This window comes from Lepus europaeus, unplaced genomic scaffold (genome assembly GCF_033115175.1).
Source record: "Lepus europaeus isolate LE1 unplaced genomic scaffold, mLepTim1.pri SCAFFOLD_3_1, whole genome shotgun sequence".
In the NCBI taxonomy this organism is placed as follows: domain Eukaryota; kingdom Metazoa; phylum Chordata; class Mammalia; order Lagomorpha; family Leporidae; genus Lepus; species Lepus europaeus.
Genome location: NW_026909276.1, coordinates 10,182,439 through 10,254,201, shown reverse-complemented (window position 1 = coordinate 10,254,201; position 71,763 = coordinate 10,182,439). Strand labels below are relative to the sequence as shown.

Genomic DNA, 71,763 nt, shown 5'->3' with positions numbered 1-71,763 from the left:
CTGTTGCATTGATCGAATGTCTATCACTTCACGAGAACTGCAGGTTTTTTTTTCCTTTATTTGAAAGACAGAGAGAGATAGAGACAGACAGAGAGAGAGGTCTTCCATCTGCTGGCTCACTCCCCACATATCCACAATGGCCAGAGCTGAGACAACCTGAAGCCAGGAGCCAGGAGCTTATTCCTGGTCTCTCACATGGGTGTAGGGGCCCAAGGACTTGGGCCATCATCTGATGCTTTTCCCAGGCATGTTAACAGGGAGCTAGATCAGAGAGGAGCAGCCAGATTCGAACAGCACCCATATGGGATGCTGGTGCTGCAGGCTGGGGCTTTAACCCCCTGCAGCACAGTGCCAGCCTCCCACAGCCTTAATTACTGTAGCTTTGTATTAAGTCTTAAATTCAATTTCCTTAGTAGTTATGGGGCTGTCCAAATTATCTGTGTCATATTGGGTAAATTATGACAGTTGTGGTTTTTGAGGAAGTGATCTGTTTCAATTTGTTGACACACTTATGTGTGTAGAGTTGGTTGTAGTGTGCTCTCACCACTCTTTTGATGTCTACACAGTCTGTAGTGATACCCTGATTCCTTTATGATACTGGTCATTTCTGTTTTCTCTTTTTTGTTGTCAGTCTTACTTGTTGAATTCATAGATCTTTTCAGAGAACCAGCTCTTGGTTTCATAGATTTTTTTCTATTGTTTTTAATTTTATTGATTTTCTGATCTTGTTGAGAGAAGAATATTGAAATGTGGATTTTTCTGTTTCTCATTTCAGTTCTACTTTTGCTTCACATATTTTTTTCAGCTAAGTTGTTTCGTTCATACACATTTAGGATTGCTGAGCCATCTTGGTGGATTTAATTTGTCATTGTCTTAATTTCCTTCTCTGTCTCTGGTTATTTTCTTTGCTTTGAAATGTTTTTCTATTTATTTGATCTTAATATATCTTACTTTATTTTAATTAATGCATGTGTGATGTATCTTATTCCATCCTCTTACTTTTGACTTGCTGTATCATTTAAAGTGAGTTATGACATGTACAGTGTGTGTGTGTGTTAGCAGAGTTGGTTCATGGTTTTAACCTACTCTGCCCATATCTGTTTTTTGATTGCTGTGTTCAGATAAATGACATTTATAATAATTATGTATGTTAGGGTTTACCTTTTGTTTTTCTATTTTTTCCCTGTCTTTTTTTTCCCTGTCTGGATTACTTAAACATTTTGTTTAGTATTTCAACATACCTGTCATGTCTTTGAGGGCATCTCTATAGATTTTTAGGTGGTTGTTTATCACAGTCCCTTTTGTCATCATTTATCAGTTTTAATGAAAGGAAGGTAGACGTTTTATCTCCATAGATGTCATTTTGCCTTCACCTATTCATAATTGCCTTAAATATTTCATCTACACATATTTTGAAGCCACATCAGACAATCTTACAGCAACTTTTGCTTCAATCATTAGACAGAATTGAGAAAATTCAAAAGGAAAAGGAAAGGCTATCATACCTAAACATATTATTGCTTGCCATGTTCTTTCTTTGTCAGTGTTCCAAGAGTCCTTCTTTATATTGCTTCCTTAGTGTCTAGAAAGCTTCCTTCATCTATTCTGTAGTAGTCAGCTTTCTATGGTTGCAACAAAATACTGAAGACAAGCTACTTAGGAGGGAAGGAGGTTTATTTTGGCTCATGGTCTTGGAGATTTCACAGGCCAAAATCAGGTGTCCCTGTTGTTTTGGCGTCTGGTGATGGCATTCTTGCTGGTACTGTTCCCAGGTATCACATGGCTAGAAAGAACACGTATCTGGCTGGGTCTGTCTTTATGTTCACCATGATTCAGTCATGGAGACCCTGCCCCAACAACCTGGTCCAATAAGATCATTTCTGAAGGTCCCATTTCTAAACACCTTAATTGGATCAAGTTTCCACCCTCTTTGGACCATTAACCTAAGACTCTGAAGGCCATGTCTTACATATGGACCTTTCCAGAACACCTAAGCTAAGGTCCAAACCATAGCACATCCCTTGGCAGCAAATTCTCTCTGCCTTCTCTTGTCTGAGAATGTTTTTTATTGTCCCTTTGTTCCTAAAGGATGTTATTGTTGGATATAAGATTCTAGGTTGATAGCTCTTTTCTTTTAGCTCTCGAGAGCTCTTCCACTTGTTTCCAGCCTCTACAGGTTCTGATGGGAAATCCACTGTCTTGTTGCTGATGAGAAATCTGTTGCTTCGTTACTGATGGACTGAGGTAAATGTCCGTGCCGGACATGATTTTCACTGATGTCACTGAGGGAGGAGGGGACGGGGTGGGTACCCATCCAGTGAGAAGGAAAATCCTGCCTTCCTGCTTGACTGTTCTGAAGCCACGTGAGGTGGGGTGTGGGATGCCTCTTTTCAGTGTTCTGTGTGGTTGTGAATAGGGTGATGTTTGGCTGGGGTATGGTTGTTGATTAAAAGTTTTCTGCCTTGCTGAGGTTCACCTTTCTTGATCTTTTGAGTTTTTTCCTTTTTAAGAGAGCAGGGGGAGTTCTGCATCCCTTGGCATTTCTAGTTGCCAGTTTCTTCAGCTCCACATCAGGATGTATGAAGCACAGAGGAAGCCTGCAGAAGTCAGCACTGTGTTGTTCCTTGGGTCTCAGGGTTCTCAGCTTGTCTGCCTCCCCTCTTCACCAAGCCGTCTTCCTGTGCTTGTCTCACATCACATCCAGGGTGCTCGACTGGACATAGCAGGAAGAATAGGCAAATGTCTGCTCTGTATCTACAGAAACAAAGTGTGGACATCATGAAATTTTACCTCCAAATACTAAGAACACAAACACTGTCTGTATAACCTGGAAGTATCACATTCAAGACATTTAACATTGATAGTTATTATTTAATATAGACGTCATATTCACATTACTTCAGTTGTCTGCAAAATGTTCTTTACTGCTAGTGTCTCCTGATCTTGGAGTATGCAGTTTGGTTGAGGCATATCTTTTCTCTATACTACAGTCTCCCAGCTGTTTTCTTGTCATTTTGTTTTGATCTTTCACTACCTGCAAATCTTTCAAGAGTTCTACATGTCCCTTACCGCATGTCCCACAGTCTGGTTTTGCCTTGATCATGATTAGATCAAGGTTAAAGATTTTGATGGCAGTACTGTGTAGTGGAGTATGTGTGAGCCCCCCTACATCACTCAGAAAACATGCAGTAACCTGATTTGATCATGCTTAAAGTGATGGCTCTCAGATCTCGCCAATGCAAAGTTATATAATTCTTTATAATTAGTAAGCAATCTTTGGGGTACGACTTTTAAAAACCTTTCAGCAGCCCACGCACACGGCCTCTTCTGGCTGGCGTGGGTCAGCTCCATGCAAACGCCGCTAGCCTTGCTCGATGTGGTCCCTGGTCGTGGCCCCCGGACCCAGACCCCGGCCTCACCCCACAGACGCAGGCTGCCGGGCCTGGAGCGCGCACAGTCGCCTTCTCTCGGCGCCTGGTCATCAGCCCTGAAGAAACAGCTCCACATGCGCGGCCACCGCCTCCGCCCTGAGCCTGGACCGGACCTGGACCTCACCAAGAGAGACGCCGCCTGACCCGGAGGGTTCCTGAGAGCTCGGCGTAGGCTACTTGGGCATCCCGTGAAGGGCTGGGCCCGGACCTGCCACGCCCAGGGCGAGTGCGGGGGTTCTCCTAACGCTGTGGCTTTGCGGGATGAGCATGTGAACTCCACACTTCGGGATTAGAACGCGTGGTCATTGTCTTCCCCAGCACTGGTCCTGTGCCCCACAAATGGTAAAACAGCTGGCTATGGCCGAGCATGCGAGCAGGGCTGCACGCGTGAGCGGGGCCCGGCCTTGCCCACAGAAACCTAGGAACTGGGGACCACCTGAGGAGAAGCCTGGGTGATGAGGGGGGCTGAAGGCTGTGTACCCTGTTACAAAGAAATTTCCCGAACTGCTATGGGAGGACGCTAGGTGTAAGGCATCCCAGAACTGTGGCACTTGGGAACGGTCGCGATGTGTTTGGCCGTCTGTCCAATAGAGGGAAATAACGGGATTCCGCCAGGCCTCTCAGGAATACTGCGGGTCCATCCCCAAACCGCGTGGGTCGCCTAGAAGCCCACACCAAGTCCTGGTGTTCGGCGATACCAGGGCTATCTTGGATTGAAGCTGCTTCTCCCAGACACCCCAAAGTTGAACAGTTCTTAGAACACAGTGCTGACATGTCTCCCTCCAAACAGAGTGGATTTCTGATCAGTGGGATGAGCTGTCTCCTGGCCCATTTTGCTCTTCTCAAAAATTATGTACCAGACACATAGCTCAAAGCAGAACTTTTTCACCATGGCTTTACATAGTTGCAAATTTAATTTCAGACATTCACATAATGACGTTTTAAAATAAAAATTACATCTTTTTTTTTAAAACACCCAATGGAATCTAAACAAAATACATGTAATACCTAGCCTCTAACTAAAAATTTTATAAACAAACTCTTCTTCAAAAGTCAGAGTTTTTTTAAACTCATTTTCATTGCATTTCCCCCATAGAACCGCATCCTAATGTAATCTGTTCTTATGCGTGATGTCATTTTGCAAGGGACCCACACAAGTGCAGTCATCATTCACAGCTTCCGTATTTGTGACCTCATCTGGCTGCTAAAACTTGAACTGCTTTACAAGCTTCAGATGACTTCCAAAGGCCACGCCCATCAGAGGAGTGGTTCCTGAGTAGGAGGGAAGGCATGGGCAACAGGATGCTCCTGACTGCCTTCTACAACTAGTAGATTCTATCACTCAACTCCTAGTCCTGGCCCAACACAGGAGGTGAGACAGCTGGAGGAAAACGCACACCCATGCAGGTGGGCAAGATGGGCATGAGGCAGAGGCAAAGAAGAAGGGCACCTTTGCACAAACCCAAGAACAAAGGAGTCACAAACATGGGCTGCAGGTGGGTCCGGGTAGCCCCAGCCAGCTGTGCCTGGGCTCTCCAGCAGCCAACACAAGTCCACAAGCATTGTGACCACAGCAGGAAACAGCTCCTTGAGGGAGAGCCCAGATCACACCACTCAGGCCAGAATGAAAGATTGGAGGATGGCTTTGATCACAATACTGTCTCTCAGGCATCCAATCTTTCCATTAATGTGCTCCTTCTAAGAACTGCAATGCCAATGTTCTTGTTGACAAATTACTGCTACTTTTTAAAATTAGAAATCTGAATCATTTACAGCTTGTGACGCACACAGGTTGTGGACGATGCATTGAAGTCCAGCTCTCTCAGAAAGCATCCTTTACCTCCACTACCTCCAGATCCATGCACAGCTAAGTTTCTACCAAAAAAGTCACTCCCACTGCACAGGACTGTGCTCCTTGGTAAGACCCACATCAAGCATGGATGCAGGGCAGCATCACTGTGAGCTGTGCATGATACCCTATTTGGAGCTGTGATTTTGAAATCAGGGTGTGCACACTGCAAGGCAGGGCAGTGAGTGGGCATGTGCAGAGATGCATACAGATTTTGATTATATCTTTTTTTTGACAGGCAGAGTTAGACAGTGAGAGAGAGAGACAGAGAGAAAGGTCTTCCTTCTGTTGGTTCACCCCCCAAATGGCCACTGTGGGCAGTGTGCTGTGCCGATCCAAAGCCAGGAGCCAGGTTCTTCCTCCTGGTCTCCTATGTGGGTGCAGGGCCCAAGGACTTGGGCCATCCTCCACTGCCTTCCCAGGCCACAGCCGAGAGCTGGCCTGGAAGAGGAGCAACCGGGACAGAATCCGGCATCCCAACTGGGACTAGAACTTGGGGTGCTGGCACTGCAGGTGGAGGATTAGCCTAGTGAGCTGTGGTGCCGGTCTCATTGTATCATTCTCTCAGCTCTCTATAGGATCAGAACTTATCCAGAGAAAAGGCTGGGGTGGTTAAGATGACAAAATACAAGAAAGGGAAAATATGATGTTGGGGCAAAGATTTCCTGAACGAGTCAGATGTAATCCTATTTATTCTGAAACTGACCCAGGGCCTCTGCCTTGGGGATGCCACCCCATTCATCAAGGGTGAGATATGTGACAAAGGAGCCCAGGGAAAATCCTGGGACTTCTCACACGCTCATCTTCACTCTCTCCACTATGTGTAGATCAGGAAAGCCTCCATGGCAGCTGCAGGTTCTGCTCCCTGCCCTGGCTCAGTGATGACCCCACTCCCCCACTTTCATTTTTAAGATTATTCTGGGGTTGGCGCTGTGGCGTGGTAGATTGAGCTCTGCCTGCAATGCCGGAATTCCATATGGGCACTGGTTTTGGTCCAGCTGCTCCACTTACAATCCATTCTCTGCTATGGCCTAGGAAAGCCATGGAAGATGGCCCAGTGCTTGGACCCCTGCACCCACAGGGTGAGGGAGAGACCTTGAAGGAGGTCCTGGCTCTTGGCTTCAAATTGGGTCAGCTCTAGCTGTTGTAGCCATCTGGCTAGTGAACCAGCAGATGGAAGACCTCTCTGACTCTCCATCTTTCTGTCTGTAATTCTGCCTGTTAAATAAATCAATAAATCTTTCTTAAAAATATTATCCTAAATGTTAAGGCATAATCATTTCATTGTCCACAGGACATGATTCTTTTCATATTTCTTTTCTAAAAATGTCACTTTATTCATTTTACTTTTCTAGCTGTTCTGCAGACTCTATAGTCAGTACTTTTGTACATTCCAAATGTAATGACTTGTGTTCCTTTACTTTCTATTGGAAATGTGTCACATATTTGCTTCTTTTATTTCTCATTTTTACTGAATCAATCTGGAACACTTTAGCTCATAACACAGCGATTAGGTCAGCACTGCTGGGAACAAATAGTATCATTTGCCTGTGGGGCAGCCCATGTGGAGCACAGCACAGAGCCTCCAGGCAGGTTCAAACAGGGGTGTGGCAAGGAGTAGGGGCATGTCCTTCCCATGGGTCACTGGTGTCTGCCACTGACCCCTAGCAGCACATACAGGATGGGTCAGGGGAGTGCCCAGGGCCCCGATCATAGATCTTCATCTGTAAGTTGTTGAAGGAGTGCTTGTTGATGTATTTCATTTGGTCCATCAGCTTCATGGCAAAGTCAGCCAGAGCTTTGATGTGTGTCTTGCCCAGTTTGTCATAGGTGGAGTCATCAAGGCCCGAGGCATCCATGTCAGTGCTGCTGATGGCCTTGATCTTCTCCAGCTGCCTCACTGATGATCTGGACAGAAGGCGGCCACACGCGGGTCATCTGAGGCATGGACACTGAGGTCCCCAGAGAAGAGCAGTACTGTCTTCCTTCACAGCCTCCATCACCAGCAGAGTGAAGCTGCTGACACTTCCCAAGGTAGCCAGGCCTCCTGCACCCTGCCTACATGCTATAGAGCAACTGTGGCCTATGCACCCCACCCCTAGAGAGCCCTATGGACACTCATCACCTCTGGGTCTTGTGTCCCTGACAGGGTCTGCATGGCCATCTCCTCCCTCACTGGCTTACAACCCCACCCCATCCTAGGAAACTTGTTTCCTTGCCTGGTGGGCCTCATTCTGGCCCTGCAAAAGCCTTCCCAGTACCATCTCCTCCAACTCCATGCAACTCACTGCCCTAGGGGTCTCCTGGGTTGTTTGCAGCACTGCCCAGGCCCAGCCACACCAGCCTCCTCCTCTTTGTGCTCCATGTCCATGCCCTGTGCTCCTGCAGGGGTTACCCCCTCACTGCCCTATTGAGACTGCTTTATTAGGCTCAGCATCCCTGGGGCAGCCACACCCTGGGCACTCCAGGAGGTGGAACAAGATTTAATGGCCATCCCTGCAACCCAGGGCCTTGTGTCTTTGGCCTGCCTCTCCCCTTAGCCTGGGACTCCTCCTTCTCTTGATCTTCTCTATGCCCCAATCACAGACACTAGACACTGGAGTGACTGGTGAGCCAGCTGGGCAGGGCTTGCAAGTTTAAGTTCCAACAGCCTGGGCAGAACCCTTAGCTTTGCCACTTAACGGCAGTGACCTTGAGCAAGACCCTGCAGGTTCATGGGCCTCAGTGCCTCATCTGTAACATGTATGCAAGGCACCCATGAAGTGCCCAGGACAGTGATGCCGGGTTCCCACATCACTGTCCATACCTAAACGCTGAACCACAGGACACCCTCCCCGGGTCAGCCCCTTGTCAAAGCCAGCAATGATCTCGTTGAACAGCTGCGGGCACTCAACACCCTTGTTGTTGGCCTCCAGCTCCACCTAGAACTCAGAGAAGCTGGTGATGGAGGTGAACATGACAGCCACGAACTCACAGGACTGGTAGTACAGCTTGTCATTGTGCCACTCCCGGGCCATGAAGTAGGCGGTCATGTCCTTGGACAGGACATTGTACAGCAGCCACCAGTTGTAGGCCTCCAGCTCCTCCCTGTCCTCTTTCTCCTCCGTGCTTTGGGACACAGGAAGTGGTGAAAGGGAGGTGGCCACACCAGGCCCAGGGTTTCATCATGTGCCCCAGCCAGCTCTCCTTCCCTCTCTGCTACCTCTATGGCAAGCCTTCCCTAAAGAGCACGCCCTTGGCAAAGGGAGAAGAAAGGCATTGGTGAGTATGCATTCTCCCTGCCTGCCTCTGGGGAAGTGAAGCCCACGAGGGTGTTGGCCTTGGAGGAGGGAGGCCCTGTGAAGACACAGGTCCTGGAGGAGGGGCTGGGAGGAGCCCAGCACTAGAGGAAGGTATGGTCCAATGCCCACATCCCAGTTGGCCCTCCGGCTCCCCCAGTCTCTGAACCTTGTGTTTTCCTTTCAGTATCAGAAAGTACACCAGAAAAGCATGTGGCCAGGGCCTAGGACTGATCCCTTGGGTGGGGCAGGGACCCCCAAAGCCTTGTCTAAGCTCAGATTCCTGTGAGAGAGGACTCATCACAGAGACAGATGAGGCCAGGAGGTACCAGCCATGGCTAGAGAAGGACACCACCACTGGCTTTGGCTTCCCCTGGTTTGGGCCCAGGGTCTGTACAGATGGCATTAATGGTCACTCAGCCCTCACCCAAGTTAAAGGGCCAGTGCTGAGCTCTCTGATCAGGAGGTCCATAGTGACCCACAGGGGGCCAATGCAAAGAGGCATTGGTACAGCCACTCATCCAAGCAGAGTGCCCTGGGGACACAGGACCACAGGGCAGAGGAAGCCAGCTTCCTCACCCTGGGGGCAAACAGGATGCTCACCCTTTACCTGGCAGTGAGCACTGGAATGCGGGCAGGGAAGGCCCATTAGCAGGACTGTTTAAAGGCTGCAGCCAGCCTGCTCACTTCAATGTAGATGCCTTTCTATCAGCTGCAACCAGAATCCCAAGCAGGGCCAGGACTGCAGCTTAGGGCCCTGATTCTCACCTGGTGGGGGGGTGGGGGTGGAGATGGGGCTTTCCCTAGGGAAAGAACTGGCACAGCTTCCCAAGGCTGTAGGACCTGGGTCCAGGCACCAGCACTGTAGCACAGCAGGTTAAGCTGTGAGTTAACCTAGGAGTGCTGGTTTGCATACCAACTGCTGTGCTTCTGATCTGCCTTCCTGCTAAAGCACCTGGGAAGGCAATGGAGGATGGCCTAAGTGCTTGGGCCCCTGCACCCACATGGGAGACCTAGATGGAGTTCCTGGCTTCTGGCATCAGCCTGGACCAGTCCAGGCAATTGTGGCCATTTGGTGAGTGAACCAGCAGATGAAAGTTTCTCTCTCTCTCTCTCTCTCTCTCTCTCTCTCTCTCCCCCTCCCTCCCTTCATCTGTTACTCTGTGTGCAAAATAAATACACAAATCTTTCTTAAAGAAAACCTGGGAACAAGAGGAGGGAAACTCAGGGCAGAGGCTCTGGGGCCCCAAAGCCCAACCACCAAAACTTGCCCCACAGGTGGCCAGATCTCCTGTGCTGTCCATAGCATGAGGTCTCCAGGATCCACTGGACACGGGGCTGTGAAGATTGGGGACATGCCTCAGGAGACTCCTGGACCCTTAGGATCCCCACTTTCCACACGATACCCTCAGATGCCAGGCAGGTCCCAGGCTTCCAGCTCAGGGGTCTCTGCTTCTGTGGGGTGGGGGGCACTTTGGCCATGCCCTACCCCAAGAATAAGCTTCCTGCTCCCAGGTGTGCTAAGGGATGATGGAGCATGGGTTCCTTATTTCTCCTGGGGGGTGTCCCATGGAGGAGCTGCAGCCACTGATCCACCTGCCTTGACCAATGCCCCAGAAGGCTGACAGCCTGGCTCTAGCACCTGCTGAGACCACATGCCTGGGCCCCACCCCAGGCCCAGGCACACTGTAGCTCCTTTCATCCTGCCCTGCCCCCCAGCAGGTGACAGAAATGGGACACTGTCCTTTCCAGAGAGCATCTGAACAGAGCATCAGGCAGAATGGTGTGGAGGATGCAGACAGCTCAATCTCCAGGGCCCAGCAAGGCACTCCTGCCACCCCTGGGGGACCTCCCAGCACACACCATTGCCAATTGCTTGTGTGGCTGCATCTTTGCCTGGCGGGAAGGCTCAGGGGTCCACAGCCTCTTGATCCCCTCATAGGGTCAATCTGAAGGAGGGGAAAAGAGTAGGTTCTACTGAGAACTGAGACCTGTTGGTTGGGCCAGGAGGAGGCCTGCGGCTAAGGGGGCTCCTTCTGCAAGTGCCTCTGGAAAGCAAAGGCCCCAGGCCTCCCCAACTCTCTGTCAGCCCCCACCTAGGCTCTAGGTCCCCCTGTAAGGGGCAGCTGGGAAGCTTGGGCAGGGTCAGAGGCTGTGTCCCCACACCAAGTGTCTGCTGGGGACATATTTGACATTGTGCCTAGGAACAAACTTGCTAACCTGCTGGGGACTTGAGTGGAGTTGGGTGGCCTGGGCTAGCAGGGACCAGCTCCTGTCCCACAAACCCACATATGTACACACACGTGACAGATACCAAGCTGGAGTCTGCCCGGGTGAGCCACTGAGGAGGGCATGGGCTCACTGCCTGAGTTTGTCCAGGAAGCCATGGCCTGAGTCTTCACATGAGCCTGCAGGTCACAGAATAGCAAGCTCCTTAAGACTGACAAGGACTGGGGCCACATTGTGGCATAGCAGGTAAAGCTGCCACCTGCAGCACTAGTATCCCATCCCGTGGGTGCTAGTTCGAGTCTCAGCTGTTCCACTTCCAGGCCAGCTCTCTGCTATGGCCTGGGAAAGCAATAGAAGATTGCCCAAGTCAGGAAGCTCTTGGCTTCAGATTGGCACAGCTCCAGACATTGCAGCCACCTGGGGAGTGAACCAGTGGATAGAGGATCTCTCTCCTTCCTTCCTTCCTCTTTCTTTTCTTTCTCTCTCTCTCCTTCCTTCCTCCCTCTCGCCCTCCCTCTCTCTCTCTCTCATTGCCTCTTCCACTCTGTAACTCTGCTTTTCAAATAAATAAATAAACTATTTTTAAAAAGACTGACAAGGACCAAGGGTCTAGGAGAGATGGATGAGCACATGCAAAGGGACCTACTGCAGAGGACCCTGGACCACAGCCAGGGGGCAGCAGGCAGGACCGGACCTTGCTGCCAACTTCCCACAGGGGTGCTGCAAGGGAGATATTGGTGCATTCTAGGATGATGGGGCACTGCATCAGACAACACCCAGCTGTGGCTGCTTCCTGTTTATGGGGCAGACAGGCACCTCCTGGTTCCCTTCAGCAGCCTGACTGAGAACTGGGGCTCTGCAGCCTGTGGGAGGGCACCCTGAGGTGCTGCAGAGACAGTGTGTGGGTGACAGGCTGGGCCGCAGGCACGCTCTCCTCCAGGGCCATGCAACACAAGTGAGCTGCATAACAGTGGCTGTCTCTGGGAGGTGAGGAGGATTAAGGAGGCAGAGGCTGGGCTGTGGCTGCACAGGTAACAAGGAGCCATAGCCCAGGCTGACACCTGAGCACCCTCTGCCTGGCCCGTGGGCACCCCTTCCTCCACGTGCACAAGATGCACAGGGCACACAGCCTGGGGACAGCACTGGCTGGATTCCACCTCTACCTGTGTACCCAGCCCAGGCCAGAGCTGTGGCCTCCTGAAATCCCACAGCCTCTGTCACTGCCCTGGGCTGGGCTTCCTGTCAATGGCCTTGGACGCTACTTCAGTCCTTCCTCCTCCGGTGTGTCTCTAGCTGGACTGGGCCACAGCAAGCCCTCCCAGAAGCCTTTGGGGCCACCTCCCCATGCAGGCCAGGTTCCTGCCCTCCCTGGCTCCTGCCTCCTTGCTGGGTGTCCTTGCCTGAGGACACGCAGCTCAGGAAGTACTCAGGCAGCTATTTCTCGACTCTGGGTTCCTCAGTTCCAGCACTGTCCAGCATGGGTTTGGAATAAACTCCAGTGTTTGCCTCTTGGCACCAGGGAGCAGAGAGTAGCCCCACTGGGACTGGACATGGGGCACCAGGCAGCTGGGGTGGGGCTCATGGTGAGCCCAGCCCAGCGCAGCCAATGAGCACCCTTAGTGCACTGCTCACTCCTTGGGCACCTCCTACTGCAACCAGCTCTGGCTCCAGTGCTACCCACCTTCAGTTTCCAGAGGAAGTCCAGGCATGTGGTGGACTCTACCTGCTGGGCGTGCAGGTACAGGGCCAGCACAAAGACAGACATTATGATGGGCATTACCACCGTCAGCGCCACCTTGGTCACATGCTCTGGGCTGCAGGGGTGAGGGAGACAGTCTGGCAGCTGGGAAGGCACTGAGGACCCCTCCCCAACTCAGGGTTTTGCTTGTTTCCACTATAATCCCCCTCCTCCTCTCCCTCCTGCTCACACCATGCCTGCACCTGCAGCTCAGGCAGCAACTTGCCCTCTCCCAGGGTCTCCCCCCATCCCTCTCTGGCCACATCAGCAGGTGCAGTCACTGGGAAAGGCAGTGTGTGTCTCCCAGGTCTTTCTCCGTGGACAGGACCCGAGTAGTGGCACCTGGGGAACAGGGGAGCCAGGTGGGTTACACTGACCCTGTCTTTGGGCAGACTTGGACAAGACCCAACCTCCCTGCCCTTTTGCATTCTCCTCTGCAGCGGCGGCAGCAGGACCCATGCTTCATGACTGCACAAAACCATGGGGGGGGGGGGACCAGACCTCTCAACTGGGAGCATGCGTTATCAAATTGCATTTTTGTTGAATTGTAGATAAATTCTCCCAGTAAAAGCAGCCATTCCAAGGCCTGCTCTAGTGAAGAACCCCAGCCCTGAGCAGCCCCAAATGCAGGCCCAGCAATGCTCTGCTTTTGTTCCTGATCTCTGGAGGGGAAATGGCACCACTTCCTGTTCCTGGGGAAGCCTGGGGCCAGGTGCTTTAAAATGATGCCCTGGCAGAGGCAGCCACACATCACCTGGAGGGCATGGGGACAAGAAGCAGGGGCATCCTGCTACCCTGAGGTGGTGTGGGGCAGGCCTCCTGGCTCCCTCTAGCATCTCCTGCACACCCACCTGGGCACCTGCTGCCTTCTCTGTCAGGCAGGAGCATCCACTCACCACTGAGAAGTCCGGTTGTTGCTGTCTCTGTGAAGGGAAGTTGGGAGAATGGCTTGGGGCAGCTGTCTGCATACTGCCCTTACTACTACTGCCCCTTCAGCTCCCCCATCCTAGCACCCTACACACCCCAAGGACCCTTGCAGACAGCAAGGCTCAGCATCTCATCCCCCAACCACAGATCACGCAGCCTACACACCTGGGCCCCTGCCCCTCCCTCCCCATCCCCCAAGCACATCAACCTGGGTGGGAGCCTGATCCTCCCCCCCAGCCCTTTGCTGCCAGCCTGAGGCACAGAGAAGCACTGCACTGGGCTGTCCAGAGTGGCCTTAAAAGGTGGCCAATGGGGAGGGGAGGCTAAAACTATGCCAGAGTGCAAACTGTGCATCAGGTTTTGAATGATAAGTATGAAAAAGGGGACGTCATTTGTTAGTAATTTTTTTACAATGATTGCATATTAAAGAGATTGTGCTTTGGATGTGCTGGTGAAGTAAAAATATTACTCAGTTAATTGAACTTTTTGCAATTTTAATACAGCTACTAGAATGTTTTAGATCACATGCTTGCATTATGTATCTACCGGACAGGTCTGCCCTACAGCCAGGCCAGGGTCTCCCCCAGCCCAGCAAGGACCTCCATCCACTGCTGCCAACTCCTGCAGTGGGCAGGGAGAGGCTGGGGCTGGGGGAAGAGCAGGCACAAAAGAGGGTGGAGTTCCCTGCTCCAGCCTTGATCCCCAGCGTGTGCAGTGAGGCTTTCTCCCTGGGACACCCATGCGCCATGTCAGAGTGCCTGCTTCCAGCTCTTGCTCCACCACCTCTGATCCAGTTTCTTATGAATGTGCATCCTGGGAGGCAGCTCAAGTACTTGGATCCCTGCCACCCATGGGACAGACCCAGGTTGAGTTCTGGGCTTCTGGCTTCAGCTTGACACAACCCCAGCTGTTGAGGGCATTTAGGCATTGACTCAGCAGATGGAGGATTTGTCTTTTTCTCTCTCTCCCAAGCTCACTCTCTCTGTCTTTCTGCCTTTCAAATACAATGGAAATACATAAATAAAAACAATGGTCTCAGACCTTCTCCTTGCCTGCACCATTCGCAGTGGTACAGTATCTTCCTGTCCTTTATCCCTAGCCCCATTCACCTGCCAAGTTCTTCCTTGGACCTTAGAATGCCTCCTTGCACCTCCATCTTCTCCTTCACAGAAAAGCCACACTTTTCATGGGGCATCCTCTGCTCTACTCATAGGTATGCCTTGGCTGCCTGGCACACAGTAGACCCTCAATAAATATTGTTGAATGAATGCATAAGTGAACAGATGGATAGATGCAAGGATGGCTGGATGTTGCTTTCTGTCACTCACAGCATTTTGCACTTCCTGGTCCATTTCCAGGTTGGTACTAAACCACTTCCACTATATCATCCTTAAGACCAATACTTAGAATTTCAGGCTTCCTATCCCACAAAAAATTTAGAAAACTCTTAAGTTCCAATTTGAATCATGTAACAAGTGCATCATGGTTATAGCCTCAAAAAACCTGGAGACAAATTTGCTATCAGGTTTGATAGCTCTGATGTCTTTAATCATGACAATTTTACATTATCACATATTCATTTTCCCCATTTTAATTAATAATCTTCCAAAGCTGCTACATCACAATGTAAAATGAGCTGAGAAATAATTGGCTTACTGGAGGTGTGCTCGTTTGCTTTGCCTTTGGAAACACGTAGTGGGTGCTTGGAAGAGAATATGAGTGGAGGTGTGAGAGAACTCATCTGGTTTGCTCCTAGACTCTAGGAGCTAGGTCATTGTAGAAAGGAATACAGAATATCAGATATATTTGTTGAAGAAACAAAACCAATCAGCTTCCCTGGGCAGGAATAGTGCCTTACACATGACAAGGGCCAAGGAAGGTCTCCTTGAAAAGCACTAACAATTACACTGATTGGCAATGGTTAAGCACATAGTGATTCTTATGTTAATGGAAACATTCATTTCCTACTTATTTTGTGAAAAATGTTGCTGCCAAGAAGTGATTTATTATTTTAAGAATGATTGCTCAAATAAGTTGCCATATAGCACAGAAAAAACCATAATGTTGTCACTAAAATCTATGCTACAGAAAAGTACTTGGGTGATGTTCTCTATGTTTCTATTACTACAGATGTACTGCACAAGACTTCTGATTCAACTTGCTACAAATGGACACCCTGGGAGGCAACAGCTGGTGGCTCAAGTGCTTGGACCCATCCCACTCATGGGGAGACCTGGATGGATTTCCTGGCTCCTGCCTTAAGCCTAGCCAAAGCACAGCTGTTGTAAAGTTTTGAGGAGTGAAACAGTAGCTGGATGATCTCTTTCCCTTTGCATTTTAGCATTTCAAATGAACAATTAATAAGACATAAGAACTAATCCTGATAAAAAATCATAGCAAATATGACACATACTATACAAATTATATCAATAATCATTTTAAATGTGCATTATCTAAATTGGCAATTAAAAGATAGAGACTTATATAGGAAAATTTAAACCAAGATGCAACTTTGTGCTGTCTATAGGCAAACCATTGAAATGTAAAGACACATGGAGGGGATTTGAAGTTATTTTGGTCAAAGGAGGACACATTTCATTTGCATAGTAGGAATAAGTTCAAGAGATCTGTCATATACCATGATGGCAATAGTTAATTATAACATGGCTTATTATAAGAATAATTAAGACAAGAGTACGTATTTTCACTATGTAAAACAAGTATATGATCGCTGGGTTTTCAAATGAAAAGACAAGACATGGGAGCCTCCATCAGAAGAGCAATGAGCATGGTTCTTAGCCAGCACTTTTTATTGAGGGGAACACAAATAATGCATGGGACCCCAATCACATAGGCCGAGTAAAAGTTTAACAAGCATACATCATTAGAAAGGAGACAGTGAGGTGTGAACAACCCTGAGCAGTCCAGCTGTGCCATGAGGTGTGAACCCTGACCAGTCCAGCTATGCTGTGAGGTGTGAACAACCCTGACCAGATGCAGCCATGAGGTGTGAACAACCCTCACCAGACCAGCTGTACCATGAGGTGTGAACAACCCCATCCCCGACCAGCCCAGCTGTGCCATGAGATGTGAACAACCCCAACCCCGACCAGCCCAGCTGTGCCATGAGGTATGAACAACCCCACAGCCCAGCTGTACCATGAGGTGTGAACAACCCCGACCAGCCCAGCTGTGCCATGAGGTGTGAACATCACCAGCCCAGGCTGTGCCATGAGGTGTGAACAACCCTGACCAGCCCAGCTGTGCCATGAAGTGTGAACATCACCAGCCCAGGCTGTGCCATGAGGTGTGAACAACCCCACCAGCCCAGCTGTGCCATGAGGTGTGAACAACCTCACCAGCCCAGGCTGTGCCATGAGGTGTGAACAACCCCAACCAGCCCAGCTGTGCTGTGAGTTGTGAACTCCACCAGCCCAGCCAGTGAGATGAGAAGTGAACAACCCCCACCAGCCCAGCTGGTACCGTGAGGTGTGAACAACCATGAGTGGTACTAAGAGAGTGGAAACTAAAGCATGTGGAAGCGGGGCCTCTGGGAGGTGACTGGGATGAGATGTGGTCTCATGGCTTCCCATGAAGAGGGAACCAGAGGCCACGTGACCAGTCTTGCCACATGAGGCCCCATACGGCCTCAGGACTTTGCCAGCCAGGTCATCATCAGGTACGGCCAAGGGGCTGCAGACCAGAACCGGAAGCCAAGCAAACCTATTTCCATTAAAACCCACCTGAGTGCAGAACACTGCTCCTGGTGACAGATGGTCACTGTCAAGAGCAAGGCACAGGCTGAGGCAGAGCTGGGTCTGGGGTGGGTGGAGACCGGGAGCAGAGGCCAGTCTGAAGGAGCCAAGTCCCTGCCCTGGATGAGGGCTCTGCACTCAGGTACTCGGCACAGCTGCAACCCTGGCCAGAGAGGCATCTGACAGACCCAGGAGGGCTGTGTGGGTGGCTCTAGCTGCTTTCAGAGCAATCTGAAGTCAAAGGGAAGCAGAGCATGAAGACCTGGACACCTTGCAGCCTGCCAAGCAGCAGAGTGAAGGAAAGGTGGTTTAGGCCAAGCTGCCTCCTGCAGAGGGGTCAGTGGGTGCCAGGATGGGGAAGCTCCAGCCAGGGACCTGTGGGGCAGAACTGTTCCAAGAAGGGTTCTGGGAGGCCTGCAACCCCCTCTCTGGCTCACCACCCAGAGCCACCATGCAATGGAAACTCTGGAATTTTGTGGCCACAGCCATTCAAGCAGGCCCAGGTGGCAGCTGCACACCTGCGGTCCACATGGTGTCCGGAAGGCCAGTGCTACAGGGCCGTGGTGGCTTCCACCACGACAGCAGGCAGTCATCCTGCAGGTGACACCTAGTGGAGCTGTAGGCAGGGCTGTGCCCAGCAGAGCTGCAGGGGCCTCTCCTCACCTCTTGGTGTACAAGATGCCCAGGGTGGTGCTGGGTACAGGGTGAAGACACTGCTGGGGACACCCAGATGCCATAGTGGAATGCCCTTGACTCTGGCCCCAGCTTCCTGCTAACGTGCACCCCAGGAGGCCGCCACGGCAGTTCCATCACTTTGGTCCACCCAGCTGGGACAGCGGTTCCAATGCTTCCGTCCACCCTGCTGGGATAGCAGTTCCAATGCTTCGATCCACCCAGTTGGAAGGCCCAGAGTGTGCCCTGGCTCCTAGATTCAGGCTGATGCAGCCCTGGCTGTTGCAGGTCACTGAGGATCCAGCAGATGCAAGAACTGTCTGCACAGATTGCCTCTCACAAATAAAGCAAACATTCAAAAATGAGGTGAGTCCTGCCCTGCAAAGGTGCCGGACCAGGACTGCTCCCTGCATCTGCGACCTGTGTGGCCCTTGCAGGCTCACAGCTGGGAGGGAGCTGTCAGGGCATCAGAGCTGCTGTGCAGCAGTGGGAGGGTGGAACCTCAGCCTGCCCAGGGCATGCAGGTGCAGCCCTGCAAGGCAATCAGGCCTAGATAAAGCCATCAGGGTGCGGCTTTATAAGGTGAGAGACCAGCTGAAACAGGCAGACATGGGACCCACACAACACCCTGCACCACCTTGGGATTCTGGCAGCAAGGCCGTCACCGGACGCAGCCCTCAGAACCACATCCAGGATACACCCTCTGTAAAAATAAGCTGCTGCCAGGCTGGGTGTGCCCTCAGTGGGACAAAGTGCACGGGGCTCCCAGCCCCTGCCTCACTTGCCTGCACCAGGTACATGCAGAACTCCTTGAAGAGCTGCAGCAGGCAGGTGTAGCATATCTTCTTGATGACAAGGATGCTCTTCGGGGGCTTGTTCCACGTCAACCGCTGGCTTGCAGGGTCCTGAATATGCCTTTAGGGAGAGGAGAGGGTTCATGCCAGCTGCACACTGCCCCTCGGACAGGACAGGACACACAGTCCACCCCTGGACAAATGCACTCACCGGCAGTCCCTGGCAGCACAGCCCTGGCCCATGGGAACAGGCACAGGGTTCGGCCCAGCAGGAAGACCCTGCCCTGCTCACTCAGTTCCCATGTTCAGCTGCACCAGCCTGCAGTTACCGACGGTGCCCATCACTCACCTCAGCAGCCCCAACCCCACCAGTGCTTGCTAGTCCCTCAGCAATGCCCCCAATGCCTCCTTGGGACAACTGTTCACAGAGCCCACTGAGGGGAAGCCTGTGGCTGGCAACCCTACATCCGTCAGGGACAATGGCTCCCCTAAAAACATCCAAACCAGCAGGTAGGGGACACTGTGCTCAGGCCCCTTAGGACAGGCACTTGCTGGCCCGGCCAGGGCCTGCCCACCACATCAGAGTGTTATCCTAGCTCCCTGCACTTCTCACAGTGAGGACCTCTGGTTTAAAGCCAGTGGAAGTGCTGGTGTGAGTGCCACTGCCCTGACCCAGCCACCCATGCCGTGTGGATGGCCAACCACCATGCAGTGAGCCCTGCCTCCCATCCTGCTGGGATCTCACTACCATGCAGGTCCAGGGCACCAGGAACATGAGTGGGAGCAGCACCTGTGTCCCGTGCTGTCTGGGAGTTGAGGGAGGATGGGACTGGGGCTCCCTGTCTGGGTTTCAGAACAGCAGTGTAGACCAGCAGGAAGTTCCCTTCCCAGTGCTGTCCTGGTGGGGAAAAGTGCTGATGGCACCCCGCAGGGGAGCAACAAAGACACGCCTATAGCAGCAGCAGTGTCTGGCCACATCCAGTGAACCAATGACCATGGGAACCTGGTCCTAGCACTCACCATGTCCAGGCATTTCTGGGGAGTGTGAAGACACCCATGATACCTCCATGGGCTTCACTGTCCACCCCATCAGTCCCATGGCTTGCGAGGCACTGCCCCCTTCCAGGAGATGGCCAATCTGTCCATGGCATCATGGTCACATTTTGCTAATGACAGGTGCACGCACAGCCCTGGTGCACCAGCACTCTCCCGACTGCACATCTTACACTACCCTCCCATTGTCTGCACCATCAACACCGAGAGCAGCATGCTACAGAGCAGCTTGTTAAAGGTGAGTTCTTCTAAACACAGTCAGGCCAAGAGGTCCCCGAAGTTATAAAAATCAAACAAGACAAAGTATTCTTGCTGCTTACGCAGTCCTCTTGCCTCATCCCCTACCTACCGAGAAAAGCAGTGTCTGGTCGGTGCTCAGCCCAGCAGCTAAGATGCCCATGTCCCACATCAGAGAGCTGCGCTCAGAGCCCAGCTCCAGCTCTGGACTCCAGCTCCCTGCTGACCTGGACCCTGGGAGGCACAGCGATGGCTCCAGTGACTGGGTTCCTCCATACTCATGAGAGACCTGGACGGAGTTCCCAGCTCCCAGTTTTGGCCAGTCTGAGCCGCTGCAGGTGGAAGATTTCTCCACTTCTCTGGCCCTCAAGTAAATGAAAACAGATAAACCAAGAGGCCACAAGCTACCCTACTCTCTGTTGAGCTCCGGGCCCAGCCGTGGCACCGAGTGTGCAGCCTCCCAGCTCTGCCAGCCTCCCTCTGCCCTGTGGAACTGGCCCAGCCCGTGGGAGTTCTCAGGCCATTGGCAGGTGAAAGGGCATTCACTCCCCAGCCCTCAATCAATCTGCACTCAGCAGTGGCCTCAGGGCCTATGGGCAGCTTACAGCCCTCCGCCCAGGTCACAAGTGATGCTCTGACCCCAGTGGACTTCCTGGGGAGGACCAACAGCCAGATCCTCTGCTTCCTGCTGGGTCATCTGAAAAGTGGGGTGCTGACCCTGCAGGGCCATAGCTGTGGGTACGGGACAGGCAGAGCGGGGCCACAACAGCGTGGACAGCTCTGTTCTGACCACAGAGATGAACTGGCAATTTCTCACAGCACAGTCAACAAAAAACGCAGGTTCATGATGAAATCTAGGCTGGTTCTCAGACAGGAATCCAAGTTCCTCATAGCTGTCCTGCCCACGACATCTGCTTCTGCCATCAGGGAAACCACTAGGCTAGGTCCCCAGGGAGTCATTGCCACAGCCACAGGAGCCCTGGCAGGTAGTGAGGGCACAGCCAGAGGTGGGCAGAGCAAGCCACTGGCCTGGCTGCCACAGACCCTCAGGGCAGCTCCCAGCACTCTGTACTTCAGCCTGAGGGATCTCAGGGGCAGGCTCCCAAGGCAGAGCCTGGCCCCAGGAGCTAAGCTGGTAAAGGCCACTTAACTCATGAAATGGTGACCAGGGGGTGCCTCTGCCCAGACCAAGAAGTGCAGGGAAGGGCCGCTCTTGGCCAGGAGCAAACATGGGAGGGTGGTACAGCCATGCAGAGACTGAACAAGGTCAGCAGCAACAGAGCAGCTGCAGCTCTGGCCTCGGGGAGCACTGGCCCCTGGAGACCCGCATGTCTGCCACATGGAGCCACAGCAGATAGCTGGGAGCTGAGGTGGTGAGGGCTGGCCTGCCCATGGCACAGCCCTCCCTGGTTGGGGTCAAAATAACAGGAGCTGTGCATGGACGGGTGCCGGAAAGCTCCTGCCCTGTCACTGGGTAGCAGGAGGCCTGGACAGCCCTGCGATGGGGCAAGGTAGGGTACAGCCTGCAGGGGGCAGCCTAAAGAGCCCCTGCAAACAGCTCCCATCCAGCCCACTGGTGAGGTCCTAACCCCGAGGAGCCAATGGGTGATGCACGGTGCTGCCCAGGAGGTCCCTGGTGCAAAGCCCCAGCCCCCACTACATGTCAAAGAACCTCTCACATCTCATGTACACCTCTCTTCACAGAGCCAGATCCGAGCACACACAACCTCCCTGATCTGTCCCCAACTCCCTGAAGGAGACCCTGCAGGGACAGCAGGGCTTCTGCACACAGGCCTGAAGACCACGGCCCCTCAATGCCAGAGGCTCACAGACCAAGGATTTCTCTGGAGAAATTGTGAAATAAAATGCTCTGAGCCAAGATGGAACTCTGATGTTTAAATCATTTTGATAGTTTTCCCTTAAAAACACAAACTGCAGCAGGACTGGTACGTGGGACATGGGAGCAGAACCTTCAAGCACACGACAGCAGACTAAGGGAGAGCGATGGCTGGCCAGTGCCATGAGGCAACACTACTGCTAAGTCCTTAAGGATGTGGTCAAGGCCAGTGACACAAGAGGCCTTGGTCCACCGAAACACCAGGTGGCCAGACCAGGCCAGCATCTCCTGTGGCCCCACAAAGCATGTTAAAGCATCACCCATGAGACAGAGAGTATCTTCTAAACAAGTACAATCAGATAGAAACAGTTAATTAGTGTTTATCTTCAGAATAATTACATCCTGCACCTGAGAACAGAGCAGTCAGAAACCAGGACACACTGGCGCTCAGCAGACGCTGGCTCACACCACTCTGAAGGCACCAGAGAAGCCAGCAGGACTAGGGGATGTCATGAGGCTTTGTTAAGTGACTTGAAACACACACTGCTCTGTCCACACCACAGCCACCCCACAATACACACCCTCCTGAGGACCCCAACTCACATGATGGTCTGGGGGTTCTGCAGCACACAGGTCTTTGGTCCAAACGTGGTCACGGGACATGGGCCATGCAGAGAGTGCGTCCTTCTGCAGAGAGCACACACAGCACAGCACCATCAGAACACGCAAGTGCAGCCACAGACACAGACAGGGGCCAACCCAGACTCCAAGGAGCACCAGAGCCAGCCCTGGAGGCCCCGGGCTCCTCAGCGCAGCAGGAGACACTCCCAGCCCAGACGAGGGAGACGCCTACTCTGAGACGTGCCTAGGGGTCTGCATTCCTGGGGGTCTCCCAGAACCTGTCTCTGGGTCAATATTCAGGAATCAAGAGGTCAGAACCCACTCACAGGTGGCCTGGGGAGGGGGAGGCATTGGCATGGGGGTTACAGTGCCTGGGTTTCAGTCCTGGCTCCACTTCTGCTCACTCCCTGGGAGGCAGCAGTGGACGACTCAAGACCCTGAGGCCCTGACACCCACATGGGAGACCTGGATGGCAGCTGCTGCAGGCATCTGAGGAGTGAATCAGAGGATAGCACATCACTCTGCCCACCTCTGTGTGTTTCTGTTTGCCTTTCAAATACATAAATAAAAAAAATTAATGTTAACAAAAATATTTACCCTGAACTATACGAAGACAGCAGTTGAAAGGCCCAACTTTTACAACAAATGAAAAGTGACCTGACTCATGGCATCCTGGGAAAAGGCCCCCGGGCTGGTGCTCCTGCCTTTGCAGGGGTCAATGGGCTAAGGTGACACCTGTGACCTCCTGACCACTGGAGCAGCATGTTCCGGGTGTACTGGACATTATGGCCAGAAGGGAGCTGCCTGCTGCTCTCTATCTTCAACCACTGCCAGCATCCCAGTGTCTACACTGGAGAGAGGGCATCTGGTAGCTGTGGCCACACCTGGGGCCTTTCTGGACCGAGTGTGCTCTGGGCTTACTTACGTACGTCTTCTAAAGATGATTAAGTGTACTACTGCAAAACACAGACTGGACTCAGGAACTTAAAAGACAATCGGAAACCAGGTGTGTGGCTCCTCCACTCACCCTGGGTGTCTTGGGGGCTTTGCTCCCCTCCCCTGCCTCACTTAAGGCTCTCCAGAGGCTACCTCTGACTGCTGTCTGTATCCCCAGGTCCAGGGTCCTGACAGGAAGGCTGTACAGTGCCAAAAAACTTACAGAAACCAAAAGCAAAAGGCAGCTCTGTCAGGGGCATAAGCCAGGGCACCGCCATAGCCTGGAGGTGCCAGAGACCAAGTTTCAACACCACAGCAGCTGCTCTGGGGCAAGCTGTGCCCACGCCATGAGGACCTTTGTCAGAGACTGGCTGCTGTTGCCCACCAAGTTCCAGTCTGGTCCCCAAATGTGGCCTGCTTTGAAAACCACTTTCCAGGGTTGGGGTTGTGGCACAGTAGGTTAGCTGTTACCTGTGATGCCACCTCCCATATCAAAAGCATGGGTTCAAATCCTGGCTGCTCTGCTTCTGATCCAGCTCCCTATTAATGTGCCTGGGAAGGCAGTGGATGACAGTCCAAGTATCTGGGCCCCTGCCACCCACCGATGTGGGAGACCAGGCTGGAGTTCCAGGCACCTGGCTTTGGCCTCACCCAGCCCTGAGTGCTGTGGCTACTTGGGCAGTGAACTAGAAAACAGATCTCTTCCTCTGCCTTCCAAAAAAATCTTTAAAAACAAACAACAAAACAAAAACTACAACCATTTTCCACCAAAGAACTCTTCCTTGGCTGGCACAGGTGTGAGCCCTCCTTGAGGGGCATGGCCTGGTGAGCTCAGTGCCTCCACTGTTACCATCACAGCCACGTGCTTGTCAGGCCTCCTGGACATGAGGTCTAGCTGCTATTGCCCAAGCGCCATTGAGCAAGAGCAATGCCCAATGCCTTGGCCCATGGGAGGGGCAGGTGGGCAGAGGGCACATACGTGACGGGCCCTGCCCACGTGTGCCCTCCGGCCCTTGCCTCTCTAAAGGACCAGGAACACAGAGGTCTCCTCACCAAGTCTAATACTGAAAGGCAGTGTGGGGGCTGGCGCTGTGAGGCAGTCACCTGAGCTCCACCTGCAGTGCTGGCATCCCACATGGGCACTGGTTCCAGTCCTGGCTGGTCCACTTCCCATTCCTGCTTATGACCTAGGAGAACTGTGGAAGATGGCCAGCTGGCTGTGCCTCAGGGGAGGCGCAGCTCACAGCTGCTGTGCCTGAGCTGTGGCAGAGACCCTGAGGGCTCCGGATCCTGGCTCTGGCCCAGCCCAGCCCCAGCCATTTGGGAGTGAACCAGCAGATGGAAGATCTCTCACTACATCTCTCAAATAAATAAATAAAATCTTGGAGGACAGCGCTGTGGAGTAGTGGGTAAAGCTTCCACCTGCAGTGCCAGCATCCCATATGGGCACTGGTTCAAGTCCCAGCTGCTCCACTTCTGATCCAGCTCTCTGCTATAGCCTGGGAAAGCATTAGAAGATGGCCCAAATCCTTGGGCCCCTGCACTTACATGGGAGATCCAGAGGAAGCTCCTGGCTCTTGGCTCCTGATTGGCCTAGCTCCGACTGTTGCAACCATCTGGGGAGGGAACCAGTGGATGGAAGAGCTCTATCTCTCTCTCTCTCTCTCTGCCTCTTCTCTCTGTGTAACTGTGACTTTCAAATAAATAAATCTTTAAAAAAGAATATAAAATAAAACCTTAAAAAAGAATCAAAGAGAAACAGTAATGAAGAAACTGTTTCGGTGATGGGATGGATGCCAAACACAGGGAACTAGCAAATTGGCCAAGACACCTTGTGGTGGCAAACAGCCGGCAGGCATAGCACAATGGTGAGACCACAGATGGAAAGCTTGCTGCACCGAGGCGACAGACGCTGGCCCTAGGATGGATAAGAGGGCCTGGAGGTCACGACCCTGGAGTCCTGGGGTGCAGCCCAAGGCACACAGGAAAAGAGTGCTGTGCCAGGGACACAGCAGGAAGAGGCATGGGAAAGCTGACCCTGACTCAGGGCCCAGGGTACAGCATGTAGGCAACCCAAGCAGCAGCCCAACACACAGCCCCACGACCTCACCCCAAAGCTACTGGAGTTAATACATGAGAGGCAAATCCAATACACAAAAATCAACTGTATTTCTACATACTGAGACCTGAAATATCCTTTACCACTGCATTAAAAACAGCCAAGACCTATACACTGATCTATACCAGCACTGAGCGCCCCGGGGAAGCGGCACTGATGAGCCCCGTGTGCACACACAGAGCACAGAGCAGTTAGAGGGCCTGGAACAGAGGAAGTGGGGCTGACAGTGTTGCCCCCAGGCAGGAGCAGAGAGAGGCAGTTCTGCAACGGAGACTCCCCCCATCACAGGTGCCAGTCATCCTGGACAGAGGTGCTGAGCGGACACTAGAACACCAGGCTGCAGCTCAGCCACTCCCTCACCCCCACAGAGCAACTCCAGATCAGAGAGAGAGAGAGAGAGAGGGAGGGAGAGAGGTGACCCAGAGGTACCCCCCACACAGGCCCCATGGCTTCCTGACACAGGTTGGGTTAGACACAGGAACAACCAGGCATGCCAGGCACCCAACGAACCCCAACTGAAGCCCCACACTCTCAACACGAGTCCAGGGGCTGGCATGCTTGTTACATCGCCCCTGCACCACCAGAATCCCCCACAGAGTCCCAGCTGTGCCCTCACCCAGGTGGGAGACCAGGGTGCAACTCCCAGCTCCAGCCTGGCCCAGCCCCGGCTGCCCCAGGCACCTGGGGAGAGACCCAGCCGACCCAACCTCCCTCTCTTCCTCTCTCTCTCTCACTGCAGTTCTACCTTCTAAACAAGTAAAAATAAGTAAGTGTTACATTTCAACTGAGAGAGACCATTTGGGCAGTTCCACAGCAACGTGACCACAGAGCCCAAGCCTTCCGCTCCACAGCCCGCACACTGGCATCTCTTCTAGGTTCCAGGAAGGCACGGGCAGGTGTGTGGATGGTCACCCGCGACCCCGCGGCCAGCCTGAACCCACAAGTTTTTCAGGAACTTCAAGCTCTGAGGCCCAGATAGGCCACTCGCAGGAGGGCCAGGGGCGAGTGGCACTTGGCAGCACCCCACCCACCTCTGAGAGGTTCTGGGCTCTGCACCCACGCCTCCGGCCAGCTGCGGGTGTTGGGTGTCTGAGGCGGCTTCCGGGCCATGAGCTCACCCACAGGTGCTCGTGGGCTCACCTACCCCACAACCGAGCCCCAGGAACACAGCGCGCGTACACGGGAAACCAAGTGACAAGGGGCGCACACACGGCGAAAGTGGAACCCCGGCGTCTCAAGGCTGCGGGGACCCTGCAGTCAACACTGCGCGTCACAGTCCAGTGCCACCCCCGAGGACACAGGGCCTGCTTCATCCCCTCCGTTGTGAGCTTCGGGAGCCCTGCAAACCCAGCAGGGCGCGGTGAGGGCCTGGACGGGGAGCAGCGAGAACCCCGCACCGGGTGCCATCGCGAGCGGCAGCCCCAGGTGCCGGGCGTCGCGTGGCAGGACTTGCTGCGCCCACCAGATCGTGGAGCCACCTGGGACGCGGGCGGAGTGCGGGGAGCCGGGGCCAGGGCTGCGCGGAGCGGAGCGGGAGGGTCCCCGGGGGTGCGGGCCAGGCGCCCAGGACAGGAGCGACCTGGGGTCCGGGGACGCCCCTACGGGAGGCCGCCGCGCTCCACCTCACACCCGGCCAGACCAGGGAGACGCCGCGTCCCGCTCCAGGACCCCGCGGCCGCCTCAGGGCCCGCTCCGCTGCCCTCGGTTCCGGCCCTGCCCGGCTCCAGCTCCGGCTCCCGCGCCACCGGGTGCCGAGTGGCCGCGCACTCACCGTTCGCGGCTGGCGTCGTCCCCATGCCGGGCCGCCGCCCGTAGCCCGCCGCCGCTACCTGGCCCTCTTCGTCCTGGCCGCCCGGACCTGACGCCGGCGCCGCGGAGCAGCTCTGCGCCGCGGCCGCCCAGTGCGCAGGCGCGCCCACCACGCATGCTCCCTGCTGCGCCGCCGCGCACGTGGGACCGCCACCATGGTGGACACGCGTGGGAGCGGCAGAGGAGTGGGGGGCGACGGCCGGCGGGAAGGGGGGACAGGCACGGTCATGGAATGCGGGGGCCGTACTCACTCAGTGCGTGGGAAGTGAGCCTGCTGCTGCCCAACACATTGAGGAGCCAGCTCCGCTTACCCCGGGGTAAGGTCTGGGTCATGTGGCCCGGTGCCAGCGAGCAGGTGCGGGTGCAGTGCGCGCCCGCTGGTCCCTGACTCGCTGAGGCTGGCGGGTCTGTGTGGCTGCGACTGGCCACGCCTGCCCTGGGCCTGGGGCTTCTCTGGGGTGCGCAGTCCACAGAGTGGAGGACTCTGGAGGTGGAAAGAAGCGAACTAGGCCACAGGAGCTTCTTGTGGGACTGCGGGCCCCGCCTGACCAGGGGCAGAACCCGCTGGGCCCAGATGCCCCAGGGCCTCTTCGCCTCCAAATATTCCTTTGCGCACGCGGGCACAGACACAAACACACACACACATGGGCTCCCTGATTGAGCCCCTGGGCGCCCCCTTCCGTACCCGCTGCGGTCAGGCTCTCACTGACCAGAGGCTGTTGGGCCTGGTGCTGTCTCCCTGAGGGCACCGGAGCCCAGGACCACCGGGCAGCAGGGGCACCGAGGGTGGCTGGGGGATTTCTTAGCTTCTGTAACTTACCCTGGCTGGTTGTGTAAACTCGGCCACTTCTCCAGGCTGACCGCCGGCGTCGCCATGGAGGGAGCCCTGAGCCGCATTTGTGGATGGCTATTTCCAGGACGGGAACTGGGGCCAGCCACCAGAAACGTCTGAAGGTCTACAGAGGCCGCCGCCGCGGGGCTCAACCCAAAGACCTACCTGTCCAGCGTGCTCCTGGACACAGGAGCGCTGCCCGGCCGCTGACCAGGGGAGCCGTCCACCCTGGGCCTCAGGCTGCCAGGGCAGCCCCTCCCACTTCAGAGAAAACAAGCGCTGTGGCTTCCTCTGAAGACCTCGATTGTGCAATCCGGAGCCCTGGACTCAGAGGCCAAGGGCTCACATCCACCCTGGCACTCGACCCGCGCTCGCTCACGCCACGGACAGAGCACCTGGAAGTCCTCAGAGGCCAAGGACCGGGGGAGGAGACACGGCCTGCTCCCAGGGGCTGCAAGGGAGGGGCAGCAGGTCCCAGCCCTAGAGCTGCTCTCAGGGATGGGCCCTAGGGCGTGTACACTCCAAACCAAACCAACCTCGGCCTGTTCTCTGGAGGCCTAGGGCTGGGAGAGGCACAGGACTGGGCAGCTCCCAGAGCTGCCTCCTGTCATTCAGGCTGAGGTGGGGGTAGGGGGAGGGCCGCCCCTGGCTTTTTAGGCTTCAGCTTTCCTTGGGGTTGTGCTCCCAGCTCAGGGGTGGGGAAGTTGACTTCAGCTGGCTGGGCTCAGCACCCAGAAGAGGAAGTGACCGGGAGGAGGGGCTGAGGCTCCCCATGGAGGTGTGCCATGAGCTTCCCCCAGGTCAGCGCACCCCTTGATCAGCAGGCTGGGACCAGCTCCCAGGCCCAAGACCCTCCTCTGGGACCCTCACCCACAGCTGCACATGCGACAGGCATCTGTTTGGGCTGCTTTGGTCATGGCACCCTTTGCCTTGTACCTGGCTCAGCAGATGAGACAGGTCAATGATGGAGCAGACGACAGTGGGGAGTGAGGAGGGGAAGCGGAGGGGCACGGTCTTGACCAGGGCTGCCCAGGGACCAGAATCCCTCCAAATGGCAGGTGCCTGGGGTGGGTGGGGCTCGCAATTTCCACAAGCCCCCCTCCTCCATCCCGTGAAGCAAGTCTCTCCATCCTGAGGTACAGAGGCCCAGTAACTTGCCCAAAGTTACCGTGGATTCTGAGGAGGAGCCATGCTGGGGAACGGGGCAGTGTGGCCAGGCCTGCTTCTCCCAGGAACACAGCTGCCCTGGGTCAGTCCCCTTGGCAGCCCAACCACTGGCATGGCAGCAGCAACACTGGGTGGCATGTTTGTGTCGTGCTTGTGGGCAGAGTGGGGTGCCCCTGCTGTGGGCTCCTTCCTGAGGGTCAGGCTGTGCCAGGGGCAGGGCAACAGGGGTCTGCACAGAATCTTTGGCATGGAGCTGGTGTGGCCCTCAGAGACACTTCCAGGACAAAGGGCAGGCTGGAGTGGCCAGAAGGCTGAAGAGGCTGGGGGAACTGCTAGGGACAGGGGAGGTGCACTCACATGCACCTGCCAGCACCTGACAGGTATGTACACCTCCACAGGTGGGGCAGGGCCAGGTTCTAGAGCATCATGGGAGCTGCAAGGCAGACTGGGATGGGGCAGGGAAGGGGGTGCCTGGCACTCAGGGTGCAGACAGCACATGTGGGATGTGTTGAGGGGCTCCCCATCCCCCTCAACCTGTGGAAGTCTGAATCCTGCACCCGAGGTGTGGCTTGACCATGACCATTTCCTTGCCACCTTGCCCTCGCCAGGTGCCACTACCTGAATCCTGCACCTGAGATGTGGCTTGGCCACAACCCTTCCTTGCCAACCCACCCTTGCCAGGTGCCACTACCCGAATGCCATATTTGGGACCAGTTTCATCTTCTGCTTTGCTAAGGTAAACTAAGGCACCTGCTGTCCTAGGTCAGAGCTAAGGGGAAGGAAGGGACAAGGGCTGGGCTGTGGGAAGGAGAAATTCCAAGAGCATGTGGTCAGTAGTGCCACCAGCTCTGCTCAGACACTGCCCCAAGGCATGACCCTGCCTCTGCCTGCACAGGGTCACCTTGTCAGGAGGGACCTCAGGTGCTCCCCGACACTCTCTTCTACATGGGGCTCTTCTGAGATAGCCCCAGGGCTAAAGCCCGCACATCTATGAAAAACAGTTACTTCAGGAAGAAGTGGGGGAGCTCGGAGCCAGGCGAATCCACCCCTGCCAGCCGGCCAAGTACCCCCACCCTGAGAGCCTCAAACAGCACAGGTGGCCCCACGCAGGCACAGTTTACACTCACCTGTCTAAACAGCTGCTTCAGAATGTGGCAGATGGACAGTACGAGGCCCATCTCAAATGAACCCAACAGCCTGGGCCATGACAACCAGGTGGCTGAGGGAGCCCCTCACACCCAGCTGGAGCAGCAAAGCCAGCCAGGATCCCCTCATCCCTTGGGATACCCCAGTGGGGACGCTTTGCACTGAGACCAGCACTTTGAGCCACAAAAACCCCAGGGACCTCTTGGGGGTCCTGCAGATTCCATAGGATTCAGGGAAATCCTGTCATTCCAGGAAAATGCTGTCATCCAATTGTAAGCAAGAAAGCGGCTCAGTGACACATGAAGTCTCTGCCTTTATTCACATTCTCAGGGCAAACGCTCATTTTTTCTAGTAAGACACACTCCACACACTCAGACTGGGATGAAGCCATCTACCCCACCCTGAGAGTTTAGGGGAGGGGAAGAGGGAGCGGAGACTGAGGCCGGTGTCTGGTGGTAGGTGGGTTCTCCACACTGCAGGGTGGCCTCTGGCCCCAGGCACGGCCTCCAGGAGCAGACATGCTCCCACCCTTCTCCCTTCCTCAGAATCCAACAGCAACCATTTGCAACAGAACTGGCTTTTTGCTTTATGTTTGTTTTAAGAAATAAAGAAGACAGATCTTGAGGAAGCTGCCCCAGGACCCCGTGTCCATGGTCATGCCATCATCTGTCATTCCCAGGGAGCTGATGCAGTTGCCATGACCAGCCAGGACACCTGGGAGGGAGCAAACAGCCACAGTCACCCCATGTGTGCCCACAACACCTCAGGCAGCCAGGAGGAATGGTGCCCGTCGTGTCCAAGGGGTGCAAATAGCACCCTGCTCCTCTGCAAAGATGACACTCCAGGGACACACACTCCAGGGCCCAGCCTTGAGTCGGTCACCAAGGTGGGGTAGAGTTGGGAAAGGCACTGACACACAGTGATGCCCCGTGACACGTGCTGGCCCCTGAGCACACCGTGGTGCACTTAAGTAAGTGGCTAGCACCATAGTGCACTGGCTTAAGCCACCACTTCCAACACTGGCACCCCTGGGAGAGCTGGTTCAGTCCCAGCTGCTCCGCTTCCACTCTAGCTCCCTGCTAATGCACCTTGGAAAACAGCAGAAGATGGCCCAGGTGTTTGGACTGTTGCCACTCACATGAGAGAACTGGAAGGTGCTCTTAACTCGTGGCTTCGGCCTGGCCCAGCCCTGACCACTGAGGCCATTCAGGGGGCATGCACTCTTCTCTCTAATGAATAAAACTTAAAAAACAAAACAAACACATGCACTGGGTGTTGGTGCTGTGGTGCAGTGGGTTAGGCGGGCTGCCTTACTGTAGTGTCACAGCCCAGCTACTTTGCATCTGATCCCAGATTCCTGTCATGTGCCTGGCAAGGCAGCAGAATATGGCCCAAGTGCTTCAGCCCCTTACCACTCACAAGGGAGACTAGGATGGAGCTCCTGGCTCCTAGCTCTGGCCTGGCCCAGCCTTAGCTATTTCAGCTGTTTGGGGAATAAGCTGGTGGGTGGACGATCTCTCTCTCTTTCTCTCTCCCCTTCTGGTCTCCTTCCCTTTCTCTGTCTCTTTGCCTTTTAAATAAATTAATTCATTTAAAAGATAAAAGCATGTTTCTAACAAAAAGACTTCAAATAGAAGCACACCTGCCCACCCTACCACCCTCCAGCCTGGCAGCTCAGAGGGAGCACCCAGGGCTCAGGGTCCCCACTCTGCTGTGCCATGCTCTCCTCACAGGTACACATGGGAGGGACTTCTGGTGTGCCTTGAGCCAGCACTGGCAGGGGCCAGGGCATGGATGTGGTGGACGTCTCCATTACCACCACCCCATCATGCACAGCCTGAACAACACAAACCTAATGCTTCAGCCCATGTGTGTCGGTCACAGCCCCGGCCACCTACCTGCCCTGCCAGCCTTGAGCATGTCCCAGACATTGCACTTGAAGCCGCTTACTTAAGTCGTTGTACCTGGCGAGGAGTAGCCTCCTGCTCTTGGAGAAGGAGACTGAGGTGATCCCACAGATGATGTTGTCGTGGGAGTAGGTCATGAGCTTCTGGTCTGTGCGAAGGTCTAACAGCCTGCAGGTGGTGTCATCTGAGCCGGTGGCAAATGCATTGCCATTTGGAAAGAACTAGAAGAGGAAGAGAACCATGGCAGCATGTGACTGCTCAGTGACACAGTGACGCAGACACAGCAGGAAACTAAGCAGGGCTGGGCTCTGGAAAGAACTGGGGCAGGGTGGGGATACCATGGCCGCTATCCCCAAACAGCAGCTTTCACTGCAACCCAACAATGAGATGTGGTCAGTTGACACTCCTCTGTGGCCACCAGTATTCAGCCTGAACTCAGGCAGGAGGGAGGGACTGAGCAGGGCAACGGACAACTCTGTAGTACACCAGAGGCATCCAGACACATCTAAAAACCTCCAGGGTGCTGCAAGGCAAAAGCACTGCCTTCAGCCAAGGGGCTCAAGAGTATGCCAGAGTGGCTCCAGGACACCCTGCTGGGGCCTGCAAGGGGTGGGTACAGGGCCTGTCACAGAACTGCCACACCACCAATGCCTGAGAGCAATGGCCGACACACGGGCAGCTGGCTGGGGTCACGTCAGAAGTCATCTGTACCCCACTCTGTGAGTCAGGTTGCATTTACATGGCAGAGAGGAAAAATAGCTGACAGTTTGCAGGCTAGACCACAAAGCGAGCTGCGGCCCCCAGACTCACACAGATGACATTGATGTCAGACTCATGGCCTGTGAAGGTCTGCCACCAAGCCATGACAAAACCCAACAGGGGCTGGTGCTGTGGGTGTAGCAGGCAAAACTGCTGCCTGCAGTGCCGGCATCCCATATGGGCAACAGTTGGAGTACTGGCTGCTCTACTTCTGATCCAGCTCTCTGCTGTGGCCTGAGAAAGCAGTAGAAGATGACCCAAGTCCTGGCCCCCTGCACCCACATGGGAGACCTGGAAGAAGCTCCTGGCTTCGGATTGGTGCAGCTGCAGCCATTGCGGCCAATTTAGGAGTGAACCAGTGAATGGAAGACCTCTCTCTGCCTCTAGTTCTCTGTGTAACTGTTTCAAATAAATAAATAAATCTGGAAGGAAGGAAGGAAGGAAGGAAGGAAGGAAGGAAGGAAGGAAGGAAGGAAGGAAGGAAGGAAGGAGAGAAAGAAAATCTACCAGGGCAGTTTGTCTAAAATGACTCTGACTTAAATGCTGGTCATTTATATACAAATAAAAAAAATGAGAGATTATATACGTGGGTTTCCAGAAAACTGAAGGCTGAGAACAATTTCCTTGGATGGCAACACCTGACGTTTGCAACTGCATCCAGCCTCACAGGGCAGTGGCTCCCTCCCAGGACTACAAACAGCACCCATGGAGGGAGAACGGGAGAGCTGGGGTGGGCGAGTGGTGGACGTGAAATGCTGCCTGGATGCTTGCATCCACATTGCAGTGCCTGGATTTGAGTCCCAGTTCCACTTATTCCTGGGAGGCAGATGGTGATGGCCCCAGTGCTTCAATCCCTGCCACTCAGTCTGAGCCTGTCCCCCTGGCTTGTTGTGGGCAGCTGGGGGGTGACCTGCAAAAGGTGGGTCTCTTCTGTCTCTGTCTCTCTATGCTTTTTTAAAAATACTTATTTATCTTTTGAGAGAGAGCGAGAGAGAGAGAGAGAGATCTTCTAGACACTGGTTCACTCCCTAGATAGCTACAACAGCCAGCCCTGGGCCAGGCCAAAGCTAGGAGCTTCATCAGGGTCTCCCATGTTGGGGCAGGAGCCCAAGCACTGGGCCATCTTCTGCTGCTTTCCCAGGTGCATTAGCAGGGAGCTGGATTGGAAGTGGAGCATCCGGGACTCAAACCGGCACCCATATGGGATGTCAGCACTATAGGTGATGATGTTACCTGCTATGCCACAACACTGCCCCCTATGCCTTTCAAACAAATAATTTTTTTAAAAAAAGAAAATATGCAGAGAAACAAAAAGAAGCAGATACTGGATGCACAGCTGTAGTTCAAACATCTGCACTTGCTACAAGCAGTATTACTGGTCCACCCATTGTTATTTTGTGTTTTGAACCCCAAGGCCATTTCAGATGATATGAACGGTCCAGCTAAGGTCAAGGACAGCATTTCCTGTGTCAAAAATTTTTGGCTCTGACCATGACCTCAAGGTACCGCAGGCCTGGCTCGAGTACTCACCATGTAATGTCTCCAGAGCTGGTGATGATTTGATTGTCATCCAGGAATCAGCAGCAAGACAAGTAACCTGGCAAAGAGCAGATCCAAATGATGTCCTGTATTGAGCAAACCCTAACCCTATGGTTTAGTAGACACAGAAACCAGGGAGGCATCATGAACACATCTCAAAGTTCAGACAGATGCCCCATGTTTCCTTCGTGCTCAGTGAGAAACAAACAATGGGGCCAGATCAGCAACCACTGCCAGGCAGGGCTGAGACCATGGCCAGGCCAGAGAGCAGGACAGTGACAGCACCTCACACAGACCCCACACCTACAGAACACCTGTAGTCTTTCCTCTGCTATTCTGGGAAAACAGATGACCCACTCAACAAGAACTGAACCAGTCATGCTGGGCAGCTTCCGGCCCCCTGGACATATTCTTGAACAAAGGAGACTTCCTGCTTCCCCGGAGCTCACCCTCCAGGGGCAGAGAAGGAAGATGCCATCGCAGCACGTGTCCACCTGTGGGTGAGGGCAGGGCAGGGTGAGGCAACCAAATGAGAAGGGAAGGAGGTGCCAAGCATGAAAGGCCAGAGGAGCCTTGGGCCAGGGCAGCCAGGGCTCCTAGGTCCCAGGGGATCCTCAAGGCAACAGGAGTGGGCATTTGGTGCAGTGGTTAAGACACCACTCAGGGCGCCTGCATCCCTGGAGGGCCTGGGTTCAAGTTTCCACTTGTGCTTCTGATTCCATCTTCTTGCTAATGTGTACCCTGCTAGATAGCAGATGATGGCTCAAGGACTTGAGTCCGTGTCACTCATATGGGAGAGCTGGATTGAGTTCCAGGCTCCTGGCTTCAGCATTGACTCTTGTAGGCATTTGGGGAGTGAACCAGCACATGGAAGACCCTTCTCTCTCTCCCTCTTCCTGTCTGTAACTCTGCCTCTCAAATAAATAAATAAAATCTAAAAAACAACAACAAAGCAACAGGAAAAGAAAACACAGCATTCTGGCAGTGACACTATGTCCAGTGGGGGGAGGGGGCACTGGGAAGGAGGGGTTCCAGGTCCAAGGGGCTCAGCACACATGGGACACACCCAGAAGCCCTGTCCTGAGCAGCTTTGGAATGAGCAACAGTGAAGACAGAAATGCAACTTGGATGCGTCCAAACATGATTGTGCAGGGTTTACCACTGTTTCACACTCTTGTTCTTGTCCAAGTGACCACAGGACCAGTGCACTTACCACCACCTAGAACTCATCGAGGACTCAAAGGGTAGGGACAGAACAGCTATCACAGCCAGTGTGGGGGCCAGCACAACCTGCCTGAGTATTCTGGGGACACTGGTCACTGTCAGGGACACACCTGCTTAGGGCTGGGCTGCACCAGCCAAGGCAAGGGACACCGTGTGGATCAGCAAAATGCAGAAACAAAGCATGTAGAAAGGAGAAGCCCGCGTGGAGTGTAATGACAGAGAACTGACACATGGGGGGATGATCTCAAGACAGCAGCTATGTGCCTAGGAAAGCATGCGTACAACACCAGGCTGGGTGGCGAGCCAGCACCCTCTGCAGCCCGTGCAGCCCTGCACCTGGTTCACTCATCCCCATTCATCAGTGCAGCTGTTAATTCTTTCTGGGAAAAATCCCTGCATCCCCATGCCAGGTTAGGAGGCTCCCATTCAGACAACATCACTCATAGTGCTCACCCCTAATGGGTGAGCGCAGAAGGGCAGGAAAGAACTGTGACCTCAGGATGCTGGCCTCTTGGCCACCAACTTCTCACCCAAGAGCCACAGCTCAGGTGAAAGGCCTGGGCTCTATGGACCACACCCTCCCCCACAGCAGCCAACCATGAGACTCCTGAGGGTCTCCGGACCACACCCTCCCCCACAACAGCCAACCACGAGAACTCCTGAGGGTCTCTAGAGTGGTCCTCAAACAGCACGAGTGCTGCCGGCCTGCGAGCCATGTCACATCAAGACCAGAAGCAGCACCACAGCACACGTGTGGCCTGGGGCCATCAGGCACATGAACCAGGTGTATGGCCAAGGAGTGGCTGGGAAGGCTGCTCTAGTGTTCCTTTGTAACTATGTGTGGTGAGAGCTTTCAAAACCCATGCATACACTGCTTCTAATGACACCAAGGAGGGGACTCAAAGTGTGGATACTCGAGGGGTGGAAACCATCATCCTGCATAATTCCAGAAAAGCTGTTCCTTCCAGGGAGCAAAGGCCCCAGTGTGGCATGGGGTAGCAGGCAGCAGTTGGGGTGCAGAGCCCAGCCTCTCTCTCAGGGCTTCCCACAGGGGCCTCTTGGCCCATGGCAGGCAGTGGTGAGGAGCAAGAGCTCCAGGCTCTACTCTTAGCAGGAGGCTTCTGAGGGTTTGTTCCCAAGCCCCCCATTTCCCTGTGTCAACTGTGGAGAAGTGCAGAGCTGTCTGTCCACCCAAGTCCTTAGCCAACGGAGGCAGCCATGATGTCTGGTGCCCCTGAGCAGTGAACATGTTCCCGGGGGTGGAGGCAGGAGCACATCAGGTAGGAAGTGGCCCTTCCCTGCCCTGGTGAAAGGCTGTGCTGCTGCCTTCTGGGGACCTGCAGAGGTGCAGGGCAGATGGACACCAAACAGAAAAGCAGGTGTGTAGCAAGAGCACAGGTGCTTGCACACACATGGAGGTTCCAAGCCTTGTGGAGCCCACCAGCTACAGGGACGAGCTTGAAGGGAGGAAGGGTGGGAAGCAGAAGGGGCATGAAGGTGCCTTCCTAGGAGGTAGCAGGGACCACCCAGGAAGCTGAGTTATCAGGACTGGAACAACAAAAACAACCCAAGAGTGCGCACACTTGCACGCGCACACACACACACACATACCCCTTGTGCAGGGGGCTGCACAAGCACACACACACTCGTGTGCAGGGGACTGTGCAAGCACACACACTCATACCTGTGTGCAGGAGGCTGCATGCACACACATGTGCACACACACACACCCAAGTGCAGAGGGCTGCTGTCTTGGAATCATGGCCCCATGCAGTCCCTTAGGCAATTCGCCCCAAGAACATGAATGTGAGTTTCAGAACCATCCACCTACAGTGGCCTTCACTGCAGGCATACAGAAAGTGGTGAGATCCACAAATGCCTGCATGCCCCACAGAAGGGCCAGGTAGGCAAACCACACGATGGAACTTTCCAAACTTCTTAAAGGTGACACCGTAGTTCTGGGTGGAATTGTAGGTGAAAAACAAAAGAAAGAGACTCAGAGTTCTCTTGTAAAATATCCACACTGAATTCACACTGAGATTATGCTCTGGCCTGCACCTGGGAGAGCAGCCCCATCTGCTGAGGAGCTAGGAAGAGACCCCAGCTGGGGAAGCCCACTGGGCACCCACAAGCAGGCCAAGGAATGCCGGCACTGCCACTGGGAGGGAGTCAGACTTGACAGATATCACAGAGCACCTGGGCCACACACAACACAAGAGCTGTCAGTAGGACCTGTGGGGAGGGGGAGCAGGGGAGCTGGGGAGCACAGGTGGGCAGGAAAGGAAGAGATGATGGAACAGCCTGCAGGGCTCCAGCTAGAAACATCAGAGAGAGCACCAAGGCCAACAGAGAACAACTGTTGAAAACATCATGCCAACGCAGGAATCTGAATGATTCCCAGCTGGCCTGAGACCCCTCTGGGCCCAGGGAAGGGAAATTCCTTCTTTGCGTATCTGTTATGCTGGTCAGATGGAAGGGAGGCTGGAAGGGAGGCCATGGGATGGGGGAAGCATGGGAAAAGCCTGAGGCCAACTGTGACTGCTGTGGAAGAGCAGGGGGGTGGGGGTGCCGAGGCAGCAACCACAGAAATAACCAGTCACTTAGTGCTGACTGCTGGGGGATGCTTTACAGGGTAGCAGCTTCCTTCTGCATCCTGTCTTTCATGAATACACACAATGTCCTGCTTCTCACTGCAGGAGGAAACCACGTAAGCACCGCCATCCCATATCATGGTGCTGACCTGACTCCTGGCTGCTCTGCTTCTGATCTGACTTCCCATGAGCCTGGGAAGACGGGGAAGGCGGCACAAGCACTTCGGCCCCTGCCAGCCATGCAGGAGACCAGGATGGAGTTCCTGGCACCTACACCCTGGAGTGGCCATTCGGGGTATAAGCCAGTAGGTGAAAGATCTTTCTCTCTCTGCCTCTCCCACTGCCTCTCACTCTGCCTTTCAAATAAATAAAAATAAGTTTTTTTTTTATTTTTAAGATGCCAGCTAGGATGCCCAAATCCCACATCAGAAGGTCTGGGTTTGATTCCTACTCCAGTTCCCAACTCCAGCTTCCTGCTAATGAAGACCTGGAGAGCAGAGGGATGGCTCAGCTAATGCAGCCCCTGTCCTCCCAAGAGGATGGGAAAAATTGGCAAAATGTCATCCAAAGACCAACCTCAAGATGAGATGCTGGAATTAGCTAACAACTTTTTTCTTCCTCTGCATCCCTCTGCTTACCAGGAGGCAGGGGGCACGAGGACATCCTTTCCCAGGAGGTACTGCTCCAGGTTGGCAGAAGCCAAAATGACAGCAGCTACTGTAACTGTGCTCATGGAAGCAAAGGAACACCTCAGTAATAAACAAAGACGTAAGAAATAGCAACAGAAAAATTTAAAAGGCTTTTATTTATTTCTATTTTATTCAACAATAGAGAGACAGAGGCACAGTGAAATCTTCCACCTGGTGGCTGACTCCTCAAATGCCCACAACAGCTGGGCTGGGTGGCATCAAAGCCAGGAGGCTGGCATTCGACATGGGCATCCCCAATGGAGGGCAGGGACCAAGGACTTTAGTCACCACTTGGTGCTTTCCAGGGTGCGCATGTTGTCAGGAAGCTGGAATAGGAACTGGATCTGGGACTCAAACCCAAGCACTTGGGGCCAGCACCATGGCGCATAGGTTAATCCTCCGACTGTGGCACAGGCATCCCATATGGGCACCAGATCTAGTCCCAGCTGCTCCTCTTCCAATCAACCTCTCTGCTGTGGCCTGGGAAAGTAGTAGAAGATGGACCAAGTGCTTGAGCCCCTGCATCCACGTGGGAGACTGGAAAGAAGCTCGTGGCTCCTGGCTTCAGATCAGTGCAGCTCTAGCCATTGCAGCCATTTGGGGAATAAACCAAAAGAAGAAAGACCTTTCTCTCTGTCTCTCCCTGTGTAACTCTACCTCTCAAATAAATAAAATGTTAAAACACACACACACACACACACAGCACTGTGATACAGGATGTGGGAGTTTCAAGAAACAGCTAAACCACTATGACAAACACCTATCCCAAAACTAGTCTTAAATAAAATAAAAAAGAGATTCTAGTAATGAAAAAAAAGAGCTAGACAGCCTGGGAGTTGACAAAGATGAGACATCAAGCAGACCTGAATAGAAATACAAATGAGCAAATCTGAGGAAGGGGTGGTGGAGAGAACCAGCAAAGCCGCAGGAGGCCAGAAAACACGTGAAACATGTGGCTTAAGGTCTCTCCAACTTGGAGAAAGACAAGATTCCAGAAAGACTCAATGAGCAAGCTTTAAATAACTTTTTTTAAACTTTTATTTAATGAATATAAATTTCCAATGTACAGCTTATGGATTACAATGGCTTCCCCCTCCCATAACTTCCCTCCCACCCACAACCCTCCACTCTCCCACTCCCTCTCCCCTTCTATTCACGTCCAGATTCATTTTCAATTCTCTTTATATACAGAAGATCAATTTAGTATATATTAAGTAAAGATTTCAACAGTTTGCACCCACATAGAAACACAAAGTGAAACATACTGTGTGAGTACTAGTTATAGCATTAAATCACAATGTATAGCACATTAAGGACAGAGATCCCACAAGAGGAGCAAGTGCACAAGTGACTCCTGTTGTTGACCCAACAAATTGACACTCTAGTTTATGGTGCCAGTAACCACCCTAGGCTGTCATCATGAGTTGCCAAGGCTATGGAAGCCTTCCAAGTTCCCCAAATCTAATCATATTTACACAAGGTCATAAAAGACAGAGTGAGGATAGTAACCAAAGATCCTAAGAGTGGCATTAACCAGGTCTGAACTATTATACAGCATTAAGTGGGGAAGAGGACCATCAGTACACACAGGTTGGGAGTAGAGCCATTGGTGGTAGAGTAGAGGTTATGATTACAAAGGAATGAGGCCCAAGTGCGCTGGACAGGCTCTAGAACAAAGGACAGAGTCATTATTAGAGGAGCTAAGAAAGGTGCTGTCTAAGCTACAAGTAATTTTTCTGATTGAGAGGCAAATAGAACCTGACAGAAGGGGCCTGGTAATAATCTGGTGGGCTTTAGGCCTTGTAAGTTAAGAGGCCCAGACCTATCTATCTCTTCATATGGGGTACATCCTAAGGGAGGTGTGAACCACCTGGGGGAAGGCACCCTGTGGACTTTCATTACTTAGCTGGCCTGGGAAGAGAGCTGGCCAGGTAAAGGCAGGTGGCATCTCTAACAAGAAATTTACAGTTCTGCCTGCAATGTTGCTGACCCTGCTTGGCTGTCCCCTCAGCTGCAGTGGTCACTTTGGAAGTTGGGCTGAGTGAAGGGCTTTTCAGCTTAGAGCCAATAAGATCTGTGGCTCTGACCTGGGCATCCTTCGACTCCAGGGCAGGTCCATTTCCAGTGATCCAACTCTTGGCAGAGCTGCCAGGGCTCATCACAAGCTGACTTCTGCTGAAGCCCAGGCTTACCACATTGAAAGCCACTGCAGTGGACTGGCCTGTTGGGTCTCCTTGAGGGCAGATCACTGTACAGATCAGCCATTAATAGGCCTGCCACCCATTGCTCTGATGCCTAGCTTTCTTTTCCTCCTGGTTTGTGTTAAAGCAGACCAGAGGATGCAAGTCAAGGGAGTGCCCATGTCCCATCTCTAATCTTCGGTGGCCTGAACTACAAGTCTATAGTCACAGGCATGTTCTATAGTAGTTTTTCTAGGGTAGACAATGCTCATGAGGAAAATTATATTCTCACTTTAAAACTTTATTTCCCTTTGTTTTGAAAGGGAGGTTTTTTCTACTTACTGTATACTTCGCTGATGGCGAAGTAAATCTAGCTATGAGATTATTATTTAAGTTCTTATTTTGGCTATGCTATTACAGAAAAATGTTAGCCATCTCTTTTCTAAGGTCTAAAGATTAAATTGTGCATCCTACAGATTCCTTCGTAATAGAATTAGTTTCCTACCTTGAAGAGAATAGAGAAATGAAAGAACAAGTTGGGCTTAGAATAGAGAAATGAGGGAGCAAGTCCTAGATCGCTTGCTGACAATAGCAATATCACATGAATACTTAGCACACCGTTTCAACCATTAGATAACAACTTAAGAAAACATTTACCAGAAGGTCCAATGCCTTCTATAAATTTTAAGAATCATGTATTTGAAAACACCTCTTAAACATCTAACATGGTGTAGTTTGTTTAACCAGTAAACTTAAGCACAACCATATAAAATGTTTTTAGTTTCTTTCTACCAACAAGTTTAAAACATATGATACACAGATTCAGGTCACATGAATTAAAATGTATCTTTGATTAAATTTAGTAGCTTATAATTTATGGACAATCTTATCTATAAGCCAATTAAAATAAAATTCTTAATAAAATTTTCCCATGTGGACATACAATATGAACACATATATAACATAACATAATAGACTCATATAGCAATTTTAATAATAGCTTTTAAAATCTTTAACTCTTTTTGTAGATTGCCAATTGATTTGAATTGCTTTTTATTTTTAGTAACCTCAGTTAACCATACTTTCTCTCAGTTGGTACTGTTAATACATTATTGGCTTCATCTGTTTACAGAGCCATCCCAAAGTACTGAATACAATAGAAGTGGCTGGAAAAAGTCCATAGGAACCTATAGGAGGACAGCTAAACACAGAACCAACAACGCCTTAGTTTTATGAGCAGCAAATCATATATAACTGTGGATGACAAAACACTTTAAGTCGCCATGTTTAAAATTATCAACCAACAAGAGGCACTTGCTTACTTCACAGTATTTTTGAAAGCACCTGTAGGATTTTACAAGTATTTAACACTTTAGGTCTCTGGGGCTTTCTCATTAAGATAACTATCATGTCTAGTAACACAAGATCATTAGACTTTTAATTCTCAAACATTTGTATTAATAGCATTTTCCATTATAGAACCTTAAAATTTAGTACCACGTCACATCTTGACAGTACTTCTAATATAATCCAAATAGCCTGATTAGTTGGTGTCTCTATAAGATGAGAGACATAGGTAGTTCGATTTTTTCAGTTGGGCCCAAACTGGAACAAGCAAAGTCCAAGACTTACTGGAAATTTTAGAGTCCAGATTGTTTGAAACTTTGATTTTTTGAATGCCTGTCAAGAATGCCAAGAGGGCTCAAAATCCAAAATATCTGGTTGAAATAGGATTCCTTAAAATCATGACATAACATAGATCAAATTTGATCATTGTTACCAGGAGATTATTCAAATCTTTGAAAATAAGCACATATTTAAATAACCCATAGCTCTTAATAAAAATTCAGCTGTTTTTGAACAATTAGAATTTAACAGACATCAAGAGATCATAATAGATTATTTTAACACATTGCTTTAACAGAGAATCAGATTTTAATTCTACGTCAAAGAGAAATTGAGCTTCCTGTGATCTTTTGCTGTGAGGTTTCCTTCCTTTACCTTCTTTCATATTGGTGACCATGTTTCTGTGTTTCTGTGTGTAACACATCTTTAAGCATCTTCTGCAGGGCAGGACGAGTGGCGACAAATTCTTTCAATTTCTGTTTGCTATGAAAAGTCTTAATTTCACCTTCATTCACAAATGAGAGCTTTGCAGGAAATAATATTCTGGGCTGGCAGTTTTTCTCTCTTAGTACCTGGGCTACGTCTTGCCACTCCCTTCTAGCTTGTAGGGTTTCTGATGAGAAGTCAGCTGTGAGTCGAATTGGAGATCCTCTGAGAGTAATCTGACGTTTCTCTCTTGCACATTTTAGGATCTTTTCTTTATGTTTCATTGTGGTGAGTTTGATTACAACATGTTGTGGTGAGGATCTCTTTTGGTCATGTTTATTAGGGGTTCTATGAGCTTCCTGTACTAGGATGTCTCTGTCCTTCTCCATACCCAGGAAGTTCTCTGTAAGTATCTCACTAAAAAGGCCTTCTAATCCTTTCTCCCTCTCCATGCTTTCAGGAACTCCTAGAACCCGAATGTTGAGATTTTTAATAGTATCCTGTAGATTCCCAACAATATTTTTTAGATTCCTAATTTCCTCTTCTTTTCTTTGGTTTGACTTTATACTTTCCTGTTCTCTGTCTTCTTAGTCCGATATTCTCTCTTCTGCTTCACCCATTCTGTTTTTAAGGCTCTCTAATGCATTTGTCATTTGATCTATTGAATTCTTCATTTCATTATGGTTTCTCATCACTATTACAGTTTCTTGTTCTACTAGTTGTTTCATTTCATTTTGATTCCTCCTTAATATTTCATTTTCACGGGAGAGATTTTCTATCTTGTCCATTAAGGATTTCTGTAGTTCAAGAATTAGTTTTTGAGAACTTCTTAATGTTCTTATCAATTTTTTGAGATCCACTTCTTGCATTTCTTCTATCTCATCATCTTCATAATCTTGCACTGGGGTGTCTTTTTCATTTGGGGGCATCATAGTGTCTTCCTTGTTCTTGTTACCTCAGTTTTTGCATTTGTTGTTTGACATATTGGAGATATTCTTTGGTTTCTTCACTGTGGTGTTTTTTCTTGTTATACTATGGCTCTAGATTAAGTGGACTGTCTGCTTTCGATGGAGCCTTAGAGACTTGAGATGGGTGTGGCCTGAGGCCTTTGTTTGTTTCCTCAGGGTTGAGGATTGTCAAAGGTGACACTCCCAGGTTAGGCGTGGTAAATCTCTCTCTTTTTTTTTTGATTCAAAAGTGAAGTGATTCCTCACAGCTGAAAGGAATTGGAGGTAGTTAGCAGGCGAATAATATACCCACAGGAGCCAGAGATTGGGAGCTCTTTCCCAAGGACCACACAGGGAATCTGTGCTGCCCTCAGTGTGGGCTCCAATTCTACTCCAGGCTCCCACTGGGTTGCCAAGGTTACTGAATTGTAGCATCTCTGGAGAGTACTCATGTGAATTCCATGAGTTCTCTCCCCCACCGTCTCTTTTTTCACAGTCTAAGTTCATTAGCACCACACATTCATTAGATCCTAATCTCCTGTTATTTCACACACACACCCCCCAGAGTCAGGTGTTTCTGCTAGGCTCAGGGCCAGTGCAGATCTGAGGTCACCCTGCTTATGACGTATGTCCAAAATGGTGCCTGCTCTTTGTCTTGCTTGCCTTTCAGAGGTGAGCGGAGAGAGAGAAACTCAAGTCCATATTGGTCACTTTTTTTTCTCTCTCTCTCTCTTCTAGTTAGCCTGGTGAACTTTTCCCCATGGGGTTTCAAGCCTCATTCCCCCTAGTCTCCTCTTTCCGCTTTCCCACTGGTGTCTCAGGCTATTGAAGTTCGGCTCACCTTGTGTTCCAGCGCTCGTGTGTTGAGTCTGCCGCTGGTGTTCCGAACTTGGGCTCCCATGCTCTCCACGCAGGTCCACTGTGAATCATTAGTTCTGGAAGAGTTTCCTGTGCTGTTTCTTCCCCTACTCTTCCTTGAACCTGCAGTATCTCCACTTTTATTAAACTGTCTCTCCTCGGACTATCAGTGTGCTCCCTTCCTATTCCGCCACCCGCTTTAAGTAACTTTTATTACAGTATATGAGGGAACTTCAAAAAATTCACAGAAAATGGAATATAAAGGAAATTTTAGGCATGTGTGGTTACTCTGGTGGTTGAGACACCTGTATCCCCCACAACACAGCACTGGGCTTCCTGCATCCAGCTCCTGACTCATGTAAACACTGGAAGGCAGCAGTGATGGCTCAAATAATGGGCTCCTGCCACCACATGGGACCCCTGGATGGAGTTCCTGGATCCCAACTTTGGCCCCCAGCTAATCCTGGCCACTGTGGACATTTTGGGGTGAAAACCAGCAGATGGGAACTCTCTCTGCCTCAGAAATAGCAAGAGAAAAATTAGGATGCACTTATTTTTTGGTGAAAAAACATTTGGAATCTATGCATAAAAGGTTTTCAAAAAGCTCATTAAAAATGTGTATTAAGAAAAAGCTGGGGCTGGCACTGTGGCACAACTGGTTAAAGCCCTGACCTGAAGTGCCAGCATCCCATATGGGCGCCGTTTCTAGTCCTGGCTGCTCCTCTTCCAATCCAGCTCTCTGCTGTGGCCTGGGATAGCAGTAGAAGATGGCCTGAGTCCTTGGGCCCCTGTGCCCATGTGGGAGACTGGGAGGAAGCTCCTGGCTCCTGGCTTCAGATTGGTGTAGCTCCAGCCATTTCAGCCCTCTGGGGAGTGAACTAGTAGATGGAAGACCTCTCTCTGTGTCTCTACCTCTCTATGTAGCTCTTTCAAATAAATAAAATAAATCTTTAAAAAGAAAAGAAAAGAAAAAGCTATGGGGCCTATGCTGTGGCACAGTGGGTTAAAGCCCTGGCCTATACTACTGGCATCCCATATGGCACCAGTTCGAGTTCCGGCTGCTATCTTCCAAATCAGCTCTATACTGTGGCCTGGGAAAGCAGTAGAAGTGATCGGGCCCCTGCACCTGTGTGGGAGACCAGGAAGAAGCTCCTGGCTCCTGCTACAGATTGGTGTAGCTCCAGCTGTTGCAGCCATTTGGGGAGTGAACCAATGGAAAGAAGACCTCTCTCTCTGTCTCTTTCTCACTGTCTGTAACTCTGCCTGTCAAATATGTAAATGAAATCTAAAAAAAAGAAAGGCTGAAGGAATCTCTTCAGGATGATGGGAAGTGAGGAGAAAACTCACATCGCTAGGAAGGAACAAAGAACACTAAAAATAGTAAATGCTTGAGAAAATGTGAAAGACTAAATTTTTCCTAACTTCTCAGATTAACTCTAAGTGTGTGACTGACACACACTTGTGGACAGACCCCATGACCAACACCCAGAGTACACCTGTCCACATGCCCACACAGCACCTTCATTAAGAACACGTCCCAGATGTAAAACAACATCAGCAGGATATCCAATAGACAGGACACAGACCTCTAGTCAGAGAGCAGTAAGAAATGCACCAGGAAAATCCAGATATTTGAAAACTAAACCACCCATGACTTACACTGGTGATGGTGAGTACTGACAATGTTTCATATGCATTGATAATTAGGATACAATGTATCAGAATGTGCAGAAGTTACCTCTCAGGGAAATTTCTAACTTGAAGTGCCTATGTTTGAGAAGCAACAAGTTCTAAAACCAGTGACTTAAGCTTCTCCCTTAAGAAGCCAGAATATTGAGAAGGGAACTGCAGAGCAGACAGATGGTGAGAAATAAGCAAAGCAGCAACAACCCTCACCTGGCCCAAACTCACTCATCCAGCAGCCAGCTCAGCAGAGGTCAGCAGCAATATGATTTAGTCACTGATTTTGACAATGTCTTTAGTTGCATTTGTGAAACAGGTAAGCCTGGCATGGTGTTGCCATGAAAATACTAAAAGGACAGAATTCTTGAGAATGGAAAATATAGCAAGGCCCCGGAAATGAGGTACTAGGTCGGGCACTTCATTTTCTCATTAGTCCCATTGAAAGCTGAATTGTGGCAAAATAACACATGCAAGAAACTTTTCAAACTAGTGCAGTTTTCTGACAACATGCAATTTCCATTAACTTTACAAAGACCCCCCATTCATAGGACAGGAAAATATGTTTGCAACAAAATAAACTCATCTTTTAGTTCCATTTTCCATGAACTTTTCAATGTGCCCCACACCCAATACTTAAAGACAACCAGGACCAACACAGTGTGAGTCACCTCCCTGCAACAAGATCACTTGCCAGTGTGGACTCAGAGTACACATGTGCTTTAAATGGTACATCTGTGGGAAGGAGCTCATGGTGGAGAAGTGTGTTGTCAGAGTCAAGACTGGACCATGCGTCTATGCCAACCCGGAAACAACTGTGTAGGGAGTGAGCAGAGGAGCTGGACACCCCATGACCGGAGACAACAATAATTTAAATCCAAAGTTTTTCTTCAGAAAACCTCTGGCCACTACCCCAACTTTTATTTGAAATAACCTCACTAAATAGTAGCTGACAGAGGTGAGAATTCAAAGTGTGCTATGTGCTCAAGGAGAGCCACCTGGCCTCAGAAGGAGTCGATAAGGAAGCGCACCTGTATGTCTGGCCAGCTCCCGACTCACGTGGATGTTCTCTTCATGCGTCTTCAGGTTGTAAATGGAGCAGATGTTGTCCAGCCCACCACAGGCCACAAATTCCCAGAGGGGACGTATCACAAGTCATGACCCAGGAGGAGCGCAGAGGGATGGCGTGCACTTGCAGACAGGACACCGGTGGGACTCTCACCTTCCAGCTCAAAAGCATAACCCATGGACACCAATTTCTCCCTTGGTCTTCAACTCTCATTGCATAGGAGATAAGAGAGCAAAGCAGGGCCACAGTGACTCAGAGCAGTTTGCAGGCGTGGCTGTGGCATCACCAGCCATGGCGCTGTAGTGCTAATGTGCGGCAGCCACAGACTGCACGGAGGGCACTTCACCACCTGTCCACATGGTGTGAACTCAAAAAAAAGAACAGCGCATTGTCACTGGAAATTATCATAATCCACACTGTCACACACCTCCTTAGGTGCAGACAGATCTGGAGTAATTATTGCAACCTGTTTATATACATGATATTCTTTAGTAAAATATAGCTGGGCTAGATTTTCACATACATATTTACAAATTACAGTACTTTTTAAATTTAATACAAACAACCTTGAATTAAATTTTAAAAGAATTTGATTTATACTTCAAAGTATAATGCCTTTTAGAGAACCTCTTATAAAAATGAGTAACTAAATGAAAGGCTGTATTTCTGCATTTTATAAATAAAACACACAGACTCAGAGACTGAGCTACAACTGGAGTGCTCACCTCCTACCTGCTTGGTGAAGGCCCAGCACCCCACAGCACAACTAAGCCCTGTCCAGATGAAGCTACCATGCAACACAACTTCTGTCTCCCTAAATGACCTCACCACAAATACAGCTTGTGAGCAGGCATCTGCCCAGTTGTTGTGAGGCCTGCAACCCACATCAGAATACCTGGACTCAAAGCCAGCTCCACTCCTGGCTCAGCTTCCTGCTCATGGAGACCCTAGGATGTGTGGTGATGGCTCAAATAACTGGGTTACTGCCACCCATAATGCAGACTGGATTAACTCCCTGGCCACTGCCCAGCCCCAGCCACTGCAGACATCTGAGGAACAACCCAGCAGACAGGAGACCTCTATCACTCTCCCTCTCCATGTCGCCACACCTCTCAATGAAATAAAACCCAACCAAATGCTTTTCTGTGCTTCCTGTACTACCCTGTGCTCCCTGGTGCAGCACAGCCCTGAGAATGCAAGCCTGCTTACCCACCTTGTTTGTGGTGTAGCTGTCCCAGATGATGAGCTTGCCATCCTCTGAGGCACTGACAAGAAGGTTTCAGGGAAGACAAACAGACAAATCAGCCCTGCACAGCCCAGAGATCCCACGTGGGAAGGGACATGGAGACAGAACACAGGACAACTTAGTTAGCATGACTGTGATGACCTCACAGACAGCAGTTCAGACAGAGCTCAGCACTCCACTCCAGCACAGACCAGAACACATGAGCCTCTGCCTCTGTCGACCAAGGCAGGCTGGCTGCGGCTCTCCTAACCACTTCTGCATTGTCTCCCTCCACTATAAACCATGCTGCAGACACAGAGGTCTTTAAAGAGCCAAAGACTGTACAAAATATGAACAGTTTTCTGTTCCATCACAAAGAAAAAGCCAGTATATATGGGAATAAAAAGCCTCAGATCTTCCAGATTCACAAAACACTTCTCACCTAAGAGCAACAAGACATTTCTCCAACTGAGCTTCAGTTGGAATCCAGGTCTCCTAGAAGCTACGGTGCTCAGGACCCAGATGGCTGGATAGGAGCACACCAATGACAGCAAATGCATGTGTGCTGCCTGTCAGGAGGCATAGTGGCCATGGACACAGGCTGTGTCTGGGATCTGTCTGCTGGGAAAGGTGCTGAGTCTACATGGATAACCAGGACGGGGTCCCGCTGAAGGGGAGCATGACCAGCAGCCAATCTTAGAGGCTGAGACAAAGTGAACCAGCTCTCTGGTCAAACAAGGCACTCAGATGTGAGATGCAGCACTAAACCACCAGGCCACACACAGGCATGAAACCCTCAGAAAGCTGAGAGCTAGCACAGCCTGGGAACCACGGCTACCCACGAACTCTCGGAGGATGGCTGCCTACAGAACGTGCTGTTCCAAGGAGGAACTGGGCCGGAATGTTCCCTGCTGTCTCCAGCAGACACTTGTTAATGATAGCGACACAGACTGGAACTGGCTCACTACAGCGCACTTGGCTTCCTGAAGCAGATCAGAAGCTGAAGGTAAAACTCACTCAAGTCATCCTGATAGTGTTGGCAACTTTCACCAAACTCTGTTTTGAAGCACAAACTTTCTTTACAGAAGAAACAATGTGTATGGCAGGAACAGAAGCCTTTTCAGTGCTTTGCTATATAATTTATTCCTGGAACATGAGACTTGCATGCTCCCATCTCTTCTCATCTTCCAGATGAATTCTTTTTTCTAAAGATTGATTTACTTATTTGAAAGTCAGAGAGAGAGGGTTGAGAAACAGAGACAGAGAGATCTTCCAGACACTGGTCCACTCCCCAGATGGCTGCAAACAGCCAGGGATAGGCCAGCCTGAAGCCAGGAGCCTCTTCCAGGTCTGCCAATGTGGTTAGCAGGAGCTGCTGCTGCTTTTCCCAGGCCATTAGCAAGAAGCTGGATTGGAAGTGGAGTAGCTGGAACACGAACTGGTACCCCTGTGGGATGCCAGTGTTGTGAGTGCCAGTCCCGAGATGCAATTCTTAGCCCAGTCATCAACAGTCCTGTAGGTGAAGACACCCCCCTCTGCTGCTCTCCTTGTCCAGCCATTCTGAAGCCTGAGGCAGAACCGAAGCCCATGCAGAGCAGCTCATCTTCCAGGTAGGGTCAACTTCAGAGAGCTCTTGGTCACACGGCTTAGCAAGTGCTGACTCGTCAGAGTGGGGGAGTAAGCTGCTAATTCCCCGGAAGGTGACAGGAGACACCTCCTCCCCCAGGTCAGGACCTGGCTTCACTTCACTTCCTGGAGCCCTGCCTGTTCACACAGCATTTCCCTGAGGGCCACCACACAGAACACAGAGAAACAAGTATGCCAGCGGGCTCCAGGGCACTGAGGAGTGGCCACGGCCCAGATGCCTGGAGCCCTGCACACACAGCTGTGTTCCAGCCCAGGCATGGACTTCCACAGCAAATCTAAGCATGGACCCATGTGACTGAGAGGGCACCTGAAGTGCCACTGAAAATCAGAGCCAAGAGTGGGCACAGGGACACCTGCCTCCCACCTTGTAAAGCCTAGCTCACCTTCCGGCTTCAATTCCCACCCTGTCTTCCTGCTTCTGTGCACCAGAGGAGTCAGCAGTGCTTGGGCCCTTGTCACCCACAGGAGAGATCTGGACAAGTGCCTTGCTCTTGGTTTTGGCCTGGCGCAGCCCAGGGGGTTGCAGGCATCTGGGAAGTGAGCCAGCGGAAGGAAGTCTCTCTGTTGCTTTGCGTGTTGAGTAAATAACTTTTTTAAAAGAATCAGATTATAGTATAAATAAATGTGGTTTTTTTTCTTTCTTTTTTTAAAGACTTATGTATTTATTTGAGAGGTATAATTGAGAGTAGGAAACAGAGAGAAATCTTCCATCCACTGGTTCACTCCCCAAATGGCTGCAACAGCCAAAGCTGGGTCTGAAGCCAGGAGCTTCTTTTGGGTCTCCCATGTGGGTACAGGGGCCCAGTACCAGGTCCATCTTGCACTGCTTTCCCAGGCCATAGCAGAGAGCTGGATCAGAGGAGGAGCAGCTGGGACGTGAATTGGCACTCCATATATGCCGGCACTGCAGACAGAGGCTTAGCCTACTATGGCAAAGCACCAGTCCTGAATGTATTATATTGATAAACTCCTACTACACACTTGTACATCTATGTGTACACAAGCATGTGTCATAGGCCCCTAGTGTGGTTTTGAAAGAAACACTGTTGGCCTGCCACAATCTTTTTTTTTTCTTACTTGACAGGTAGAGTTAGACAGTGAGAGAGAGACAGAGACAGAGAGAAAGGTCTTCTTTCTGTTGGTCCACCCCCCAAATGGCCTTTATGGCTGGTGCTGCACTGATCCGAAGCCAGGAGCCAGGTGCTTCCTCCTGGTCTCCCAAGCGGATGCAGGCACCCAATCACCTGGGCCATCCTCCACTGCTCTCCTGGGCCACAGCAGAGAGCTGGACTGGAAGAGGAGCAGTCAGGACTAGAACCCGGCACCTATATGGGATGCCAGCGCCATAGTTGGAGGATTAGCCAAGTGAGCTATGGTGCTGTCCTGCCTGCCACAGTCTTAAGCCAAAGTGTTCACAATTCATAAATGACAGCCTGAGCTATGAAAAAGTGTGAGAGTCTGTGTGACAACCTTAGTTTATGGTGGCAGGAAATAAGATGACTTCAGGAAAATACACATCCCCCAAAACTCCAAAACAACTATTTTAGGCTTTAAATAAACAGCCACTGACCTATACAGAAAATAGGTGTTTAAAACAAATAATCTGGGGCCAGCACTATGGCTCAACAGGTTAAAGCTCAGGCCCTCAGCTCAAGCATCCCATGTGGCAACAGTTTGAGTCCCAGCTGCTCCACTTCCCATCTAGCTCTCTGCTAACGCACCTGGGAAGGCAGTGGAAGATGGCCCAAGTGCTTGGGCCCCTGCACCCACTTGGGAGGCCTGGAAGAAGCTCCTGGCTCTTGAATTCTGACTGACTCTGCTCTGGCCATTGCAGTCATTTGGGGAGTGAACCAGTGGATGGAAGACCTCTCCCTCTCTGTCTCTACTTCTCTCTATAACTATGTCTTTCAAATAATATTTAAAAACTAAATAAATAAAACAAATGATCATAAGATACTCTGGACAGCAAAGATCCTCCTTAATATTACCTCCTGGTTTTCATTTGTTATCATGCAGCATGAAATCTAACTGTCCAGCTTAAAGAGCAAGTGTAAGCCCAATTCTCAGGGGCTGGCACTGTGGAGTAGCGGGTAAAGCCACTGCCTGTAGTGCCACCATCCCATGTATATGTTCTTTTGGGTCTCCCATGTGGGTGCAGGGGCCCAGTACCTGGTCCATCTTCTACTGCTTTCCCAGGCCATAGCTGCTCCACTTCTGATCCAGCTCTCTGCTATGGCCTGGGAAAGCAGTAGAAGATAGCTCAAGTCCTTGGGCCCCTGCACCTGCATGGGAGACCTGGAAGAAGCTCCTGGCTTCTGGTTGGTGCAGCTCCAGCCACTGAAACCATCTGGGGAATGAACCAGCAGATGGAAGACTTCCCTCTCTCGCTGCCTCTGCCTCTCTTTACTTTGCTTTTCAAATAAACAAATAACTAAAAAATAAAGTCACCATTAAAAAAAATTGAAAGAGGGAAGTTTGCACAACACAGTTTTGCTGATTTACTCATTTATTTTGAATATATTTTATTTTTAATTGATGAATAATTGCATGTATGTATGGGATACAATGTGATGTTCTGATGTATGTTTACATTATGGGATGGTTATATCAAGCTGGTTAACACACCCACCACCTCATACCCTTTTTTTTTTTTTGTGGTGAGAGCATCTAGCATTTACTCTGTGAACTGAGCTATGAGGCCCTGGCTCCTGTCCCAGTTTCCCACCAGCACAGCCCCTGGGCAGTGCTGAAGACTCATCTAATGCATTTCAGGCCACTCACTTGGGGGCCTGGGCTGAGTTCCTGGCTGATGGCTTTGGCCCAGCCCAGATCATTGCAGGCATTTGGGGGGTAAACCAACAGATGAGAGCTCTGTCTCTCTTGCTGTGTTTCAAGTAAATACAAGTTTCAGAGCAGTCCTGGAGATTTAATAGTTCTGAACTGCTGCCTGGAGCCCTGTACACGCAGCCCTCTCCCAGCTGGCAGTCTGTGCCCTCTGAACATCACCCCTTCCTCCTCCTCCCCTTTCCTTTTTTATGCTTTCTGACTACAGCCCTCATTAAAATGCTCATATTGTCATTTGCATGTGAAATTGTATGGGATATTGTATAGAACAAACTTAAGATAGAATCTTTTGTTCTCCAGCCTCCAGCCTTTACACTCCAAAGCACTTCCATGAAAAAGAGAAAGCCAAGCAGAAAATTCCACTCTGACAACTCAAGGAGGAAAAAACTACTACTCAAAGACAGGCATGTCAAGAATGGCATGTCAGACTTCAAAGAGCAGGCTACAGTCCTCAATCAAAAGCATCTCCTTTACTTGGGAAGAAAAAGTAAGAGATGGACTTAGGAACCTCTAAAACAACAGGAAAAGAGAGCTTAACAGATGTCCTTTCTACAGTGGCCCATAGTGAAGCCACACAGCCCAAGGCAGGTGTGGGTGGAGGAAGGGCGGAGGCAGAGCAGAGGGTGAGCAGGGGACAGAGGAGTGGATGGGAGGTTAAGAAGCCCAGGAAGAGGAAGAACAGGAGTCTCAAGGGGCTATGTCTGGGACAATGAACACACCACAGAGAGGCACAAAGACCAGGTGAAGGGTGATGGCCACAGCAAACACACATATCCATGCACCTGCTGGGGGCCCCAACCACAGAAACCCAGGCATAGCACCAGCCCCACAGGCTGCTGCTCTAAGGCTATCTCACTGGGCCTCCAGCACCTGGAGCAGGTGCTGAAATCACAGGAGGGCCAGCAGCCAGGAGAACAGACTGAGCAGTGCAGAACACAGGGACGGAGGAAGGCAACATCCCAAGGTCACGTCAGAGCACGGTGGAGCTGAGGGAAGGTGGAGTTTCCCAGGGAGAAGAACCTGAGTCATGCAAGCCAGCCTGGAGCAGAGAAGAAACAGCAGAGCAGGATGGGCCAGGTGAGCAGGACCCTAGATGGAGCACAGACCCACACACATGCCACGCCTGGCCTGCTCCTCTGATTCCTCCCTCCTCGTGTTGCTCTCTACAAAGTACAGCAAATGAATCCGGGTGACCTTCCCAGACAACAGAACACTCGGTGACGTAGCCGGCACCGGCTGCTGCCGAGGCCTGTGTGTTACCTGGAGTTTGTGCCCCAGTACATGGCATAAATCTTCTCCAGGTGCCCCCTCAGCGTTCTCCTGGGGCACATCTGGATCCTCCCCACCAGGTTGATGTTGTTTTTGATCTTAAACACGAAGGTTCCTGAGGTTAACGTCTGTGACCACACAATCTTCCCAGAGCCCTCCTCCTCACCCACCCACCAGGGCCCAGCCATCCTCCAGCTCTTCAAGGGCACTGGGTCCCTTGGGACTCTGAACAGGTCTACTGTTTCCATGGGGTGTAAGGACACACCTGTCCCCATAGTGTGCACACGCACAGCAGCTCCTTTCCTGTGCCCAGCTCTGCCCGTCTGTCTCGGGGCCTGGGGGCCACCACAGGGACAGCCTCCAGCAACTGCAGTGCTGCTCCCACCTCAGGCCACATTCAGGATCTGTGTCTGCATGCCAGCACCCACCCCACAGGGCAGACACAAACAGTAATGACTCCAGGTTGGCAAATGGGCCAAGCACACCCAACAATGAGTCTTTAAAAATGGACAGTCCAAAGTGTGCCCAAGAACTGACAGTTATAATTCTACGCTGCATAAATTTCTTTTTTTTTTTTGACAGGCAGAGTTAGACAGTGAAAGAGAGAGACAGAGAGAAAGGTCTTCCTTCTGTTGGTTCATCCCCCAAATGGCCATGCTGTGGTGATCCGAAGGCAGGAGCCAGGCACCCCCTGCTGGTCTCCCATGTGGGTGCAAAGCCCAAGCACTTGGGGCATCCTCCACTGCCATCCCCGGCCACAGCAGAGAGCCGGACTGGAAGAGAAGCAACCGGGATAGAACTGGCGCCTCAACTGGGACTAGAACCTGGAGTACTGGAGCCACAGGTGGAGGATTAGCCTAATGAGCCGTGGCACCAGCTGCATAAATTTCTTCTTAAAGTGCATCCCTTACGTGTCTGGATAGTGTAATAAACTGAGTCATCTTCAGTGGATGAATCTAAGTTTTCTTTCACTATTCTATTCTATTTTTTAAATTTTTTAAAACTCTGTTATAGTGCTCCACTCAGAGGCACTCAGCACACCCAGCATGCTATGCAGCCGTCACCACTGCTCAGCTCCTCAACTGTATCTGGAGCTCCCCACCCACCCAGCAGCCACCCTCCTCCTCTCGCCCCGCAATCTCTGCACCCACCAATCTCCTGTCTTTGACTTAACCATTCTGGGTATTTCATATACACAGAGTTGTTAAACACAGAGTTACACATGTCTGGCTATTTTTCTTACCATCTGTGAGGTCACCCACATGACTCCATTCCCTATCACCGCTGAGTAATATCCTACCATGCATACATACCACCATGTGTTTGTACACTCATCCACTTATGGAGAGTTGGATGGCCTCCTCCCTTGGCTATGTGAGTGGGGATGTTATGAACACTGTGTATAGCCATCCTCCTTTAACTGGTTTCACTATGCATGGCTCCAGTTACCTGTGGTCAATTGCAGTCTGAAACTATTTTATTTATTTTGACAGGCAGAGTTAGAAAGCAAGAGAGAGGGAGAGGGAGAGGGAGAGGGAGAGGGAGAGGGAGAGAGAGAGAGAGAGAGAGAGAGAGAGAGAGAGAGAGGTCTTCCTTCTGTTTGTTCATCCCCCAAATGGCTGTCATGGCTGGCACACTGCGCTGATCCAAAGCCAGGAGCCAGGTGCTTCCTCCTGGTCTCCCATGTGGGTGCAGGGCCCAAGCACTTGGACCATCCACCACTGCTTTCCTGGGCCACAGCAGAGAGCTGGACTAGAAGAGGAGCAACCAGGACAGAAACGGCGCCCCACCTGGGACTAGAACCTGGAGTGCCAGTGCCGCAGGTGGAGGATTAGCCTAGTGAGCCACAGTGCTGGCCGCAGTCTGAAACTATTAAGTAGAAAATTCCAGATAGGAACAATTCCTAAATTTTAAGTTGTGAGCCATTCTGAGCAGGATGAAATCCTACACTGGCCTGCTCTGTCCTGTCTGGGGTGTGAATCAGCCCTCTGTCCAGTGCACCTGTGCCGTACCCATTGTGGTTATCAGATCACGGTGCCATCACCTAAGCTGTGTCCCAGCCCTGTATCATCTTCCTCACTGCATCTCCTCACACAGGAGTTGTTGTTACAAGTGTAAGTACCGAAAGCTTAATTTTTTGAGACAAATCATATGCATAGATTTCCTGCAGTGTTGTTTTTATGATTATTCTATTATTAGCTCTCAATGTTCCCCTCTGTAGGGCCTGTGTACACAAGGTTTCAGACATCCACAGGTCTTGGGTGTGCGTATCCTATTGAACATATGCTGAACGCCGGCTTTTAATCCTTTTGGGTACACAAGGAGCCATGGAACTGCTGTTCAAGTGTCTCAGGTGCTGTTGGGCCAGCCTGCAGTGTCCAGTTCTGAGGCAGACTGGTCACAAAGGCAGTGACACAACACCTGACTGGCAGGGAGCACTACTCAGGCTGAAGAGACGACGTGTACACAGAACCCACTGTCTCCTCCCACATCTGGATGACTCCGCAAAGACAATGCCCCCCACAGTGGTTTGGCAACTGCACGGGCAGAGCTCACTCCAGAGGGTCCAGGCCGCAAACCAGCTCTTACCTGAAAGAGCGTTGCATCTGCACGTGCTTTCCTAGCATCCTAGGAAGCAACACAAGAGAGATTAGTGGCGTTCCAGGCAGGGTCAACCTAGGACCTCATAGATCACTGTGGAAGAAAAGCACCCCCCCCCCCGACACCCACCATCCACTGCACTCGGCCACTCCAAACACAGGGGACTCTTTCAGCATGGCAACAGTGGAACCTGGCACTAGGACGCCACCGGGGCAGGGCACCTGGGCTCGGGGCTGCCTTTGCCTTCGGTGCTTCTGAGCAACCATGCTGGCTCAGTGCCTGCACAGCTGACCCAGGGAGGACAGGAGGCTGGTGCCCAGTGAGAACAGTCTGGTAAGGACCTAATAACCAGGGAACAACATTAATTACTCTGTTGGATTTAAATTTTACAGAAAAGAGAAAGGGGTCTGATTCAGATGAAACTTTCTGGCTTCTTCCTGGCTATCAATCTGCTTTCTTATCTATGAAATGATGAAATGCTTCAACCAGCAGGTACACTCTGCGAAAGGACACACCATCACTAACAACAGTATTTTTTTTTTTTTACAGGCAGAGTGGACAGTGAGAGAGAGACAGAGAGAAAGGTCTTCCTTTACCATTGGTTCACCCTCCAATGGCTGCCATGGCCGGCCAGGAGCCAGGATCCAGGTGCTTCTCCTGGTCTCCTGTGCAGGTGTAGGGCCCAAGGACCTGGGCCATCCTCCACTGCACTCCCGGGCCACAGCAGAGAGCTGGCCTGGAAAAGGGGCAACCAAGACAGAATCCAGTGCCCCGACAGGGACTAGAACCTGGGGTGCTGGTGCCACAGGTGGAGGATTAGCCTATTGAGCCATGGCACTGGCCTTAACAGCAGTATTTTACTACCATCAAGTGAACAAAGGAACTAGAGAATTTTGAAATCTTAAATTAACATGGTGGCTTTATTTGCTACACCACAGTGCCAGCTCCTTATATCTTTCTATTTATAAAAATAACAATCAAATACCTTGGAATAAACTTAACCAAGGATGTTAAAGATCTTACAATCTTAAAGAAAGAAATAGAAGAGGATACCAAAAAATTGAAAAATCTTCCATGTTGTGTCAGCATCCCGTGTGGGTGCCGGTTTGAGTTCTGGCTGTTCAGCTGTACCACTTCTGATCCAGCTCTCTGCAATGACCCCTGCACCCATGTGGGAGAACTGGAAGAAGCTCCTGGCTTCTGGCTTTGGATCAGCCCAGCTCCAGCCATTGGAGCCATTTGGGGAGTGAATCAGCAGATGGAAGACCTCTCTTTCTCTCTCTCTCTCTGCCTCTGTCTCTTGTAACTCTGCCAGTCACATAAACAAATAAATCTTTTAAAAAAGAAAGAAATATTTAAAAGGAAACTTTAAAAAAATCCATAGAAAACGGAATTGAAAAATAAGATGACTCTGGGGCAAAATATTTTGAAACCCAAGCATAATTTTTATAATACATATATTCTATGAATTTTCTGAAGACTTCTTGTACATTATATGCAGTAAAATGAGAAAATGGCTTTAAAAGACTCAAAATAGGAGTGTGAGCAGCTTTTCAAAGGCACTCAGAACAATTTCCAGTAAGGAAAAGGTTTCCATGCTGCTATGCTATGATCTGACAATGAGGCTGGAGTCTTCCCAGGAGATCCGATTTTAGGGGCAAAGTTCCCTACTGCAAATTTTTATTTTATGAAGCCAGTGGGAATATCTGTGAATTAATAATATAAAGAAACTATTATTACTATATAAATATACCAAATTCTATCTTTAATTAAGCTTTTTTAAAAGATTATTTATCTAAAAGAGTTACAGAGAGAGAGAAAGAGAGAGAGGCAGAGAAATATCTTTTATCCAATGGTTCACTGCCCATATAGTCACAATGGACCAGGTGCAGGGGCCCAAGCACTTGGGTCATCCTCCACTCTTTTCCCAGGCCAGTAGCAGGGAGCTGGATTGGAAGTGGAGCAGCCTGGGACTCAAACCAGCACCCGTATAGGATGCCAGTTTTACAGGCGACAACTTTACCTACTACACCACAATGCTATCCTCTAATTAAACTCTTTTTAGTCATTCTGCTGGTGATTAAGACACAAAAAATTATGGAATCCAGCATTCTTCCACAGCAGTAAATGCAGCACCAGGGCAGAGAAGATCCAGAACAAGAGTCCTCCTGTGTGAACCTATCAGCGAGGGCTCTCACCTCCGACACCTGCCTTACTGACATCACTGCGGGGGCTGACCTCCATGCACACCTTACTGACAGCACCACGGGAACTTCTCAAGCAGAGAAGATAAAGCCTGGGACCTCAGTGACTGTGCCCTCAGCTCACATCAAAGGACTAAATGGGCTTCCTAATGTGCAAAGGCCCTGCAGAAACTGCACAGAAAGTGGGACAGAAAGATGCTACTTTCTGTGCAAAACAACTTTTGGAAATCCATGCATGCTTTCCACATAATATACATTTCTCATGAATTTTTTTGATGACCCTCATAAGAGACTGAGACTATAAACAAAAGGCAAAGCTGTTTGAAAACTGAACACCGGTAACAGGAACTTAGTGTTCAGTTGAGGCAAGTGTGAGTGTGTGTGGCTGTAGCACCTCCCAGAACACACACCTCTGAGACTGAGATGGACTGGTTATTTCTAAGGCTACTGCCTTGGCACCCCCAACCCTACCCATGGAATCCTTCCACCTCCTCCATACCTGAGCCAGGCTGGTACTCCAACGACCCAGCCAGTGTTGCCATCTGAGTGTGCCCCATGTCCCCGACACCTAGGATGCTCAGGAGGCCTCCCTAGGCCCAGTCTGGGTCCTGCTGAGCATGGGAGACTGGAGCAGCTAGCCCATCACCCAAGGCAAGCGTGCTTACTGGCAGGGGCTTGGTCTGTCATCATAAAAAACCTGCCCATTTTGTGGAGTTTTCCTTGCTCCATGAGCCACTCCAAGTGTTGTCCCTGGGAGTTTGTGGTCCTTCAATAGTAAAATCAAAAGAATGAAACAATATGTATCTATTAAAGAAAATGCCCGGCAGCAGCATCCACCATTCCTGCCCGATTTGCCTTGCTCTGTAATGCTGAATGAGCAAGCTTTTTAGGCAGTCAGGAAAACAAACAAATCTGTGCTTTACTTTTATTTTACAAGATGCCCCATAGGGGGCAGCCTTACCTGCTACACCACAGCACTGACCCCCCCCCCCCACAACATTTTAAAGACACCAAGAAGGGGCCAGCACTGAGATACCAGCCTCCACCTGAGGTACCAGCATCCCATATGGGTGCTGGTTTGTGTCCCGGTTGCTCCTTTTCCAATCCAGCGCTCTGCTTAAGGCCTGGGAAACCAGTGGAAGATGGCCCAAGTGTTTGGGCCCACTGCATCTTTTATTTTTTTTTAACTTTTATTTAATGAATATAAATTTCCAAAGTACAGCTTATGGGTTACAATGGCTTCCCCCTCCCAAAACTTCCCTCCCACCCACAACCCTCCCCTTTCCCGCTCCCTCTCCCCTTCCAATCACATCATGATTCATTTTCAATTCTCTTTATATACAAAAGATCAGTTTAGTATATATTAGGTAAAGATTTCAACAGTTTGCCCCATATAGCAACACAAAGTGAAAAAAAAAACTGTTGGAATACTAGTTATAGCATTAAATAAGAGTGTACAGCACATTAAAGGCAGAGATCCTACATAATATTTTTTAAAAATTAATTTTCTATGCCGTTTCCAATTTAACACCAGGTTTTTTTTTTTCATTTCCAATTATCTTTATATACAGAAGATCAATTCAGTATATAATTAGTAAAGATCTCATCAGTTTGTACCCATGCAGAAACACAAAGTGTAAAAATACTGTTTCAGTACTAGTTATAGCATCACTGCACATTAGACAACACATTAAGGACAGATCCCACATGGGATGTAAGTACACAGTGACTCCTGTTGCTGATTTAACAATTTGACACTCCTGTTCATGGCGTCAGTAATCTCCCTAGGCTCTAGTCATGAGTTGCCAGGGATATGGAAGCCTTTAGGGTTCGCTGACTTTGATCGTATTCGGATAGGGTCACAGTCAAAGTGGAAGTTCTCTCCTCCCTTCAGAGAAAGGTACCTCCTTCTTTGATGGCCCCGTTCTTTCCACTGGGATCTCACTCACAGAGATCTTTCATTTAGGTCTTCTTCTTTTTTTCCTTTTCCATGGTATCTTGGCTTTCCATGCCTACAATACTCTCATGGGCTCTTCAGCCATACCTCAATGCCTTAAGGGCTGATTCTGAGGCCAGAGTGTTGTTTAGGACATCTGCCATTCTATGAGTCTGCTGTGTATCCCACTTCCCATGCTGGATCTTTCCCTCCCTTTTTGATTCTATCAGTTAGTATTAGCAGACACTTGTCTTGTTTGTGTGATCCCTTTGTTTCTTAGACCTATCCAAGCCATTGAATGTGAACTGAAATTGATCACTTGGACTAGTGAGATGGCATTGGTACATGCCACCTTGATGGGATTGTATTGGAATCCCCTGGCACATTTCTAACTCCATCATTTGGGGCAAGACTGATTGTGCATGTCCCAAATTGTGCATCTCCTCCCTCTCTTTTTCCACTCTGAAATTTAGCAGGGATCACTTTTCAGTTAAAATTTAAACACCTAAGAATAATTGTGTGTTAATTACAGAGTTCAACCAATAGTACTAGAACAACAACAACAACAACAAATACTAAAAAGGATAAAGTATTACATTGTACATCTAGAGTCAGGACAAAAGCTGATCAGGTCATTGTTTCTTATAGTGTCCATTTCACTTCAACAGGTTTCCCCTTTGGTGTTCAGTTGTCACCGATCAGGGAAAACAAATGATATTTTTCTCTTTGGGACTGGCTTAATTCACTCAGCAAGATGCTTTCCAGATCCTTCCATGTTGTTGCAAATGACCGGGTTTCATTGTTCCTTACTGCTGTATAGTATTCTATGGAGTACATGTCCCATAATTTCTTTATCCAGTCTACTGTTGATGGGCATTTGGGTTGGTTCCAGGTCTTAGCTATTGTGAATTGAGCTGCAATAAACATTAATGTGCAGATGGCTTTTTTATTAGCCAAATTAATTTCCTTTGGGTAAATTCCAAGGAGTGGGATGGCTGGGTTGTATGGTAGGGTTATGTTCAGGTTTCTGAGGAATCTCCAGACTGACTTCCATAGTGGCTTAACCAGTTTGCATTCCCACGAACAGTGGGTTAGTGTCCCTTTTTCCACACATCCTCTCCAGCATCTATTGTTGGTAGATTTTTGGATGTGAGCCATTCTCATCGGGGTGAGGTGAAACCTCATTGTGGTTTTGATTTGCATTTCTCTGATTGCTAGTGATCTTGAACATTTTTTCATGTGTCTGTTGGCCATTTGGATTTCCTCTTTTGAAAAATGTCTATTGAGGTCCTTGGCCCATCTCTTAAGTGGGTTGTTTGTTCTGTTGTGGATTTTCTTGATCTCTTTGTAGATTCTGGTTATCAACCCTTTATCTGTAGTATAGTTTGCAAATATTTTTTTTCCCATTCTGTCGGTTGCCTCTTCACTTTCCTGACTGTTTCTTTTGAAGTACAGAAACTTCTCAATTTGATGCAATCCCAAATGTTAATTTTGGTTTTGACTGCCTGTGCTCCTGGGGTCTTTTCCAAGAAGTCTTTGCCTGTACCTTTATCTTGCAGGGTTTCTCCAATGCCCTCTAATAATTTGATGGTTTTGGTTCGTAGATTTAAGTCTTTAATCCACGTTAAGTGAATTTTTGTGTAAGGTGAAAGGTATGGGTCTTGATTCAAGCTTCTGCACATGGAAATCCAATTTTCCCAGCACCATTTATTGAATAGGCTGTCTTTATTCCAGGGATTAGTTTTGGATCTTTGATCAAATATCAGTTGGCTGTAGATGTTTGGATTGATTTCTGGTGTTTCTATTCTGTTCCATTGGTCTATCCATCTGTTTCTGTACCAGTACCATGCTGTTTTGATAACAACTGCCCTGTAGTATGCCCTGAAATCTGGTATTGTGATGCCTCTGGCTTTGTTTTTGTTGTACAAGATTGCTTTGGCTATTGGAGGTCTTCTGTGTCTCCATATGAATTTCAGCATTATATTTTCCAGATCTGAGAAGAATGTCTTCGGTATCCTGATTGGTATTGCATTGAATGTATAAATTGCTTTTGGGAGAATAGACATTTTGATGATATTGATTCTTCCAATCCATGAGCATGGAAGATTTCTCCATCTTTTGGTATCCTCTTCTATTTCTTTCTGTAAGGTTTTGTAGTTTTCATCATAGAGATCTTTAACGTCCTTGGTTAAGTTTATTCCAAGGTATTTGATCGTTTTTGTAGCTATTGTGAATGGGATTGATCTTAGAAGTTCTTCCTCAGCCGTGGCATTGCCTGTGTATACAAAGGCTGTTGATTTTATATCCTGCTACTTTGCCAAACTCTTCGATGAGTTCCAGTAGTCTCTTAATAGAGTTCTTTGGGTCCTCTAAATAAAGAATCATATCATCTTCAAAGAGGGATAGTTTGAGTTCTTCCTTCCCGATTTCTATCCCTTTAATTTCTTTTTCTTGCCTAATAGCTCTGGCTAAAACTTCCAGAACTATATTGAATAGCAGTGGTGAGAGAGGGCATCCCTGTCTGGTACCAGATCTCAGCGGAAATGCTTCCAACTTTTCCCCATTCAATAGGATGTTGGCCGTGGGTTTTTCATATATTGCTTTGATTGTATTGAGGAATGTTCCTTCCATACCCAGTTTGCTTAGAGTTTTCATCATAAAAGGGTGTTGTATTTTATCAAATGCTTTCTCTGCGTCTATTGAGAGAATCATATGGTTTTTCTTCTGCATCCTGTTAATGTAGTGTATTACGTTGATTGTTTTGCGGACATTGAACCATCCTTACATACCAGGGATAAATCCCACTTGGTCTGGGTGGATGATCTTTCTGATGTGTTGTTGCATTCTATTGGCCAGAATTTTACTGAGTATTTTTGCATCTATGTTCATCAGGGATATTGGTCTGTAATTCTCTTTCAATGCTGCATCTTTTTCCAGCTTAGGAATTAAGGTGATGCTGGCTTCATAGAAAGAATTTGGGAGGATTCCCTCTTTTTCGATTTTTCTGAATAGTTTGAGAAGAATTGGAGTTAGTTCTTCTCTAAATGTCTGGTAGAACTCAGCAGTGAATCCATCTGGTCCTGGGCTTTTCTTTGTTGGGAGGGCCTTTATTACTGTTTCAATTTCTGTGTCAGTTATGGGTCTGCTTAGGTTTTCTATGTCTTCCTGGCTCAATTTAGGTAGGTTGTACGTGTCCAAGAATCTGTCCATTTCTGATAGATTTCCCTGTTTGCTGGCATACGAGTCCTTGTAGTAATCTCTGATGATTCCTTTTATTTCTGTGGTGTCTGTTGTTATGTTTCCTTTTTCATCTCTGATCCTATTGATTTGGGTCTTTTCTCTTCTTTTTTTAGTTAGTTGGGCCAATGGGGTGTCAATTTTGTTTATTTTTTCAAAAAACCAGCTCCTCGTTTGGCTGATTTTTTGTAATTGTTTTTGGATTCAATCCTGTTGATTTCTTCTTTGATTTTAATTATTTCCCTTCTTCTACTGGGTTTGGGTTTGGTTTGCTGCAGATTTTCTAGATCCTTGAGATGACTTGAAAGCTCATCTATTTGGTGCCTTTCCAATTTCTTGATGTAGGCACCTATTGATATAAACTTTCCTCTTAACACTGCTTTTGTTGTATCCCAGAGGTTTTGGTATGTTGTGCTGTTATCCTCATTTACTTCCAGAAAATTTTTGATTTCTCTTTTAATTTCTTCTATGACCCATTGTTCATTCAGGAGCATGTTGTTCAATCTCCATGTGTTTGCACATGCTCTGGGGATTCCCAAGTTGCTAATTTCCAATTTCATTCCTTTGTGGTCTGAGAAGCTGCATGGTATGATTCTAATTCTCTTGAATTTGCTGAGACTTGCTTTGTGGCCTAGTATGTGGTCAATCCTAGAGAAGGTTCCATATACTGAAGAGAAGAATGTAAAGTCCTTAGATGTAGGATGAAATGTTCTGTAGATATCTGTTAGATACATTTGGGCTATAGTGTCATTTAAATCTACTGTCTCCTTGTTGATCTTCTGTCCTGTTGATCTGTCTATCTCTCAGAGTGGAGTATTGAAGTCCCCCAGTACTATTGTATTGGGGTCTAAGTCTCCCTTTAAGTCCCTTAACAAGTCTTTAAATAAGCTGGTGCCCTGTAATTAGGTGCATATACATTGATAATCATTATATCTTCCTGTTGAATGGATCCCTTAATCATTAAATAGTGCCCCTCTTTGCCTCTCCTGACAGTTTTTGTGGTAAAGTTTATGTTGTCCGATATTACGATGGCTGTGCCCGCTCTTTTTTCATTTCTGTTGGCATGGTATATCTTTTTCCAGCCTTTCCCTTTCAGTCTGTATGCATCATTGTTGGATAGATGTGTTTCTTGTAAGCAGCAGATAGATGGGTTTTGTTCCTTAACCCAATCAGCCAATTGGTGTCTTTTAACTGGACAGTTCAAGCCATTAACATTCAATGTGACTATTGAGAAGGAGTAACTTTGCCCTGCCATTTGCCAAAGATATTTTCTAATATCTGGTTTGAGATTCTTGTGGTCTTTTGCTGTGAGGTTTTCTTCCTTTACCTTCTTTCATATTGGTGACCGTGTTTCTGTGTTTCTGTATGTAACACATCTTTAAGCATCTTTTGCAGGGCTGGACGAGTGGCAACAAATTCTTTCAATTTCTGTTTGCTGTGAAAGGTCTTAATTTCACCTTCATTCACAAATGAGAGCTTTGCAGGATATAATATTCTGGGCTGGCAGTTTTCTCTCTTAGTACCTGGACTATATCTCGCCATTCTCTCCTGGCTTGTAGGGTTTCTGATGAGAAGTCAGCTGTGAGTCGAATTGGAGATCCTCTGAGAGTAATCTGGCGTTTCTCTCTTGCACATTTTAGGATCTTTTCTTTATGTTTCACTGTGGTGAGTTTGATTACGACCTGTCGTGGTGAGGATCTCTTTTGATCATGTTTATTAGGGGTTCTATGAGCTTCCTGTACTAGGATGTCTCTGTCCTTCTCCAAACTTGGGAAATTTTCTGCTAGTATCTCACTAAAAAGGCCTTCTAATCCTTTCTCCCTTTCCATGCCTTCAGGAACTCCTAGAACCCGAATGTTGGGTTTTTTAATAGTATCCTGTAGATTCCTGACAGTATTTTTTAGATTTCTGATTTCTTCTTCTTTTCTTTGATTTGACTGTTTCCCTTTCCTGTTCTCTGTCTTCTAAGTCTGATATTCTCTCTTCTGCTTCACCCATTCTGTTTTTAAGGCTCTCTAATGTGTTTGCCATTTGATCTATTGAGTTCTTCATTTCATTGTGGTTTTTGTCACTATCTCAGTTTCCTGTTCTACTAGTTGTTTCATTTCATTTTGATTCCTCCTTAATATTTCATTTTCACGGGAGAGATTTTCTATCTTGTCCATTAAGGATTTCTGTAGTTCAAGAATTAGTTTTTGAGAACTTCTTAATGTTCTTATCAATTTTTTGAGATCTGCTTCTTGCATTTCCTCTATCTCTTCATCTTCATAATCTTGCATTGGCGTGTCTTGTTCACTTGGGGGCGTCATAGTGTCTTCCTTGCTCTTGTTACCTCGGCTTCTATGTTTGTTGTTTGGCATGTTGGAGATAATTTATGGTGTTTTTGGTTTTTTGTTTGTTTGTTTGTTTTTGTTTTTGTTTTTTGCTGTGGTTTTTTTTTTCTCGTTATACTATGCCTCTAAGTGAGCTGTCTGCTTTGTTGAATCCTTAGGGGCTGTGATGGGTGTGGCCAGAGAGCTATGCTTGATTCTTCAGGTTTAAGGCTGTGTAAAGAGCGACTCTCCCAGATTGTTCACTCACTTGCTCCTTGCTGGCTCTCTCTCTCTCTCCTTTTTATTTTTTTGACTCAGTTGGGAGTGGAGTTGAGGGTAGTTGAAATCTGGCCTCTGTGAGTATTCGTTTGATCTACCCCTGGGACCACACAAAGAGTTTATGCAGCCCTCAATGTGTTCTCTAGTTTCGCTAAAGTTACTGAGTTTGGCTGCGCTTTACATATGTAAATCGCGGTGCTCTTTGTTTTGCTTGGTGAGTGAAGGGAGAGGCCTCTGTTCCCCTACCCCACAATGTCTCGGGTTTCTGAGGTCTTTGTCTTACCCTCCTCCGGTTCCCGCGCTGGCGAGATTCTGTGGCTCTGGCTCGTCTCCCGCCACTCGGCTCGTCTCAGTTGGTTTTCCACGCGGTGGGCTCCCTGTAAGTCCTCTGTTTCACATCCACTAGATCCGGAAGCGTTTCCTCTGCAGTTTTTTTCTTGAGTCTTTTCCTGAGGCTACAGTAATTCCACTTTTATGAAACTTTATTTTCCCAAACTACGGCGCACATCCTCACTATCCGCCATCTTGGCTCCGCCCCATTGCATCTTTTAAAATAAAAAGGATCTGGGGAAGTGAACTCAGGAAGGAGCCAGCCTGGCACCTGCACATTGTCTGTGGGGAAGATGCCGGCAGATCTCCCAGCACATAGTCTCGCTGTCCCCACAAGAGCCTGCTGATCACAGAGACCACAGCAAGGACAGCTGGAGTGTGCCATGTATGAAACACAGAGTGAATTTTGAAGACAGTAAAAAAAAAAGAAATCAAAATGTTTTAGTAAATTATAAATTACATGCTGAAATGATATTTAAGATATGCTGGCTTAACATACAACTTGCTGCGATTAATTCTGCCTTTTCCTTTTACACTTTAAAGATGGCAACAACAGCACACACAAGATGCCACCTGACGTCCCTGCCGGTCCAGCGGGCTCGGGCACATGGATAGCCAGGCCTCACAACAGGACAGACAGACAGGATGGGCAGTAATCTCTCTTTCACCTTACTCTTTTTTTTTTGACAGGCAGAGTAGACAGTGAGAGAGAGAGAGAGAAAGGTCTTCCTTTGCCATTGGTTCGCCCTCCATTGGCCACTGCAGCCAGTGCACTGTGCACCACACTGATCCAAAGGCAGGAGACAGGTGCTTCTCCTGGTCTCCTATGGGGTGCAGGGCCCAAACACTTGGGCCATCCTCCACTGCACTCCCTGGCCACAGCAGAGAGCTGGCCTGGAAAAGGGGCAACTGGGACAGAATCTGGAGCCCCAACCAGGACTAGAACCCGGGGTGCCGGTGCCACAGGCGGAGGATTAGGCTAGTGAGCCACGGCGCCAGCCTCACCTTACTCTTTAAATCTGAATGTCTTCTTACCTTTGCCAAACCACTGTGAATGGCTCCAAGTCCTATATTTATGAATAACTTTGGAATCACATGTAATTGTTAAAGAAAGAAATGGATTAAAACAGGACAAACCATGCTAGAGCTTAAGACAATACTTTCAGGGTCAATAAAAATGGCTGTTTCAGTGGGTGTGTGTTGTGGTGCAGTGGGTCAGAGGCTGTGTGGGGCGCCCACATCCCACAGAAAGCTGCCAGTTCAAGTCTCAGATATTCTGCTCCTGACCAGCTCCCTGCTAACATGCCTGGGAGGCAGATAATGGCCAAGTTCTTAGGTCCCTGCCTCCCACGTGGGAAACCCAGATGGAGCTCCCAGCTATGGTCTGGCCAAGCCCTGTGGGGAAGATCAGCTGCTCAGCTTTTTTTTTTTTAATTATTGATTTTATTCCGAAGGCAAAGTTAGAGAGAGAAAGAAAGAGACACAGAAACTGAGAGATTTTCAATCCACTGGTTCACTCTCCAAACGGTCGCAATGGCAAGAGCTGGGCCAACCCAAAGCCAGGAGCCAGGAGCATCTTCTGGGCCTCCCACATAGGTGCAGGGGCCCAAGCACTTGGGCCATCTTCCACTGGTTTCCCAGGCCATAAGCAGAGAGCTGGATTGGAAAAGGAGCAACCGGGACACAAACCAGCACCTATATGGGATGCTGGTACCTCAGGTGGAGGCTGATATCTCAGTGCTGGCCCCTTCTTGGTGTCTTTAAAAGTTGTAGGGGGGGACAGTGCTGTGGTGTAGCAGGTAAGGTTGCCCCCTATGGTGCCGGCATCCCATATGGGTGCCTGTTCAAGTCCCGGCTGCTCCACTTCTGATTCAGCTCTCTGCTGTGGCCTGCAAAAGCAGTAGAAGATGGCCCAAGTCCCTGGGCCCCTGCACCATGTGGGAGACCTAGAAGACACTCCTGGCTTCAGATTGGCACAGCTCCAACCATTGGGGCCACTTGGGGAGTGAATCAACAGATGGATGACCATTCTCTCTCTCTCTGCCTCTCCTTCTCTTTCTTTGTAACTCTGACTTTCAAATAAATAAATCTTTTTAAAAAAAGACTTTTTTTATTTATCTGAAAGGCAGAATGACAGGGAGAGATCTTCCGTCTGTTGGTTCCCTCCCCAAATGGCTATAACAGCTGAGGCTGGGCTGGGCTGAAGCCAGGAGTCAGGAACTCCATCTGGCTCTCCCTCAGGTGGCAGGGGCCCAAGTACTTGGACCACACTCCCCAGATTTACCCAAGCCATTAGCAGGAAGCTGGATGGAAGCAGAGCAGCCAGAACCAGACCCAGCGCTCTGATACAGGTGATAGCATGGGGTTTAACCCACTGTCTTGCAACACCAGCCCCAGGATGCTTATTTTTAAATAGCTTTTCTGTCCTCAACTTAAAAGTTGCAATCAGTGTTCAAGGGGAGCAAGGCAGTTAACACACACTGATGTAGTGGCCATGAGATAACAGTACAAAAAGAAATCTCCCAGGTCTGAGGGAACATTTCACATAGATTCAAGTAACAAATTACACAGAAAAATAGAATCCCTGAGACAGTCCTAGGCCAAGTGTTTGGGTCTATAACTGGTGTTCACTGGGCCAAGTGAGACCCAAATTCACTCTCAACACCATCCCTCTGTAACCACCTGTCCTGAAACAGGTAACACCTGCCCTCAACTCCACACTACAGGAGACCAGGCAGCATACTCTACACACTCTGATCTGGTTCTTCAGCTGCTCGGCCTCCTGCCACAACTGGTGAAGTTCACCCATCTTCTGGCCCATGTGCTATTTGTTGCCACCTCAAAGAATCAGATCTGAAGAAGAAAAAACACAACACAAAAACAACACTTACTCTTCAGCTGTATACTATGTGACAACGCCTAATACCACATGATTGATAATATGGTGGTGGACTGAAGAGACACTGGTCAGGAAAGGTTTTCAATGAAAGGTCTGGCCTCCCACAGAACACGAGACAGCATTTGAAAGCCCAGGGTCGCTGCTCCAGGAGACAGGCTGCAGTGGCAACGTGGCCACCAAGCACCCCAAAAGCAGTAACCAGGGATCCAAGACCAATGGAAAGATGGCCAAATGTTCACATTGTACCCCTGAAAGGACACAAGAAAGTGTCCAGCAGTCCTCTGACTCAGGGACAATTCATCAGTTCTCCCACAAGCACAGGCCCTGGGGTCCGAGAAGCTTGGGGTCCTCTGAGGCACTGGCTGAGGCTCAGGCTCAGCACATGCCCTGCACACCCTAGTCTGGTCAGTGCTCCTGCAAACTGTCTGATGGAACCTTGCTGTCCCTGAGAGAATGTCTTAAGCAATAGTGGTATTTCTTTCTTGTTTAAGATATATTTATTTATTTGAAAGGAGAGTTAGAAAGGGAGAATGAGAGGCAGAGAGAGATTTTCCATCTGCCCATTCACTCCCCAGATGGCTGAAGTGGGAAGGCTGTGCCAGGCTGGAGTCAGGAGCTCCTTCCAACTCTCCGACATGGGTGCAGGGGCCCAAGCCATCTTCTGCTGCACTCCCAGGCACATTAACAGGCAGCTGGATCAGAAGTGGAGCAGCCAAGACCTGAACCAGCACTTTAACCCACTGTGCCACCACGCCAGGCCTGACAGCGGCATTTCTGACCCAGGTCTTGGCTAAATCCATCCCAAATATGATGAAAGTATCACAAAGCTGAAGACAGAATTGCCAACATCTTTAACCACTAATAATAGAATTAGCTCTATAAGCAAATGTGCTTATGCAAAGACCACCACCTATTTTGTGTGAAAGTCAGAGGGCTGGGGTCAGTACAGCAGTGTGGCAGGTTAAGCCATCACAGCCCACATAGCTGTGTGATGCCCCTCCTCAGAGGCTGGTTCAAGACCTGACTTCTAGGGTTGACATTGTGGCATAGTGGGT

General features: G+C 49.9%; 1 long non-coding RNA gene and 1 pseudogene across 1 annotated transcript; both read right to left on the bottom strand.

Annotated features, from left to right (window-relative positions):
* Positions 1-18,589: 18,589 nt before the first annotated feature.
* On the bottom strand, positions 18,590-27,317 carry LOC133755137 (uncharacterized). Its single transcript, XR_009865365.1, has 3 exons — positions 27,248-27,317; positions 22,404-22,487; positions 18,590-18,794 (listed from the first exon to the last, which is right to left on the bottom strand). It is a non-coding gene; the product is annotated as an uncharacterized LOC133755137 (long non-coding RNA).
* Positions 27,318-31,016: 3,699 nt separating this feature from the next.
* LOC133755188 (guanine nucleotide-binding protein G(I)/G(S)/G(T) subunit beta-1-like) lies at positions 31,017-59,733 on the bottom strand (annotated as a pseudogene).
* Positions 59,734-71,763: the final 12,030 nt, after the last annotated feature.